At 46.2% G+C, this 71558-nt stretch overlaps 3 protein-coding genes, 1 long non-coding RNA gene and 1 pseudogene across 6 annotated transcripts; 4 read left to right on the top strand and 1 right to left on the bottom strand.

The window, feature by feature from the left end:
* Window positions 1-37493: 37493 nt before the first annotated feature.
* LOC123089831 (cytochrome P450 98A1-like) lies at window positions 37494-40772 on the top strand (annotated as a pseudogene).
* Window positions 40773-42346: 1574 nt separating this feature from the next.
* Window positions 42347-44438, bottom strand: LOC123089830 (uncharacterized). 2 transcript variants are annotated; one of them, XR_006442385.1, is made up of 4 exons: window positions 44256-44438; window positions 43883-44141; window positions 42771-42869; window positions 42347-42678 (listed from the first exon to the last, which is right to left on the bottom strand). It is a non-coding gene; the product is annotated as an uncharacterized lncRNA (long non-coding RNA). The 2 variants fall into 2 exon arrangements; XR_006442384.1 differs by having other exon boundaries at window positions 42347-42869.
* A 10957-nt stretch (window positions 44439-55395) lies between these two features.
* Window positions 55396-57005, top strand: LOC123089829 (heavy metal-associated isoprenylated plant protein 39). 2 transcript variants are annotated; one of them, XM_044511401.1, is made up of 3 exons: window positions 55396-55601; window positions 55759-55837; window positions 56499-57005. In XM_044511401.1, the coding sequence occupies exons 1-3, from the start codon at window positions 55593-55595 to the stop codon at window positions 56729-56731; spliced, it is 321 nt and encodes a 106-aa protein (XP_044367336.1). In that variant the 5' UTR covers window positions 55396-55592; the 3' UTR covers window positions 56732-57005. The 2 variants fall into 2 exon arrangements, with proteins under 2 accessions (XP_044367336.1, XP_044367337.1); XM_044511402.1 differs by having other exon boundaries at window positions 55464-55601; window positions 55762-55837.
* A 4035-nt stretch (window positions 57006-61040) lies between these two features.
* Window positions 61041-64910, top strand: LOC123094045 (beta-amylase). The gene is made up of 7 exons (XM_044516125.1): window positions 61041-61199; window positions 61406-61804; window positions 62079-62243; window positions 63348-63611; window positions 63787-63996; window positions 64078-64317; window positions 64426-64910. Exons 1-7 carry the CDS (start codon window positions 61146-61148, stop codon window positions 64672-64674), a joined length of 1581 nt encoding a protein of 526 aa, XP_044372060.1. The 5' UTR covers window positions 61041-61145; the 3' UTR covers window positions 64675-64910.
* Window positions 64911-67680: 2770 nt separating this feature from the next.
* On the top strand, window positions 67681-69833 carry LOC123090442 (uncharacterized). The gene is made up of 5 exons (XM_044511739.1): window positions 67681-67780; window positions 67850-68157; window positions 68763-68877; window positions 68953-69219; window positions 69303-69833. Exons 1-5 carry the CDS (start codon window positions 67681-67683, stop codon window positions 69785-69787), a joined length of 1275 nt encoding a protein of 424 aa, XP_044367674.1. The 3' UTR covers window positions 69788-69833.
* Window positions 69834-71558: the final 1725 nt, after the last annotated feature.

Here is a 71558-nt window from a genome sequence, read left to right as displayed (position 1 = left end):
CCCATCTATTCCTAGAGACCCTTCTATCCTTCTAAACCTTGGATATGCAAAAATATTACCAAGTCCTATGCAATATTTTTTGAATTATGATTTATTCCTTTTCTTGCCTTTCTGAGGAATAAAATCAAAGGCATAGCTAGCCATCTCCTAAATTCATGTGAATTGGTGGAGTTGATAATTATGACTACTCCAAGCGCTGGCAATTATATTGGCCATAATTAAAAAAGGAAAATTGCCTTTTTCCTATTTAATACAAATATTGCATTTTTGTCATTTCCTAAAGGAACTACTATTTTATAGCAGGGAAAATTATCACATAAATTTTGGAGCTTCTCCTTGCTATATAATCACTAGTTCCATCAGCATCTCATGTTCCACAGATCAATGGCACATGATCCAATGCAAGTTTCTGCCTTCTCTGAAATTTTGCAAAGGAAGTGCTTTATTACTAATTCCTATTGAGCTGAAATTTGACATGGTGTTTAATATTGATAAATAGCCCATGGATACCAAAGATGAGCTCAATCCAATAATCCTAGCTCCCTGTGCAATTTTTCAAATTTCTGACCAGATTGTCACTTTGTGAAGGAAGTACCTTCATAGAGTTTCCAGATGGAATGAAACTTTTCCATCCTCTCAAGTATACCAAAGAATTATCCTGCACCCAAATTCATCTCATTTCATTGAGCTATGTGAGCACAGGATCAATTCTTGTTTTCTGTTCAAATTTTCAGTTTGTGAAGCAAGTATATTTTATCTTGCTCCATTATGGCTGAAAATAATTCCAAGCCTTCTCCTATCAATATAACCCACCTACCCAAGAGTTTGACTAATTGAATTTATACAATATTTTCCTAGGATTTTCTCAAGTTTCTGGTCAAAAGTGATGCTTATGAAGCAAGTACCAATTTGGCAAGTCCATTTGGTTTGATCTTTTTACATCATCTACATATGACCCAATCATGAGGATTTGCCAAGTTATAGCTCAATCCAAGACCCCTAGTGAGTGCTTCATCACCATTTGATTTCTGGACACATTTTAGCAGTTGTTAAACAACTATGCTAAATAATTGTCCTAATGCCCTCATAATTCCCAGGACCATTGTCCTTGTTACCATAAGCCTACCAGATATCAAATTTACCTTTTACCCTCTCTGGTTTTATCTCCAGCATGTTGCCAAGTTTGCAGCAGTAAACTTGTGGAGCTTGGTTTACTCATCTCCCTTTGTCTCTGCATGTATATTTACCTTATTAACACTCTCTCTTCGAAGGATAACACGGTAGACATGGTTTGGCCTCAGTAAAATTTCCAGAGCGCGCCATGCCAGTGGTGACCACGAGGGCAGCCAGCCAAAACGGTGGTCTAGCCACTGTTGGCCTCGGCATCGTTGTCCAGCTGGATTTGGCTCGTCCCCGAACGTCCAGTAGCTCCGCATCGTCGTCTCCGTTCGCCTGGACCCCGCTCCCCCTCCGTTTTCTTCTCCGACGAGCCGTGCCAAGGGTCGACCAGGGCGCGCCCGTGAGCTCGTCTTCTTCCTCGCTTCTGTCTTCTTCTTCCTCTCGTCCGCGAGCGCCCCTCGTCTCCGTGAGCCTCTGCTGCTCGTCGTGATACCCCTCGTTGCCTTCCCATCACTACCCGTGAGCCTTGGCCGCGCCTACCGACGCTGCACCGTCGCTGACGCGCGGACACGTCGCCCGCCGCGTGCCACCTTGCCCCCTCCCCCTCGAGCTCTCCCCGCGGCTATAAGTAGCAAGCCCCGAGCTCCCTCGCTGTCCACAAGCCCCCCGCAGCTCTCCCCGTCGCCCGGAGCTTCTCCATCCCCTCCCCGTCGCCATGGCCGCCGTCCCGATCTTCTCTGGTTCCAGCGACCAGGGCCTCCCCTCGCTGTTCTTCAACCACCAGTGCATCCCCTGAGGTCCGGCGAGCCTCCCCGTAGCCTCATCCCCTCCTTTTCCCAGCCGGAACCGCTGCCTCGCCGTCGACCGAAGCTTTTCCCCGCCGTCCGCCATGCTCGAAGTAGCCGCCGCTCCCCTCGTTTCTGGAGTCCGTGGAGTGGGGGAATGGATGCGCCACTCCCTGAGGAGCACGCTGGTGGCCGGAGCCTCGCTGGAGGTGGTCCGTGTCGCCGGGGCTCGTCGCCGGAGCGCGGCCGTCCTCTGTCCCGCGGGAGCGCGTCGGGGAGAAGAAGGAAGCGGCCGGCAGGAGCGTTGACCTGGCCAGGCGGGCCAGGCGGGCCCCGCGGCCCCACCTAGCAGCGACCCAGGCGCCGGCCCCGCTGCTGCCGTGTTGACCTGGTCAGCTCCAGCGTGGATAAGTGAAAGCGCCCTCCGTGAAATCGTTTTCCCTGACTGAAGGCGTAATTTCCGAAATGCGCGTTCAGTTTTTCCTCCAGGGGCCTGTTTGCTAAAAAAAATTCACAGATAGGTCCTTGAACTTCAACCCTTCGTATCTCGACAACCGTAGCTCCGATTGAGGTAAATCCAACGCCCACGTCTTCATCTCGTCGAGCCCATTCCGTTCCCATCTTTTTCACTATGGTTTGACATATTGAAAATGACCATTTTGCCCTTGTCCGTAAACAACCCCTCCGAGAGAGAACTGTTTCCGGCAAATTTTTCCGCGGTTGTTTCTCACTTCTTCCCGGAGTATTTGTCGACCCCCGGGCAAGCCAACCTCTTATCATAAGCCCCAAACTTGCATGTTGACTTTGCTTTCACCTTGTGTGTGTGTAGTTGCAGTTGTTGCTTATCGTTTTTATCTGCAGTTATTCCGTTATGCCTACCTTGCATGCCTGTGTTTTCATGCTATCTCTTGCCATGATAGTTAGAGTGTTGTCATTGATAATGCCATGTCACTACTCTACTTTATTTCCATGTCATCGTTACAAAATGCTATGATACACCGTGGATAAGTTAGTACTTGGTATTGTTATGTTCTTTATGCTGTAGTTGTTCACTTGAGAAGTTCAATATGTTATTAAAGCATTTGTATGATGTATGCTCATTGTTGCATTCATGTTAAAATGCTTGTATGATGATTGATGATGGAGAAGATAATAATATGATTTAATAACAAAACCCCTCCGTCATCGATGGGATCGAGTCATAGTGCTGCCAAATCGAACTTTTCCAGTGCAACCACATTTGCCGGTATGGGACGGCCCTAATGCGGTCTATTGTCATGCCTCTCGCCGGTGCCTCCAACGAGGGAAGGTTATGGGCGCGCGTTACCCTGATCAGGTAGGCGGACATAAGCCTTGTGTGCCAGTAGTTGGATTTTGCGCGCTTTCGTCCCCTGCTACGTCTTGAGCTTGCGTTGGTTTTCCTTGGAGAGGAAAGGGTGATGCAGCAATAGTAGCGTAAGTATTTCCCACAGTTTTTGAGAACCAAGGTATCAATCCAGTAGGAGGCTCCTCAAAATTCCGACGCACCTACACAAACAAACGAAGAACTCGCAACCAACGCAATAAAGGGGTTGTCAATCCCTTCACGGCCACTTGCGAAAGAGAGATCTAATAAATATAGTATGATAAGATAAATATATTTTTGGTATTTTATAATATATATGCAAAAAGTAAAGATGCAAATAAAAGTAGACTGGAAGCAAATATGATAAGAGATAGACCCGGGGGCCATAGGTTTCACTAGTGGCTTCTCTCAAGATAGCATAAGTATTACGGTGGGTGAACAAATTACTCTCGAGCAATTGATAGAAAAGCGAGTAATTATGAGATTATCGAGGCATGATCATGTATATAGGCATCACGTCCGCAACAAGTAGACCGACTCCTGCCTGCATCTACTACTATTACTCCACACATCGACCGACTCCTGCCTGCATCTACAGTATTAAGTTCATAAGAACAGAGTAACGCATTAAGCAAGATGACATGATGTAGAGGGATAAACTCAAGCAATATGATATAAACCCCATCTTGTTATCCTCGATGGCAACAATACAATACGTGCCTTGCAACCCTTTCTGTCACTGGGTAAGGACACCGCAAGATTGAACCCAAAGCTAAGCACTTCTCCCATGGCAAGAAAGATCAATCTAGTAGGCCAAACCAAACTGATAATTCGAAGAGACTTGCAAAGATAACTCAATCATACATAAAAGAATTCAGAGATGATTCAAATATTATTCATAGATAAACTTGATCATAAACCCACAATTCATCGGATCTCGACAAACACATTGCAAAAAGAGTTTACATCGAATAGATCTCCACAAGAGAGGGGGAGAACATTGTATTGAGATCCAAAAAGAGAGAAGAAGTCATCTAGATAATAACTATGGACCAGTAGGTCTGTGGTAAACTACTCACAACTCATCGAAGGGGCTATGGTGTTGATGTAGAAGCCCTCCGTGGTCGATTCCCCTCCGGCGAAGCGCCGACGAAGGCTCCAAGATGGGGTCTTGCGGATACAGAAGGTTACGGCGGTGGAAATTATGTTTCGTTGGCTCCCTGGATGTTTTCGGGGTATGTAGGCTTATATAAGAGGAAGAAGTACGTCGGTGGACGCCCGAGGGGCCCACGAGACAGGGGGCGTGCCCTATAGGGGGGGCGCCCTCCTATCTCGTGGAGTCCTCGGCTGCTTATTGACTTGCACTCCAAGTCCTCTGGATCATGTTCGTTCCAAAAATCACGCTCCCGAAGGTTTCATTCCGTTTGGACTCCGTTTGATATTCCTTTTCTTCGAAATACTGAAATAGGCAAAAAAACAGCAATACGGGCTGGGCCTCCGGTTAGTAGGTTAGTACCAAAAATGATATAAATGTGTAAAATAAAGCCCATAAACATCCAAAAGGGGTAACATAATAGCATGGAACAATAAAAAATTATAGATACGTTGGAGACGTATCATCCCCGTGTGGGATCGTTTACGTTTGGGCCACGACGGTGGTCGTTGAGGTGTCTTGAGGTAGACACGGGGCCACCCATGACTTAGCCCATAGGGGAGTGAGTCGGAGTGGCCGGGAGAGTGTCATGGCAGTAGATCGGTTTTGTCAGAACGCCGTTGGTCCAGCCGAATGGGATGACGAGGCCATGGGTTTTGTGGTGTGGGTACAGTGCGCTACCTCTGCACAGTGTATTTAAACTATCGATAGCCGCGTCCTCGGTCATGGGCACAAGTTCGTAGTAGGGTACACTATCGGGTCTTGGTCGAAATGGAGGATAAACCGGAAATAATTAAGCTGATTAATGTGGTTGTGATCACCGTAAGGATCACGGGCCATTTATTGGTCGGGTTGTGATCGGCGTAAGGATCACGAGTTTGTCTCTGTTGGTGATCGGGAAATGAGGTGATCACCGTTGGTAAGAGAGTCCGAGGGACTGATGCACAAGTTTGGTGGCATTGCATGAGTAATATGTTTGCATTTAAAGAACCATGGTAGAACATGAGATGGTTGCATACAGTTAACATGCTATGTTTGCATTTGATATGATTGGTAGTTTATTTTCAGCATAGTTTCATGATGCCATGCCATGCTTTGATTGATATAATTGAGATGATATGCTATGTTTTGCTGTTGCCATGTTAGAAATAAATTTGCTATGCCATGTTGTTGCCATGCTAGTGGATGCCATGAGGTTAGTTTGATTTATGTCTTTGGTTGATATCATGCCATGCTTAGTTTCTGATATGAGCCAGGTTGTTGCATACGCTTGTTTCTTGCTTTGTCTTATGTTTGTTTGGATGCTATGTATTTGGTTGTCTTGCAAGTACATTCAATGTACTGACCTGGCATTTCATGCCAGTTTTGTAGGTCATTCACTTGTACCGTCGTGCTAGGCCGTAACCTTGCCAGTCCTGTGAGTTGTGGAGCCCAGCCAGAGTGATATGCTGCCAAGACTTCCGCCGCCATTTAAATAGACTTCCACTGCCATGTAAATAGCCTTAGGGCTATGCCAGAAGATTATATTCATCAGTGATGTAATCATATACACATGTATTTGATGAATATTCTTGTACCTGGAATGATGTATCATGGATCTGTCGTGCGTCACGTGCTATCCTGGGCTGACGTGCGAAGGCCCCCTGCTCCATGCGGATCGGGGTGCCACAAAAGGTAGTATTAGGGTTTAATCAAAAAATCGATAAAAATATCGCTTTAATCTCTAAAACTTTAGAAGGGCCCATATAATAAATATGAGGCCATTGCCAAATATATTAGGATTCAGAAAGGACAATTAGGATAATTGGCACAGTTTATGGTTTTTAACCTCTTAAGAAACATATTGAGGGGTAATTAATTCCTTGTTTCAAATTAAATTGAATGAAATATGATGCTAATGCAATTCTTATGAGATGAGCGTGGTGTAATAATGATGCAATAAAGAAAAATAATAATCAATTTCTAAGGTAAATCCCCAGGCTATTACAGAAATTAGAGGCCAAACAAAGCTATGTAGGTGTGCACTACCATCAGCAAACTACCCTACCATGTGGGTGTGCTCTCCATACCTCACGCCTCCGTGACGATGCGCAGTATAAGCCGAGTGCCCTCTGCTGAATTGTTCTTCGTCAAGACTCCATGCTACAGCTGGTACGTACACATGGTTTTGACACAGTTAACAACTCCTATGCTCCACCACAACATGTGAAAGTGATTGATTGTTATGCCGCATTTTTCATGAACCTTGTTGGCAATGGCCAGAGTGCAGTGTTCTCACATCACCACCATCATGATGGAATGACACAATCCCATCTATGAACAGAATTGATGATTGATAATGCTGACACTTTCTTAATTTCTTGGGTCTTCATGGTACTTAGTATAAGACACTTTCAAATTACTTTATTTAGTCATATGTTGTGGTCTTACTTTGTGGTACATTCCCAATTACTTCGCTCAGTCACCTTATAGCAGGATCTGTGAAGGCATATCTTAAAATAAGCAAAACAGAGACCTCACGAAGTTGGTGCTTTAGTCCATATTTTCTATTTCATTGAATCACAAATCCCGTTGATAAAATGTGTTTTTATCTTATGGTAATATTCTTTGTTTCAAAGGACTTAAATTCAAAGTGATTTACTGAAATACAACCTGGTGCTACATGAGTTATCTGTTTGAACAAAGTTGGATGCAAAGACAATGTGGGATTCATGTTTTTATATTTATAAGTATTTAGAGGGACTACTTGCAAATCTATGCTAATATACACTTGCATGCTGCTTCATGTGAACAAGATTTGCCCAAACTTTGGTTCTCTCTGAAAACTAGGAAGTGGCTTGGGATTCACGTCAATTAGTGTTTGGAGAGGAGCTGTAACACCCCGCTGTAATGATGCTACAGTAACCCTTGGGGTTAAGCTAATCATTTTGCTAAACATGTGTTCGATCATCATTGTCTCCTCTCTCTTTTAAATTCCAGTTGAATTCAATTTAAAATTATGAGTGAAATTCAAAATGCTCAGACATGAACACAAAAATGTTCATCATGTGCCAAATAATCCACAACTAATATTGGTGGTGAACCAACATTTTTGCAAAAGGTTTAAGTGGCCTAAGCTACTTAAAGCAGTGACCTAAGCAATAAATTAAATGCCCTTTTTAATTTATAAAATTGGCAACTATTCCAAAAGCCTCCCACCCTTTTTTGTGGCAGTGCAATATACTTCTTTGAAATTATTTTGGCCAATGGCATAATTTTTTTCAAAGTCTTTATTGGCTAAAAAGAAAAGGCAAAAGCTGCTGGAAAAAGAAAAAGGGAAAGCAAAAAAAGGGGAAAGGGGCTAGAGCCCCTGGCCTCCCAGTGGGCTTCGGCCCACCCGAGCCAACTGGCCCAGGCTAGGCCGGCCCACTCCCCCCCTGTCGTCTTCCCCCTCCTCCACTGTGCGAGCGACCGCGCGCGCACGTCGCCGCCGAACCACCTCGCCGGCCATGCCGCTACAGGCGCCGCGGGGAGGATAAGGGCAGCCCGACGCCTCGGGCTCCCTCCCCACTTGCCCACTTGCCCCCTCTACCCCAGATCCAGCTCTCTCCTCTCCCTCTCCTTCGTTCTGGAGAGGAGACCGACGCGGTCGCCGCCGTTCTCTGTCGTCCTCGCGGCCACCAAGACCCGTTCGCCTCGCCGACCTGTCCAACCGCTCCGCCTCCCTCGGCTACGCCTCCCCGACGAGCTGCAAGACGCCGGGCGCCCCCGAATGCTCCCCCGGCCTCGTCTTCCACTTCGGATCACAGGAGCTCGCCGGCATCGATCCACTGCACTGCAGCTCCTAAACCTCCAAGGGCCACCGTGTGTGCCGCCCGGTGAGCCCCGCTTCTCCTTCCCTCGCTCCCCTAGCCTCTTGCGCTCCCGTAGCCACCGCGCCGCCATGGCCGAGCTCGGCTCCGCCGAGCAGCTGGCCGCCGTCGTTGCCATGCTCGCCTGAGCACGGGGACGTGCTCAGTGCAGCCCGCCGAGGCCGCCCGTGCCGCTTGCCCACCTCGTCGACCCCCGTAGCGCGATCCTGACGAGGTCCCGAATCCCACTGCCACCTCCACTCGTCGCCGACGTAGTTCCGGCCAGCCGCGAGCCCAACCGACCATACCACGCGACGCGGCGTTGAGCCCTCGTTCGAACGCAAGCAAAACCGCGTGAAACGGTGCCCCGTAGCGATTTTCCGAGCATCTCCGGCGAGCTCACCGCCGCGGAAGGCCACCGGAGCAACTCCGGCGACGGCCATCTGCGTGGCTACGTGGGCCCTGCCCCTGGGTCACTAGCTAGACGGCCCTGGGGTCCCCGTTGGCTGGGTTGACCCAGTCAACGTGCTGACTGGGCAACCCCAGCCACTGACATGTGGGCCCCCCTCTGTTATATTAGTCTAATAACATTTTATAAATAAAAATGATTAGTTAACCTAAAACACTCACTGACGCCCGGGGCCCACTCCCCTAATTGACCCTGTTAGTTTAGTTAATCCACTGTTAAGCCAACAGAGGCTGACATGTGGGTCCCAGTGCCCCCATTGGTCAGCTTTGACCAGTCAATTGGACTGTTGACTGCTGACATCACACCTATGTCATACTGATGTCATAATTCCTTTTCTATTAATTTAGGTATTTTGATAAAATTGTTTAATCTTTAATAATTCATGGAAAATAAACCGTAACTCCGATGAAAATGTTTTCTATATGAAAGTTGCTCAGAAAAATCCAACGAATCCGATTACGGGGTCCGTTCATCTGTCACATGCCCCTAGCATGCTGAACATGGTACTTTCCCCCTCCAGTCTTTTGTCTAACACAGGTCCAGAACCGGGAAAACATTCCCGGTTGACTCCCCCCCCCCTCGCCGGTATCGTGTAGCACCGTGTTAGAACACGTCTAGCTCTGCCTGTTGTCCCATTATGCTATGTTTGTTGTATATTTACTGTTTCTTACCCCTCTTCTCTCCGGTAGACCCCAAGACCGATGATGCCCCTGTGATCGACTACGTCACTGACGACCTCTCCTTGCTAGAGCAACCAGGCAAGCCCCTCCTTTGATCATCCCGATATCGCCCATTCCATTCTCGCATGCTTGCATTAGATTTTGCTACTGTTATTGTTTGCTCCTATTCTGATGCATAGCCTTCTTTTGAAACCTGCTTATTGTTACCTACCTGTTTATCCTAAACTGCTTAGTATAGGTTGGTTAGTGATCCATCAGTGACCCCCACCTTGTCCTTGTTGCCCCTGCTTCATCATTGAAGACCCGATCAACGGGACCGAAGACCAGGCCCCGGCACCGCACATCACTTTCCCCTTAGTTGCTCAACACTACTGGGTTACTATCGAGTACCGAGGATGAACCTCTTCAGCACTTCTGATGTTAACCCTGTAGTGTAGTCATTCGGTCATGGTCATCGAGGGTGATTTCCTCCTTAACCACTTCCGATACGACTCTGTCGTGCAACCCCTCAAGTGTGAACCTCGGGGGTGATTCCTCTTACGTTCACCTTGATGATTACATCTAGTGGAATTCATCGGGGGTGATTCCTCGGGTTTTCCCCTTGATGTTTGGACACACGGATACTTGGACTTTACCCCTGTTACTTGGAAAGACGGGTCGATCCTGAGGGGTACCTGCGCGAGCTTAATTGCGAGTGATGTGGAGATGGGTTGACCTGGAGGGTGCCCGCGAGATAATTACGAGGCGTGGCCAGGCATTCCTAGCCCTTGCCGCAAGTCCTCGAGACGGGGCAACGGAGTCACATCTTTCGTGAGTCTCTGCTTGTTACCGCGCATTCCTAATCCACTACAATTTGGATATTTGATCCGAGGGGCCTTTGGCCTGATAGCACTAACCATCACGTGGGCATAGTATGGGCGTTCTGTGTCGTATGCATCAGCCGAAGCTTAATAGACGTCAGCGACTGAGCAGCGTGCGCCGGGTTGGACTGGTAAGCTCCTGCCTTTTTAGGGAGGTAGCTAGGTCTGCTCACCGGCCGCGTTCGCAACGTGCAGGAGTTCCTGGGGAGATGGCCCATGACCCTTGGGGGCATAGGTTTAGTCCGGCGTGCTGGCCTCTCTATTAAGCCTAGGTCGGGTTGCGGCGTATTGTTTGGCCAAGGCCGGGCATGACCCAGGAAAGTGTGTCCGGCCGGAGTTAATCAAGCGTGGTGGGTAAGTTGGTGCACCTCTGCAGGGAAGAAAACATCTATCGATAGCCTGTCCTACGGTAACGGACACTTGGAGTTGTATCCCGATCGATACAACTAGAACTGGATACTTGTGATGAGAACTGGATACTTGTGATGAGAATTGGATGATGATGAGAAATGGATTGTGATGATAACTGGATAGTATGGCTCTGGCATTGCTTTCTCGCAGGGAGTCGAGAAAGGATCTCTGGCAGAGGTTGATAACACTTCTACTACTTTACTTTATGCTACTCTACTCCCTCCTGTTGCTTTAAGAGGGTGGGTTCGAGAAGATGCTAGTCTTCGATAGGCTAGGCTTTCCCCCTTCTCTTCTGGCATTCTGTAGCCCAGTCCACATATACAGCCTTCCTTTGATAATGTTGCATATGTAGTGTAGATCCTTGCTTGCGAGTACTTTGGATGAGTACTCACGGTTGCTTTGCTCCCCCTTTCCCTCCTTTCTTCTTCTTTCCGGTTGATGCAACCAGATGTCGGAGCCCAGGAGCCAGATGTCACCGCCGATGCCTACTACTACGTGGAGACCGTCGACGACCAGGAGTAGTTAGGAGGCTCCCAGGCAGGAGGCCTTGCCTTTTCGATCGTTGTTGCTTTTGTGCTAGCCTTCTTAAAGCAAACTTGTCTAACTTATGTCTGTACTCAGATATTGTTGCTTCCGCTGACTCTTGTGTATTCGAGCTTATGTATTCGAGCCCTCGAGGCCCCTGACTTGTAATATAAAGCTTATATTATTTTAATTTGTGTCTAGAGTTGTGTTGTGATATCTTCCCGTGAGTCTTTGATCTTGATCGTACACATTTGCGTGTATGATTAGTGTACGATCGAATCGAGGGCGTCACAGGAGCATACAGAAGTACACAAATAACTAAAGACGATGGCAAAATTGCACTTTTGTATTCGCACATGCTAAAACATTGGTTCATGATATGCAAGCGACAGATCAAATCCTGAAGCTGACAGTTTAGGAGAATCCCTTAAACCAATGATCCAAGTGATCTAAAACTTTCCCAGATTATTAGAATATGTATTCTTCAACTTTTGGCCAAAACTTATTATTCTTTTGGATCTTTGAAGTTTCTGTCAAATCCAGTCAAAAATTGAAGTTGAAAGTTTCAAAGCATAGATCTCTCAAACCAATGGTCCGAACGATATGATTTTTTTTTGCCGGAATGGTCGTATATACTTATTCTACAATTTCTAGATTTAATTTCAAAATATTACTGAAATTTGATATTTCTATACAAGTTTCACCGCATCACATCAAGTTTCGTTAGTAGTGATTCCTTCAACTCTTCACTGTACTGACTCAAACCTTCGGACCAAATGCTGCAAGGATACATATACTCTTTCGCATATCTATAGTACTTCCTCTGTCTGAAAATAAGTGTCTCAACTTTCTACTAGCTTTAGTAAAAAATTGTATTAAGATTGAGACACTTATTTTGAGACGGAGGGAGTACGTGCCAACTACTACCTAGGCACTTGAACTCTCATTATCCTCTACTTCGCATTACCTGTGAGATATGTTTTTTGTCTTTCAGGGCAGAGGTGATCAGGCTCTATAATGGATTTGAACATTGATTCTTATTTGTCATTGTGCGAAAAATGCAACAACTTCAGCCATTTTTATAGGCTGCCAAGCTCTGCTACTCCCTCAAAAAAAAAAAAAACTTCCAAAAACAAAACACACCTAGCAAGGACACCACCAGCCAAGGCCATCTCTTAGGCACATGGTGAGACTAGGAATCTACACACGCCCTGCGAAGGTGGTCCCAAATGGGAAGCAACTTAGGAACAATGGCAAGAGACTCGAATCAAGCATGCCCAGTCATCATATATACTGATCGTGACACAACATGAACAACTTTGTTAGCATTATTGCTTATTCAACAATCATATATATGCACTTTTCTGCTCACAATTACAGCTAACCATAGCATATCCGCATACAACAGGATGAATTGACGGCCTACGTACCACGACACATCTTTCTTGAAGCCATCCCGTCTAGCCGCCAACTTAGAGATACGCGGATACGATCACTGGAACCGACCCGGTGGTAAAATAGAAGCATGTATTGTTATCGCACTCCAATGTCAATGATGCGACTTTAACGCAAAGCAGCCTACATTTACAAGTCAGCTAGCCGAGACATTGGACGCAGCCCAAGTAAACGCCGCCCAAGCAGCTTTGGAATACATTTGTGCTCATTACAACATCAGTATCAATGGTCACAACTACCATGTACCCGAAGTCACAAAACAACGTATTCTCTCAACACAAGACATGGTACATACCAAACTATGGCAATTCAACATGGCCGGTCAGCAAATAACTCCCCAGCAAGATGAGTTCACTAGGCAAACTAGAGTTTTGGCATGACATATACCATTGTGCATGTATCCTCAATGTTACATACATTGGCGCCAAACCATCAGTGGGCCGCATCCAACAATTTGCAAAGGCCCTCTACTACTTCATCGCAGGCACCAATCCGGCAGGGGGCTCAAAATAAAATGTGTAGACCAGAAATAAAAGTAGAATGATGTAGGCTAGAAATGAATGTATGGCGTTTAGTCTTATTAGAAAAGTTTCAGCATGTATTTCCTGCTATCTATGATGCACCACACAGTGACAAAAATGTATCCTTTCATGTTTACGTGTACTCATTACTTCCTTTGTTGGGAATAAAACCTTATCCACATAGTTCTTTTACTTTAATTTGAAGTTCACTACGTACAACAAAGACACAATCTATAAACGGCATGGCGTGCCGCCGCGCGGGTATGCCTAGTATTAATTAAGTGTTCAAAAAATGCATTCAAAACATGTACATCATGTATTTGAAAAATGCCCAACATGTGTTGGAAAAGTGTGTCATGTGTGCTCTAAACATGCACATTGTTTACTGAGAAAAGGTAGACATGTGTTGGAAAATAAGAAACTGATAAAACCAACAATGAAACAAAAATAAACGCAACGAAAACGAAAGAAAACAAAAAAAATAAACAAAGAGAACAAAACTATAGCGAAGTAAGAAAGGAAAAAAACCAAAAAACGGTGAGGAAATGTGGGCGTGGCTATGTCGCGCTCGTAAGGACACAGTAGAAAGCGTCGCCAGAAAGGAGCACGTGGTGAGCTGGTCCAATATCTATGTGAATCATCATGCTGCATCACCCGGTTTTTATTCCTCTCGTATTTACTTCAATATTTTAAATGCATATATTTTGAAACATGAATTTACTGAAGAAATTGAAAACCAAAAATTTGAAAAAATTTAACAAAGTATAAAAAAATTGTTAGCAATTTTTTAAATGCATTGTATAGAATTATTTATAACTTCAAAAAATGTTCATGACAATTGGAAAATGTTTGCCAAAATACATGCAGAATTTTTGAAGAAAATTTATACAATGCAAATAGAATTTTCGTACCAATAAAAATTATACGTGATATTTTATGGTAATATTCCCACATTTCTCAAAAATATTTTGTGAAATTTAAAAAGTGTTCTTTACAATGTAAAAACAATAGTGGCATTAGTTCAAATGATGTTTATTTCAATTCAAAAATGTGGATAGCGTTTAAATAAATATCCATGTGTTTCGAAAAAATGTTTGTAAAATTTCAAAAAAATGCTTATACTATGTAAAAGAATGTTGGTGTACTTTAGACAAATGTTTATTTCCGTTAACAATGTACAACATGTGTTTCGAAAGTGGCACCGTGTATTCAAAAAAGTGTACAATACATGCAAATTTTTTTTTTAAAACGGGCAACATATCTTATATTTGAAAAACGGCCAACGTATATCGGAAATATGTTTCATGTGTGCTCTGAAAATGTACATTGAGTGCTGATAAAAAATAAACATGTGTAAAAAAACCTGATGAAACCGACAAAGAAACAATAATAAAAGCAAAAATAAAAGTGAAGAAAACAAACAAACGAACAACAAACCAAACTGTTGCGAAGAAAGAAAGAAAAATAAAAAAAACTACGAGCACACAAAGAAAACCAAAGTATAATGATGGAAAAGGAAAAGAAAAGGAGAAAACTGCTGAAAAAACATACAAAAAATAAAGAAAAATACAAAGAAAACAGAAAAGGAAATAAATGAACATAGCCGGTCGAGGGAACCTACAGCGACCACTAGGAGTGGCAGCGACTAACCGAGCTAAATGGTCCAGCCAGCTAGTGGAATTGATATGGTTGACACATAGCAGTCGTGCTGTGCCTAGGGCCGAGGGAGTGAGTTGTTCGGCTAATGGCCATGGCAGGCACGACGACTCTTTCTTGCCTTAAGCGAGTTCAGAGCGCACCCCAGGATTCGAGCCCTGGTCGCGAGGTTGAGGACAGACGAGGTTAACCACTGCACCCGCTTATAGTAACTGGTTAGAAGTAAGATCGCGATCTACTAGAGGCGACCGGAGCCGATTTTCTTTGTTTTTTCCTTTGTTTTTTTGTTTTCCTTTCTTTTATTTCTTTTTCTTCTCTATTTTTTTTTCTTTATTTCCTTTTGTTTTTCATTCTACATTCTTTTATACATGATCGTCATTTTTTCAAATACTTGTTCAACATCTTTAAATACTTGTCCAAATTTTCTAGAATACTTGTTCAAAAAATTTTATATACATATCAATATTTTTTTCAAATACTTGTTCAACATTTTATCAAATAATTTGTTCAACATTTTTCAAATACTTATTCTACATTTTTGCAATACTTGTTCAACTTTTTTCAAATAATTGTTCAACATTTTTATACATGATCAACATTGTTTTAAAATATTTTGTTCAACAACTTTTCAAATATTTGTTCTACATTTTTTGAAATACTTGTTCAACATTTTCAAATACTCGTTTAACAATTTTAAATAATTGTTCAACATTTTTCATATACGCGTTCAACATTTTTAAAACATGTTCAACATGTTTAATACTTATTCAACATTTAAAAAAAATTCAACATTTTTCAAATTCTTGTTCAACATTTTTAATCCCCATTGAACATTTTTCAAATGGTTTTTTGGGAGAGTGTTTTTTAATATATGTATTTAAAATATTTTAAACTACAAACAAAAGTAAGAAAGAAAGCAAAAAAGAAAAAGCGTGAAAAAACGAAACAGGAAACATCAGTTGCTTACCTACGCACGTGGGCCAGCCCATATGCTCGCCGACTCGCTGAACGCGAGAAATAGCACTACCCCATGCCAGGTGGGAGGGAGAGAATCACGTGGTGGGCTATTCCTGCATGGGCTAGACACTGGGATAGCCACACTTCTGTGTCAAAATCATATTTTCTATCTGTTTTGATATATTTTTGGTGCTTGAATTGTTTTTGTTGCATCAGACACTTTCTGCTTTGCATGAGGCCGAAGGAAGGTACAATGTGAGGAGCGTCGGTCAAGGTGAGGCCGAGCCAGGACCTCATCGGAACCGGGGACAACGCAACGAGTGGCAACGAGCTAGGCGTCCTAGGTAGAGGCGAGGCTTATACTTAATGGGGGTCGGGGGAGGGTGCTGGGGTCGTCGGTTTTGTGAAGGTCGGGGGATTTAGATGAATGGGAGGGGCGGTGGCTAGCAATAGCGGTGGGGGGAGAGTGTTGGGGTCGTGGAGGTTATGCAGGCGGGAGGGGAGGGTAGAGGGATGGACGGGGCGACGAGGTGGTGCGCGGTACCGGCCGCCGCCCGCGGGTGGTGGAGGCTGGCGGTTGGGGCAGAACAGACTAGGGGAGTGCTGCGTGCATGAGGAAAAAGAAGGAAGGGAGGAAGAAGATGAATAGTGTTGGTCAGTTGGATGAAGATGTGACGGTCCAAATGAAAAGTGAATGATGCAATCCTTTTTTTCAGGTGCCATTCAAATAGACACTCCCACTTTCTACACTTGTACGTACTATATACACTATATATACTTAGTTTTTGAGCAAAAATAATGGGTATTTAGTTGAATAGCCTTGATTTGAGGTGGGGTGGCCCCTGGTTATGCCTTCTGCGCACGGGTAAGTTATTCCGATACAAAATCAATGCATGTGTTTCTCTTTCTTCCTTCCAGGAGCAGGTTCAATTTCCAGTTATACTATATGGCATGCATCCTGGTAGTTAAACCCTGATTGCGGCTAGACCAGTTTCCCCAGTTCTTTTGTTTCCACATGAAATAAGATGCATGGCGGCGATCTGTTCACGCCGTGCATGACTAGGCCTAGGAGATTGCCGCGGTGAGCACGCCCACCTCGTGAACATGAGATAGCATGTTCAATGCAAGCAGGGCCGTGGGGTGCTGATCAGCCAAGTTTGTTAGCTCAAACAAAATAAGAAGCAACGATGAACATAAAAGGAGTAACGTTGTGCGCTGCGCAAAACATCTTGTCCACCTTATTAGTTCAGAGAGGGAGAGAGCACAAGAGTTTGAGCTGCGGTGGCCACCGGCCGACACATCCTAGATTATTTCTCGTTCGGCCAAAAAATATTGCTCGCTGCATCTCAAATGTAAGTCCTACTTTTCGGTCACAAGCCAACTTAACTTACATTTTGGGATAGATAGAGCGCTTTTCTGCTGCGGTACACCTCCTTATCAAGAGACACATCAACTAGACAGAAGGAGTGCAGACAAAGATCAAACTGACATCCTTGTTGTCGTGAACAACCATGCGTATATAACTCTTGTGCAGACTCACCACTCACCAGTAAATCACAATCATATATACATACATGCTGGCAAACACAAAACACGCAATACCTGTACAGACTCACAACGACGAAGCTGTCCGAAAGAGCAGACCTCTCGAACCTATTATTCTCCTACTAGTGCAAACACGTAGCACGAAGGCGACACCGATTGACACCAGACGCCACAGTTCATGATATACCATAACTAGCTACGAAACCCGGGCATCCACGTACTACGTACATAACCACGTAAATGATTGACCAACCGATTATGTCGGACCCGTAGTGTTGTACGGCCCCTGGCCCTGGTGACCATGACCGGGGCCGGTGCTATGGCCGGGAGTCGTCTCCTTGTCCATGGGCTCAACCGCAGGGAAGCCGCCGCTGCTGCCACGGACCCTCCCCGGAACTGTGATTGCCGCTGCACCCCTTGCGCAGTGAACTACCCCCAGCATGGAGATGGAGTGCGCGACCAGGAGTAGGGTGATGGCCATGGCGGCAAAGGCTGAGGCAGACGATGATTTGTTGGTCATATTTAAAACTACGCTTCTTGGCAACACTAGTCGCTACTAGGTTCTTGGTCTGTGCGTGAGTCGAGTGTTGAGAGGGTGGAGGCGTTCATTTGGCGCCTTATATAGCCATGTGGTGAAGTGAAGTGGTGATTACGGAAGCATATTAGTTTTTGTTAGTGACGATGCAAAAGTGTTAGCGCATGCATGCAAGCACACGATGCTTCCTTTCGTGAGACGATAAACATATACAACTCAATCAGATGTTCCATCTTTTTTTAATAAAGTGATGACCCCGCATTTTTGGCGCCAGTATTAGAAACCACAAGCTCGAAACGGTAAAAAAGGCGCGCCTATCCGATAAATCGTGGAGACAGCACAATATACTGTCACAAAAATGCCGCACAGATGTGGTAATATTCTGTCCAAGGTTTCCCTCAGATCGATCGGTGGTGTCACTTCTACCTAACCTAACCCTCTCTTTCGAATCCAGTACTCCCACTTCACCTATTTTTTTACTCCTCTAACCAGTTATTGGGAATCGGTTAGAAATGCCCTAAGTCGCTACTAAAGGTTCTTGATCAGTGGTGACGCGGCAGAGGCGTCCATTCGTCGCTTTATATAGCCACCTGGTGAAGTGGTGATTACGTTTTGGTGTTGGTGACGCAACAGTGTTGGCACATGCATGCAAGGACAAGATGCTTATTTTCATGCGACATAAATATATACAACTCAATCAGATGTTCCATCTTATTTAACAAAGTGATGGTCCTATATTCTAGGAGGCAGTATTAGAAACCACAAGCATGAAACGGAAAAAGGTGCCCGTCTTGTGGAGACGGCACATACTATCACAAAGAATGCCGCATAGATGTGGCAATATTCTGTCCAAGGTTTCCCTCAGATCGATCGGTGTTGTCACCTGTACCTAACCTTCTCTCTCGAACCTTGTACTCCCACTTGGACGTTGTTTATCGTCATAATTAAAGCTCATGGTCGCTTTAGAATGTAAAGCCATGCCTCCGGAATCATTAAGGAACCGAGAGTGGCTTTGTGTAGGCTCGGGTCCATAGCACCCCTTATTCTCATGCTTCCAATATTGCTTTGAGATCTGTGCTAGCCAACTAGTAACTTACTATCTGCAAGTTCCTATTTTTTGTTTCTCTCAAATGAAACAACATCTCTACTTCAAACATTCCAGGTCGAACAAACTTTAGTATCTCAATGTGTGAAAAAACTTTCAGATTTCTTGGTCCAACAAAATATGCAAACTGCGATTCTCTTTTGAGTAAAAATATTATTTAAGTATTTAAGTATTTAAGATATATGTTGTTTAGTTTAAGAGAAACAAGAAAAAATACAAAATACATGCATGGATCACGATGCAAAAATGAATGGCTAGATAAGGGTACCACGGAGTTTGCACAACACTACAACTTTCTGACTCCGATATGTCACACTTGTGAGCCCATGAATCACTTGACCACTCTCGACCAGTTCTTTTGTTTTTGAGCCTCAGTTACATGGAATGGGTCGTAGACCAGTACAGACGCACAACACACACACACACACCACACCACAGGAACGCACACCACTACACACACCCGTTATGAGCCTACCAAGATCTACAACCTATATACACATGACATGTCTTGAGAAACTTTCGAAGCCATCTGACTCCATGAACGACGGGTATGCCATTCTCCCTGTGACCCGTAGACGTGTGAGGTACCTACAAGGGAAAATACCCCAGGTGAGCCACCCATGTCGACCCCAGGGATCAATCTTGGATGGGCTGGGTGGCCACTGCCACAACCAACCATCGAGCTACATGCTCGTCCTCTTCTCAACCGGATCTTACTTTAAGAATAACATGTCTATTTTTGTGTACTTCATATACGTGGAAAAAGGATCCCGTGGTTTTACATAAGCTCTCATCATAATTTCAAGTGATCAACACCATTTTATCATTTTATCTCTACAGCATCGCTTAGCCATAATACTACGGTACTTAACTGTACCTAAAATATACTCCCTCCACCCCGAAAAGGATGTCACACTGGTCTTTTTGTAAAAAAAAAAACCTCCATGTTTCTCTGACCAAACCGGCATTCCATTCCCCTCCTCCACTGCGCAGCTCCACCATGCCGTTCCGCCGCGCCGCTCCATTATGACGCCGGCGACGCAACACAACTCCCCATTCCCTCCTCCCTACCTTAAAATTCCCACCTTTCCTCCATCCCCTTCCTCAAGTGCCTCGTCGTCGCCGACGTCCCCATGCTAAGGACGACATGGGGTCGCTCACAGTCTTCACCAATGAGCATAGTATAAAGTAAGTTGCGGTATCATCCTATCCCGTGTCCTTTCCCGTAGGTGTATTTGACAGATCGACCAATTGCGGATGCAGAGTTCCTTTCACCGTTGACATGTGGACCCCCTCCCTGCAGCAGCCCATGGAAGATGTCGCGGTGGCGGGCGAGCTGAGCAGGTTGGAGTACCAGCGCGCCGTCCTTTCGGATGGAGAACCTGCCCGTGGTAAGTGGTAACTTGCATTCCGTCAGCAGACTAAGGCATAGCCTAGTGGTGGGAAGGGGCTGATGCCTTCCCACCCACCCCAGGTTCAAGTCATGGTACTCGCAATTTGAGTTTGTTGCACCAATTACTGTATGGGGTTCCCTTACAGTCTTTCTGTCAAAAAAAAACTTCCATTCCGTCATTTCAATTCCTCTGTCTCCCCCATTCCATTACAGCAAGGGAAATAAAGTGTTTACTGGTATGAACCTCTTGGGCAACAAATGTTTGATCTTTGGTGTGATGTTTGTTGTGCTCTGCATGGATCTGAAACTCTTGTACAAAATGTTTGATGTTCTGTTCAAATTGTTGCCTAGGTGTTTCAACTATTGCTCATTTTATGAGCTTTTTTTAGCTGCAAAATGACAATTGTGTAAAATACTGAACCTTTATTTGTTTGCTGAACACCGAACACTGAATATATACATATAGTACTCCTATAGGCCATGAACACTAAGACTTTATTCTACTGAAAGCACAATGACAATGACAATACACTGCAAAAACACTGATCATTTAATCCCAGTTCAGTAATGAAACACTGAATCTTTATTCTAGTAAAACACTGCAACAACAGGATTGATCTCAGTTCCATGGCCATGAACCTTTTTTTTTTGCTGATTCAGATAGCCAGCAGAAACTTTATTTGCTGAAACCACAATGAAAATGTCAATTCTTGCAGTTCTGAAGAACCTTTACTGGCTATATATATGTCAAGTAGGTTGTACTCTTGCACATGCCTTTGGTTCTGAAGCTGTCAAAAATAGTGTAAAATTCAAGGAGTGTTGTGCTTTTGGTCATTTCCACTGTTCATTTGGTCATTTCCATATTTCTTTGGTTGACAAGAGTACTCCTGGGTTACTCATGTGTGCTCATGAAATTCAATGGAGTGACTTAATCTTGAAGGTTAGCGGAGTGGAATTCATGATCTAGATTATTATTTCTGTAGTGGAATTCATGAGCTGACTATTTAAAATGGCTGTCGATCAGGTCAGTTAACATGCAACAGGGAAAATGGGGGATTTTTGAAGTGAAGATGAATTCGTTGTCCAGTGTATACTGTATTTTGTAGGTGGGTGGCAAGGAAGATACATCCCTTAAGCTATTATGCGCTTTGCAGTGCTATAAAATTATTTTGTGTAAGTGGATCCCTTTATGTTTTCACAGAACTAATAACTTTTTTTTGCTTCCAATACATGAGTAAGTTTATATAGATTTAACTTCTTTGTTCGTGTATGGACATATTTACGTATATTCCTTTATTTTTTTTGCCAAAAGGGATGGGGGCAGCAACATGCGCCAGCGATGATCTAGTAAGGCTATATAGGCACTAGTGTACCTCTAGAGCATATGGATGCGTTGGCAGGTTATTATAGGATTTTTCTTTCAACAATTCCTATTAAACAACTTTTAATCTAGGATTACAAAATTTTAACCTGGCAACAAAGGAAACATTTTCTAACTTTTTGGCAGTACACACATCTGCGGTTTGGAAACTAACTCGTTTAAATTGACAACTAAATACCTTGGAATAAACAACTAATTGAGCTTTTATTTCCAAGTGAGTACATTTGGCAACTTAACATGTTTAAACTTTTGTCAACTACACACTTTGCAATCTCACGACTAAGCATGTTTTAATCTGAAAACTAAGTACTTGTAATCTCGCAACTACTTAATTTCTAATTTTTGCAATTAAGTAGTTGTAATATGACAACTCAACATGTTTAAAATTTTGGAAAGTAAAACTTGTTAATCGCATGACTAAGCATGTTTCGATGTGGAAACCAAGTCTTGTAATCTGGCAATTAATTTCTAGTTTTGACTACTAAGTAATCTGGCAACTAAACATGTATAAACTTTTGGCAACTAGACACTCTGTAACCTCATGACTAAGGATGTTTTAATCTGGAAACTGAGTACTAACATGGCATCCCTCCGTAAACTACTTAGTGCCTAAACAACTTAGTGATCTAAATGCTCTTATATTACTTTATGAAGCGAGTAATTAATTTGTAATTTGGCTACTGTAGTGCTTAGCAGATGCATGCTGGCGTTTGTGCCAGGTTGTGAATAGTAACTAGACCAAGACGGCGCGCGTTGCCGCGCCCGTCGATTTTTATAATGAAATGATAGGTATTGCCGACCCACATGTTTTGAGTAATCAAAGTTGAAAATTCTAATCAGTCTAGATGTAAGGATGATAATTGTCATCAAAGGAGAGTGGTACTCTACCGTGTCGTGCTGTCGCCGCCACCCTCTACTTTCCGCCGACTTGAACGCACTGTAGGCCACCCGGCTAAGCGAACACCTCGCGTCCGCCGCCACAAGATGGCTTCTTCCGTGCGGCAGCGCGGTCGGCGGTGCGGGCAAAAGCTTTTTTTTTTTTTTAGAATAGTGCGGACGATAGCTTTTCTTTAGAAGAGTGCGGGCGATAGCTAGGAGCCACGAGGCTAGGACGTGACGGTAGTTTTTTTCTCCTGTGTAAACTTTCTGAAAGAATGAAATAAAGCCCATCAGGCCCAGTTACACAGAACTTGACCGATTTTGTTACCGGAGTATCGACCCCTGTACGTAAAACGCTTGGTAGAGCCAATAAGCAGCCCATGTGGGAATGATGGGAGATCCAACGGCCAAGAAAGGCCCCCAACTTGAGATCTGATGGTGAAAGCGCTAATGGCCTGAGAGAGCCCCTAGAGTGCTCAGTTATAATGTATTTAAAAATGATCTCTAGCGTGGTGCTAACGCATATTGCTCTTTTTGTTCCTACTTGAGATACAAGCATGCATGTGTATGTACGCTCCTGTTTTTCTACTTTTGCATGATGCTTCGCATGCATGTGCTGCCAGCCTGGTTTTTATTTATTTATTAATGTATGCATGCGGCAGAACTTCGCAGGGGCATGCGAAATAATTGGATGCCCGCACGAAATGCACAAGAAGTTTTACGTTTTAATCGTTAAAACTTCGATTTTGTATATGAAAATTTTGATTTTCTCGGTCGCGAGTATCAAGTTTGAGAGTTGAAACTCTACTAATGTCATGATTTTATAGATACTATATAGAGAGATAGTCACGTCCAATATAGATACCTGCCCCGCCGCTGTATAGTCACGTCCGTTATAGATACTAGATAGGTAGGTAGATAGATGAGAAGATAGATAGATAGATAGAATTTGTAGAGAGACAGATTATGGGCTATGCAATCGCGATGTATTAATCGGTGCACCAGGCACGTATATATAAGTACAGAGGTGGGCCACAACCTCAACTATACAGGGAAAACAGGAGGTGGGCCCTACACACACATATGCACGTACACAATATACTCAACACCCCCCCGCAGTCGAAGCGGCGCCAGTGACGCAGAGACTGGAACGGAACTCCTCAAAGGTGGAAGTCGGCAGTCCCTTCGTCATCACATCGGCGAACTGCTGAGCAGTCGGCACATGGAGAACCCGCATGCGTCCAAGAGCCACCTGCTCGCGCACGAAGTGAATGTCCAGCTCGATGTGCTTCGTCCGGCGATGATGAACAGGGTTGGCGGAGAGGTACACCGCAGAGACATTGTCGCAGTAGACAACCGTAGCCTGGGAGACATCGTGATGTAGCTCCTGAAGTAACTGTCGAAGCCAGGTGCACTCGGCGACAGCGTTGGCCACAGCTCGGTACTCAGCCTCGGCGCTAGAGCGCGAAACCGTGGGTTGTCGCTTGGACGACCACGAGACGAGGGAAGGACCGAGGTAGACGCAGTAGCCAGAGGTGGAACGGCGAGTGTCGGGGCAGCCGGCCCAGTCTGCATCGGAGTAAGCCACCATCTCCAAAGAAGTGGACGCCGTGAGTGTCAACCCAAGGGACATCGTGCCGCGGATGTAGCGAAGGATCCGCTTCACGAGAGTCCAGTGAGAGTCACGAGGGGCGTGCATGTGGAGACACACCTGCTGGACAGCATACTGAAGATCCGGTCTGGTGAGAGTCAAGTACTGAAGAGCGCCGACAATAGACCGGTAGAATGGAGCATCCGACACAGGCGAACCCTCAAGAGCAGAAACCTTGGCCTTCGTGTCAACAGGAGTAGCAACCAGATGGCAGTTGAGCATGCCAGCGCGCTCAAGAAGCTCATGGGCATACTTCTGTTGATGAAGAAAGAAGCCGTCCGGGCGCCGAACAACCTCAATGCCAAGGAAGTAATGGAGAGCACCCAAGTCCTTGATAGCGAACTCGTCACGCAGCCGTAGAGTGATCTGCTGAAGAACGGCTGCAGAGGAGGCTGTCAGGATGATGTCGTCGACGTAGAGCAGCAAATATGCAGTCGTGTCACCGTGGCAATAGACAAACAGTGAGGCGTCCGAGCGAGTGACGCTGAAGCCCAGTGTCTGAAGAAACCCAGCAATCCGCTGGTACCAGGCGCGAGGTGCCTGCTTGAGCCCGTAAAGAGAGCGCGACAGCAGGCACACATGGCCGGGCAATGAGGCGTCGACGAAACCGGTGGGTTGCTCACAAAACACCTGCTCCTCAAGATGGCCGTGGAGGAAGGCGTTGGAGACATCCATCTGGTGAACGGGCCAGCCGCGAGAGACGACGAGCTGGAGGACAGTGCGAATCGTGCCCGGTTTGACAACCGGGGCAAACGTCTCCGTGAAATCGACTCCAGCGCGCTGGCGGAAACCGCGGACCACCCAACGAGCCTTGTAGTGCTCAAGTGAACCGTCTGAGCGGGTCTTATGACGGAAGACCCACTTGCCGGTGATGACGTTGGCGCGAGGAGGCCGGGGCACCAGAGTCCAGGTGCGGTTCCGCTGGAGAGCGTCAAACTCTTCCTGCATCGCCGCAAGCCAGTGAGGATCGCGTAGTGCGGCGCGGGCGGACGCAGGAATGGGTGACGGCTCCGCGGCAGAGGCGGCGAGGACGTACTCGTCACGCGAGTACCGAAGGCTCGGGCAGTGAATGCCGGCGCGAGCACGGGTGACAGGGCCGGACGGGGCCACTGGGGCCGGTGAGGAGGCCGGCGTCACCGCCGGTGTCGAGACCGGCGTCACAGCCGGCGAGGAGGCGCCCGACCCCGCGGCGCCCGAGTCGGCCGGCGAGGCGGCCGGCGACGGGGCCGGCGAGGCGGCCGGCGGCGAGGCCGGCGAGGCGGCCGACGGTGAGGCCGTCGAGGCGGCCGGTGAGGCGGCCGGCGAAGCGGCCGGCGACGGAGCCGGTGAGGAGGCGCCCGACCCCGCGGCGCCCGAGTCGGGGGCGGCGGGTGAAGGCAGGGCGCCGGCCGTGGAGGGCGCCGGCAGTAGGGCCCGTGGACCGCCAAAGCCCGGAGGCGGTCCACGAACCAGGCATGCTCGTCCACCTGACGAGGTCGTCGATGGGCCGCCGGTGGCCGGCGGTGACGAGACGACGAGGGGTGCCTGCTGCTGAAACGGGAAGACCATCTCATGAAAGTAAACGTGTCGGGAGGTGAAAACACGGTGAGAGACTGGATCGTAGCAGCGGTAACCCTTAGTGTTAGGTGGGTAGCCGAGAAAGATGCAGGCGAGGGAGCGGGGTGCGAGCTTATGAGGCGCAGTGACAGCGATGCTAGGGTAGCACAGGCAGCCGAAGATGCGAAGCCCTTCATAAGAGGGGGGTGCACCGAATAGAAGATGGTGAGGTGTAAAGTTCCCGCGAGTACGGCATGGACGGATGTTTATGAGAAGAGAAGCGGTGGCGAGAGCGTCAGGCCAAAAGCGCGGGGGCACATTGGCGTGAAAGAGAAGAGTCCGAACACAGTCATTAAGAGTGCGAAGGATGCGCTCAGCACGACCGTTCTGCTGCGAGGTGTACGGGCAAGTGAGACGAAAAATCGTGCCATGTGTGGCGAGAAGATCGCGGACAGCGGTGTTGTCAAACTCCTTCCCGTTGTCTGTCTGCAATGCAAGAATGGGCCGGTCAAACTGCGTGCGGACATAAGAGTAGAAACCGACAAGAGTGGAGATAACGTCCGACTTGCGGCGCAACGGGAAGGTCCACACATAATGCGAAAAATCATCAAGGATAACAAGATAATAAAGAAAGCCCGTGTTACTTGCAACAGGAGATGTCCAAACATCACTATGAATCAACTCAAATGGGTACGATGCAACAAAGGAAGAAGCCCTAAACGGAAGACGAGCATGTTTGCCAAGGCGGCATGCATGACACGAGTGATCCTCGTTCTTATTACACGTGAAAGAAAAACTCCGAAGTATGTGGCGAAGGGTGGCATGATTAAGATGACCCAAGCGAGCGTGCCAGAGATCCACTCCGGTGGCGAGAGCGACAGGGGCGGTGGAAGTGGTGGAGGCGGCGGAGTGAACCGGGTAGAGCTCGTCGGGGCTGTCACATCGGTGGAGCACCATCCGCGTGCGAGCGTCCTTAACAGAAAAACCACATTCGTCAAATTCAACGGTCACCGGATTTTCACGTGTAAGAGAACGAACGGAAACAAGATTTTTAATAAGATCAGGAGAAACAAGAATATTAGACATGGATATAGGAGTGGAGTTAGACGGAAAATATGTATGTCCAATATGGGTGATAGGAAGAGAAGAACCGTCACCGACGGTGATGCGGTTGGAGGTGTGGACAGGGTGAGCAGTATGGAGGTTACCGGGGTACGCCGCCATATGAGCGGTGGCGCCACTGTCCATGTACCAATCGCCGCCGCCGGTGTAGCTGGACGGGGAGGGGGCGGTGTGGAGAGCCGCCAGGAGAGCCGGGTCCCACGGCGCCGGTGGGAGGGACGACGCAGACGTCAGGGGCTGCAGCGGCGGCTGCTGCCCGTAGGGCGCCGATAGGGCTGCGGCGCGGCGTAATACGCCTGGTGTGACGGAGGCCGAGGACCGAGAAGACCCGGACTAGGAGCCCGTGGAACCGGCATGGAATAGGCATGGACGACGCCGGTCCACGGGTTCTGACCGGCGTACCACGGGGCCGCCGGCTGAGGAGCCGGCTGCTGCTGGCGTGGTGCTCCTCCCTGAGCACCGCCACCACCACCGCCGCCTCCCTGCTTGCGGCCACCCCGGCGGCCGCCGCGACGGCCTCCGCCATTGGCCGCCGGCTGGGGCGGCGGGAAGGGGGCTGATGGGGCGGGCGGGAAGCCCGGCGGGAAAGCGGGCGCCGCCTGCGGGGGCGGCGTCTGGCGGGGCTGTGGCGGGGCCGATCCCCCGCGGGTGCCGGCAACAAGGGCGGTGTGGGTGGCGCGCGTCCGGGCCGCCCGCATCCGGCGTTCCTCCAGCTTGAGGTACGCGACCACCTTGCCAAAGGTGGGCTCCGGGATGAGGGTGAGGTTGGAGGCGGCGTTCCCGAAGTCCTCGTTGAGGCCGCCGGAGAGGGTGCTGATGAGGAGCTCGTCGCCAATCTTCTCCCCCAGATCACGAAGCTCATCGGCGAGCTTCTTGAGGCGCATGCAAAAATCATCGATGGACGAGTCAAGTTGCTGGCACCCGTAGAACTCACCATAGAGGAGGACCTTGCGCTGCAGCCGATTGTCGGTGAAGAGGCCGTTGAGCTTGGTCCAGACCGCATGGGCGTCGTCCTCGTCGTTCACCACGGTGTGGAAGTGTTGGAAATATGCCCTAGAGGCAATAATAAATTAGTTGTTATTATATTTCCTTGTTCATGATAATCGTTTATTATCCATGCTATAATTGTATTGATAGGAAACTCAGATACATGTGTGGATATGTAGACAACACCATGTCCCTAGTAAGCCTCTAGTTGACTAGCTCGTTGATCAACAGATGGTTACGGTTTCCTGACCATGGACATTAGATGTCGTTGATAACGGGATCACATCATTAGGAGAATGATGTGATGGACAAGACCCAATCCTAAGCCTAGCACAAAGATCGTGTAGTTCGTATGCTAAAGCTTTTCAATGTCAAGTATCTTTTCCTTAGACCATGAGATTGTGCAACTCCCGGATACCGTAGGAATGCTTTGGGTGTACCAAACGTCACAACGTAACTGGGTGGCTATAAAGGTGCACTACAGGTATCTCCGAAAGTGTCTGTTAGGTTGGCACGAATCGAGACTGGGATTTGTCACTCCGTGTAAACGGAGAGGTATCTCTGGGCCCACTCGGTAGGACATCATCATAATGTGCACAATGTGACCAAGGGGTTGATCACGGGATGGTGTGTTACGGAACGAGTAAAGAGACTTACCGGTAACGAGATTGAACAAGGTATCGGTATACCCACGATCGAATCTCGGGCAAGTACAATACCGTTAGACAAAGGGAATTGTATACGGGATTAATTAAGTCCTTGACATCGTGGTTCATCCGATGAGATCATCGTGGAACATGTGGGAGCCATCATGGGTATCCAGATCCCGCTGTTGGTTATTGACCGGAGAACGTCTCGGTCATGTCTACATGTCTCCCGAACCCGTAGGGTCTACACACTTAAGGTTTGATGACGCTAGGGTTATAAAGGAAGTTTGTATGTGGTTACCGAATGTTGTTCGGAGTCCCGAATGAGATCCCGGACGTCACGAGGAGTTCCGGAATGGTCCGGAGGTAAAGATTTATATATGGGAAGTCCTATTTTGGCCACCGGAAAATGTTCGGGATTTTTCGGTATTGTACCGGGAAGGTTCTAGAAGGTTCCGGAGTGGGGCCCACCTGCATGGGGGGACCCACATGAACGTGGATAGTGGGGGCAAGGCCCCACACCCCTGTTCAAGGCACACCAAGATCCCCCCTTAGAAGGAATAAGATCATATCCCGAAGGGATAAGATCAAGATCTCTAAAAAGGGGGGATAACAATCGGTGAGGAAGGAAATGATGGGATTTCTTTCCTCCCAACTTGGCCAACGCCCCAATGGACTTGGAGGGCAAGAAACCAGCCCCTCCACCCCTATATATAGTGGGGAGGCGCATGGGAGCTTCACACGAAGTTCTGGCGCAACCCTCCCCTCTCCCAAGTCCTCCTCCTCTCCCGCGGTGCTTGGCGAAGCCCTGCAGGATTGCCACGCTCCTCCACCACCACCACGCCGTCGTGCTGCTGCTGGATGGAGTCTTCCTCAACCTCTCCCTCTCTCCTTGCTGGATCAAGGCATGGGAGACGTCACCAGGCTGTACGTGTGTTGAACGCGGAGGTGCCGTCCATTCGGCACTAGGATCTCCGGTGATTTGGATCACGACGAGTACGACTCCTTCAACCCCGTTCTCTTGAACGCTTCCGCTTAGCGATCTACAAGGGTATGTAGATGCACTCTCCTTCCCCTCGTTGCTGGTTTCTCCATAGATAGATCTTGGTGAAACGTAGGAAAATTTTATTTTTCTGCTACTTTCCCCAACAGTGGTATCAGAGCTAGGTCTATTGCGTAGATTCTTTGCACGAGTAGAACACAAAGTATTTGTGGGCGTTGATTTTGTTCAATATGCTTACCGTTACTAGTCCAATCTTGTTTCGACGGTATTGTGGGATGAAGCGGCCCGGACCGACCTTACACGTACTCTTACGTGAGACAGGTTCCACCGATTGACATGCACTTGGTGCATAAGGTGGCTAGCGGGTGCCAGTCTCTCCCACTTTAGTCGGAACGGGTCCTTATGAAGGGTAAATAGCAATTGGCATATCACATTGTGGTTTTGCGTAGGTAAGAAACGTTCTTGCTAGAAACCCATAGCAGCCACGTAAAACATGCAACAACAATTAGAGGACGTCTAACTTGTTTTTGCAGGGTATGCTATGTGATGTGATATGGCCAAGAAGAATGTGATGAATGATATGTGATGTATGAGATTGATCATGTTCTTGTAATAGGAATCACGACTTGCATGTCGATGAGTATGACAACCGACAGGAGCCATAGGAGTTGTCTTTATTTATTGTATGACCTGCGTGTCATTGAACAACGCCATGTAATTACTTTACTTTATTGCTAACCGGTAGCCATAATAGTAGAAGTAATAAGTTGGCGAGACAACTTCATGGAGACACGATGATGGAGATCATGATGATGGAGATCATGGTGTCATGCCGGTGACGATGATGATCATGGAGCCCCGAAGATGGAGATCAAAAGGAGCAAAATGATATTGGCCATATCATGTCACTATTTGATTGCATGTGATGTTTATCATGTTTATGCATCTTGTTTACTTAGAACAACGATAGTAAATAAGATGATCCCTTACAAAAATTTCAAGAAGTGTTCTCCCCTAACTGTGCACCGTTGCTAAAATTCGTCGCTTCTAAGCACCACGTGATGATCGGGTGTGATGGATTCTTACGTTCACATACAACGGGTGTAAGACAGATTTACACACGCAAAACACTTAGGGTTAACTTGACAAGCCTAGCATGTACAGACATGGCCTCGGAACACAGAGACCGAAAGGTCGAGCATGAGTCGTATAGTAGATACGATCAACATGAAGATGTTCACCGACGATGACTAGTCCGTCTCACGTGATGATCGGACACGGCCTAGTTGACTCGGATCATGTAATCACTTAGATGACCAGAGGGATGTCTATCTGAGTGGGAGTTCATAAGATGAACTTAATTATCCTGAATATAGTCAAGAGATCTTTGCAAATTATGTCGTAAGCTCGCGCTTTAGTTCCACTGTTTAGATATGTTCCTAGAGAAAATATAGTTGAAAGTTGCCAGTAGCGATTATGCGGACAGTAGAAAGCTTATGTCCTTAATGCACCGCTCAGTGTGCTGAACCCCAAAGGTCGTTTGTGGATGTTGCGAACATCGGACATACACGTTTTGATAACTACGTGATAGTTCAGTTAAACGGTTTAGAGTTGAGGCACCAAAGATGTTTTCGAAACATTGCGGAACATATGAGATGTTTCGAGGGATGAAATTGGGATTTCAGGCTCGTGCCCACGTCAAGAGGTATGAGACCTCCGACAATTTTCTTAGCCTACAAACTAAGGGAGAAAAGCTCAATCATTGAGCTTGTGCTCAGGTTGTCTGAGTGCAACAATCACTTGAATTGAATGGGAGTTGATCTTCCAGATGAGATAGTGATGTTTCTCCAAAGTCATTGCCACCAAGCTGCTAGAGCTTCGTGATGAACTATAACATATCAGGGATAGATATGATGATCCTTGAGTCACGATGTTTGACACCGCGAAAGTAGAAATTAAGAAGGAGCATCAGTTGTTGATGGTTGGTGAAACCACTAGTTTCAAGAAGGGCAAGGGCAAGAAGGGATGCTTCATGAAACGGCAAATCAGCTGCTGCTCTAGTGAAGAAACCCAAGGTTGAACCCAAACCCGAGACTAAGTGCTTCTGTAATAAGGGGAACAACCACTGGAGCAGAATTACCCTAAATACTTGGTAGATAAGAAGGCTGGCCAGGTTGATAGAAGTATATAGGATATACATTATGTTAATGTGTACTTCATTAGTACTCCTAGTAGCACCAGGGTATTAGATACCGGTTCGGTTACTAAGTGTTAGTAACTCGAAATAAAAGAGCTACGGAATAAACGGAGACTAGCTAAAGGTGAGCTGACGATATGTGTTGGAAGTGTTTCCAAGTTTGATATGATCAAACATCGCACGCTCCCTCTACCATTAAGATTAGTATTAAACCTGAATAATTGTCATTTGGTGTTTGCGTTGAGCATAGACATGATTGGATTATGTCTATCGCAATACGGTTATTCATTTAAGGAGAATAATGGTTACTCTATTTTGAATAATACCTTCAATGGTCTTGCACCTAAAGGAATGGTTTATTGAATCTTGATCGTAGTGATACACATTTTCATGGCAAAAGATATAAGATAGTAATGATAGTACCACTTACTTGTGGCACTGCCATGTGAGTCATATTGGTATAAAACACATGAAGAAGCTCCATATTGATGGATCTTTGGACTCACTCGTTTTTGAAAAGTTTGAGACATGCGAACCATGTCTATTGGTGTATACGCATGAAGAAACTCCATGCAGATGGATCGTTTGGACTCACTTGTTTTTGAATCACTTGAGATATGCAAATCATACCACATGGGCAAGATGACTGAAAAGCCTCGTTTTCAGTAAGATGGAACAAGATAGCAACTTGTTGGAAGTAACACATTTTGATATGTGCAGTCCAATGAGTGCTGAGGCATGCAGTGAATATCGTTATGTTCTTACTTCACAAATGATTCGAGTAGATGTTGAGTATATTTACTTGATGAAACACAAGTCTGAATTATTGAATGGTTCAAGTAATTTCAGAGTGAAGTTGAAGATCATCGTGACAAGAGGATAAAATGTCTATGATATGATCATAGAGATGAGTATCTGAGTTACGAGCTTTGGCACGCAATTAAGACATTGTGGAAGCTGTTTCACAATTAATACAGCCTAGAACACCATAGTGTGATGGTGTGTCTGAACATCATAGTTGCACCCTATTGGATATGGTGCGTACCATGATGTCTCTTATCAAATTACCACTATCGTTCATGGGTTAGGCATTAGAGACAACCACATTCACTTTAAATAGGGCACCACATAATTCCGTTGAGATGACACCGTATGAACTATGGTTTAGAGAAACCTAAGCTGTCATTTCTTAAAGGTTTGGGGCTGCGACGCTTATGTGAAAAAGTTTCAGGTTGATAAGCTCGAACCCAAAGCGGATAATAATGCATCTTCATAGGACACCCAAAAACAGTTGGGTATACCTCCTAATTCAGATCCGAAAGCAATAAGGATTGTTTCTTGAATCGGGTCCTTTCTCGAGGAAAAGTTTGTCTCGAAAAGTTGAGTGGGAGGATGGTGGAGACTTGATATGGTTATTGAACCGTCACTACAACTAGTGTGTAGCAGGCAACAGGAAGTTGTTCCTGTGGCACCTACACCAATTGAAGTAGAAGCTTATGATAGTGATCATAAAACTTCGGATCAAGTCACTATCGTACCTCGTAGGGTGACAAGGATGCATACTGCTTCAGAGTGGTACAGTAATCCTGTCTTGAAGGTCATGTTGCTAGACAACAATGAACCTACGAGCTATGGAGAAGCGATGGTGGGCCCAAATTCCGACAAATGGTTAGAAGCCATGAAATCCGAGATAGGATCCATGTATCATAACAAAGCATGAACTTTGGTGGACTTGCCCGATGATCGGCAAGCCATTGAGATAAATGGATCTTTAAGAAGACGGACATGGACGGTAATGTCACCGTCTATGAAGCTCGACTTGTGGCGAAGAGTTTTTTTTCACAAGTTCAAGGAGTTGACTACGATGAGATTTTCTCATCCGTGGCGATGCTTAAGTCCGTCGGAATCATGTTAGCATTAGCTGCATTTATGAAATCTGGCAGATGGATGTCAAAACGAGTTTCCTTACCAGTTTTCCTAAGGAAAGGTTGTATGCGATACAATCAGAAAGGTTTTGTCGATCCTAAGGATGCTAAAAGGTATGCTAGCTCCAGCGATCCTTCTAAAGGACAGGAGCAAGCATCTCGGAGTTGGAATGTACGCTTTGATGAGATGATCAAAGATTTTGGATTTATACAAAGTTTATGAGAAACTTGTATTTCCAAAGAAGTGAGTGGGAGCACTATAGAATTTCTGATGAGTATATGTTGTTGACATATTGTTGATCAGAAATGATGTAGAATTTCTAGAAAGCATATAGGGTTATTGGAAAGTATTTTTCAATAGAAAACCTGGATTAAGCTGCTTGAACATTGAGCATCAAGATCTATAAGGATAGATCAAAACACTTAATGGTACTTTCAAATAAGCATATACCTTGACATGATCTTGAAGGTGTTCAAGATGGATCAGTCAAAGAAGGAGTTCTTGCCTGAGATGTAAGGTATGAAGTTAAGACTTAAAGCTCGACCACGGTAGAATAGAGAAAAAGGACGAAGGTCGTCCCCTATGCTTCAGACGTAGGCTCTATAGTATGCTATGCTGTGTACCGCACCGGAAGTGTGCCTTGCCATGAGTCAGTCAAGGGGTACAAGAATGATCCAGGAATGGATCATAGGACAGCAGTCAAAAAAAATTGTCCTTGGAGTAAATAAGGACATGTTTCTCGATTATGGAGGTGATAAAGAGTTCGGCGTAAAGGGTTACGTTGATGCAAGCTTTAACACCTATCCGAGTGACTCTGAGTAGCAAACCGGATACGTATAGTGGAGCAACCATTTGCAATAGCTCCAAGTGGAGCGTGGAAGCAGCATTTACAATATGACCTAGAGATTTGCGAAGTACATACAGATCTGAATGTTGCAGACCCGTTGACTAAAACCTCTCTTGCAAGCAAAACATGATCAAACCCCAGAACTCATTGAGTCTTAATCACATGATGATGTGAACTAGTTTAGTGACACTAGTAAACTCTTTGGATGTTGGTCACATGGCGATATGACCTGTGAGTGTTAATCACATGGCGATGTGAACTAGATTATTGACTCTAGTGCAAGTGGGAGACTGTTGGAAATATGCCCTAGAGGCAATAATAAATTAGTTGTTATTATATTTCCTTGTTCATGATAATCGTTTATTATCCATGCTATAATTGTATTGATAGGAAACTCAGATACATGTGTGGATATGTAGACAACACCATGTCCCTAGTAAGCCTCTAGTTGACTAGCTCGTTGATCAACAGATGGTTACGGTTTCCTGACCATGGACATTAGATGTCGTTGATAACGGGATCACATCATTAGGAGAATGATGTGATGGACAAGACCCAATCCTAAGCCTAGCACAAAGATCGTGTAGTTCGTATGCTAAAGCTTTTCAATGTCAAGTATCTTTTCCTTAGACCATGAGATTGTGCAACTCCCGGATACCGTAGGAATGCTTTGGGTGTACCAAACGTCACAACGTAACTGGGTGGCTATAAAGGTGCACAACAGGTATCTCCGAAAGTGTCTGTTGGGTTGGCACGAATCGAGACTGGGATTTGTCACTCCGTGTAAACGGAGAGGTATATCTGGGCCCACTCGGTAGGACATCATCATAATGTGCATAATGTGACCAAGGGGTTGATCACGGGATGATGTGTTACGGAACGAGTAAAGAGACTTACCGGTAACGAGATTGAACAAGGTATCGGTATACCCACGATCGAATCTCGGGCAAGTACAATACCATTAGACAAAGGGAATTGTATACGGGATTAATTGAGTCCTTGACATCGTGGTTCATCCGATGAGATCATCGTGGAACATATGGGAGCCATCATGGGTATCCAGATCCCGCTGTTGGTTATTGACCGGAGAACGTCTCGGTCATGTCTACATGTCTCCCGAACCCGTAGGGTCTACACACTTAAGGTTCGATGACGCTAGGGTTATAAAGGAAGTTTGTATGTGGTTACCGAATGTTGTTCGGAGTCCCGGATGAGATCCCGGACGTCATGAGGAGTTCCGGAATGGTCCGGAGGTAAAGATTTATATATGGGAAGTCCTATTTTGGCCACCAGAAAATGTTCGGGATTTTTCGGTATTGTACCGGGAAGGTTCTAGAAGGTTCCGGAGTGGGGCCCACCTGCATGGGGGGACCCACATGAACGTGGGTAGTGGGGGCAAGGCCCCACACCCCTGTTCAAGGCGCACCAAGATCCCCCCTTAGAAGGAATAAGATCATATCCCGAAGGGATAAGATCAAGATCCCTAAAAAGGGGGGATAACAATCGGTGGGGAAGGAAATGATGGGATTTCTTTCCTCCCAACTTGGCCAACGCCCCAATGGACTTGGAGGGCAAGAAACCAGCCCCTCCACCCCTATATATAGTGGGGAGGCGCATGGGAGCTTCACACGAAGTTCTGACGCAACCCTCCCCTCTCCCAAGTCCTCCTCCTCTCCCGCGGTGCTTGGCGAAGCCCTGCAGGATTGCCACGCTCCTCCACCACCACCACGCCGTCGTGCTGCTGCTGGATGGAGTCTTCCTCAACCTCTCCCTCTCTCCTTGCTGGATCAAGGCATGGGAGACGTCACCGGGCTGTACGTGTGTTGAACGCGGAGGTGCCGTCCGTTCGGCACTAGGATCTCCGGTGATTTGGATCACGACGAGTACGACTCCTTCAACCCCGTTCTCTTGAACGCTTCTGCTTAGCGATCTACAAGGGTATGTAGATGCACTCTCCTTCCCCTCGTTGCTGGTTTCTCCATAGATAGATCTTGGTGAAACGTAGGAAAATTTTGAATTTCTACTACGTTCCCCAACAGGAAGATGTCGCTGGAGATGGTGAGGTAGAACCAGCGGATGATGGTGGCGTCAAGGATCATCCACTCCTCGTCGTGGATCATGAGCGCGGAGTCCACGGTGCCGTCCACGTGGCCGTGAAGGAGGTACTCACGAAACACGAGTGAAAGATACCGCTTCCACGCGGAGTAGGAGGCGGTGGTGTGGTCAAGCTTGACCGGGACGCGCTCATGGATGTTGAGATCGCGGACGAGGGTGACGTCGGGACCGGCGAACGGGTTGGAGACGGTAGAGGAGGAGGAGCTCATGATGGCGGCGGTGGTGGGGTTAGGGCGCGGCGCGGGTTACGGGGGCGCGCGGCGCGGGGTTGGGAGCGGCGCGGGGTTGGGAGCGGTGCGGCGGCGGCGGCGGCCTTGGGACGGGAGGCGGCAGCGGCGGTGGCGGGGTGGGCGGGGTGCGGCGGTGGTGGAGCGGAAGCGGTGCGGCGGCGGCGGCCTGGGGACGGGAGGCGGCGGCGGCTGCGGGCGGGGCGGGCAGGGTGCGGCGGCGGTGACTAGCGGCGGCGGCGGCTGGTGACGACGGCGGCGGGAGGCGGCGGCGGCGCGGAGGCGCGGCGGCGGCGGCGGCGGCGGCTAGGGTTAGGACCGTACTGCGATAGATACCATGTAGAGAGACAGATTATGGGCTGTGCAATCGCGATGTATTAATCGGTGCACCAGGCACGTATATATAAGTACAGAGGTAGGCCACAACCTCAACTATACAGGAAAAACAGGAGGTGAACCCTACACACACATATGCACGTACACAATATACTCAACAGAATTGATAGAAGATCGATAGATAGAATAGATGGCCCATAAGCCACTGGTGCATCCGGTCCACCAGTTTGGCTGTTCCACAGGATATTTCCGTTCTCTGTTTCATGTGTCCTACCACCATTTCCCCCAACACAGAACAGAATTGAACAAAGCTAGCAATCACTCATAGGTGGCCACCATGGACGTGGCCTCGGTGCTTCTCCCCTTCGTCCTGGCGCTGGTGGCGATCCCGATCTTGCTCGCGCTACACGACTGGCCACGCCTCCCACCGGGCCCGTGCCCGTGGCCGGTGGTGGGCAACCTGCGCCAGATCAAGCCCGTGCGGTGCCGCTGCTTCCAGGAGTGGGCGGAGCGGTATGGGCCAATCTTCTCTGTGTGGTTCGGCTCCTCCCTCACCGTCGTCGTCTCCACGCCAGAGCTGGCAAAGGAGGTGCTCAAGGACCACGACCAGCAGCTCGCCAACCGCACCCGCAACCGCTCCACCCAACGCTTCAGCCGCAACGGCCAGGACCTCGTCTGGGCCGACTACGGCCCGCACTACATCAAGGTGCGCAAGCTGTGCAATCTCGAGCTCTTCACGCAGAAGCGACTCGAGGCGCTCCGCCCCATCCGGGAGGACGAGGTCACCGCCATGGTCTCGTCCGTCCACCGCGCCGCCACCGGCCCCGGTAAGCAAAGCAAGCAACCGAGATTTCATGTTCTTTCTCACCTCCAAACACTGATATTACTTATGCCATGTATTATACTCCCTCTGTCCTATAATATAAGAGCATTTTTGACACTAATGTAGTATCAAAAACGCTCTTATATTATGACACTAGTGTCAAAAACGCTCTAATATTATAGGACAGATGGAGTATATGGTTGCTGCTGCAAATAAACTGGTACATAGGCGAGTCGAGTGGTCGACGAATTGCTTTCTCCTGTTAGACTCGTGTTGGGATGGGAGTTCGTTGGATTAGAAATATTTAACCGTTGTGCACTTTTCTTAGTGTCAAGCTTGCATGAAAAGAAGAAAAAGACGCACTGCCATGCGCAACGATTTTGGATCTGATTTCAGTACCACAAACAGTACGAGCCATCCATCGAAGCGTCGTACCAAGGCCGGATGTCAAAGCATTGTACACAGTGAATCTGACAGAAAAAACATTCATAGCAAGATTTTATAAGATTCGTACCATAATTCTAATTGCAACATTCGTAGCGAAATACAACAAGATTCATAACCACTGATTTAAATAGCACTCTGTACCGTTTTGAGCAATGTCTTGCTAAATGAAATCAGTGTACAATATATCGTTTGCTACACCGCGATATAGATTCGCTATAGCAGATTTTTAAGGATGCACTATTTTGTCGTAGCACACTATTTTTTTCCTTGTTAATACAACACAATTTTACTTGCAAAGGTCGTAGCAAAATACTATAAGATTCATAGCAATATCCTATTGAGTTGAGTTGTCAATTAATTGTTCCAATATTTTTAGGTAATGAAGGAAAGCCACTGGTTGTCAGGAGTCACCTTGCCATGGTGTCTTTCAACAATATAACAAGGCTAGTTTTTGGGAAGCGGTTCATGAATGCAAATGGTGACATTAACGAAGAAGGGCAGGAGTTCAAGAGTATTGTCAACAACGGTATCAAAATTGGTGCATCTCTCTCTATTGCTGAATATGTTTGGTACTTGAGATGGTTGTTTCCACTTAATGAGGAGCTTTACAAGACCCACAATGAGAGAAGGGATCAGCTGACCAAGAAGATCATAGAAGAGCATGCGAAGGCCCTCAAGGAGAGTGGTAGCAAGCATCATTTCGTGGATGCACTGTTGACTCTCAGAGAACAGTATGACCTCAGTGATGACACAGTTTTCGGACTTCTATGGGTATGATGGATGCCCCTTTATATTTAATTAATATATCTTCCTACAGTACATTTTGCTTTTAGTGTCATAAGATGAGATGTCGTGCTAATTTTTAATGTGGAATAAAATATCAATGCCTTGTCAGTGCTCCCATTATTTGCAGAAATGCTGCATTCCCTACCTGTTTATTGCATTGATTGATTTTTGGGAGAAGGGAAAGTTTAGCCAAATTTACTAGATATACGTTTGGTGAGATGCCACTCTCTCAAGGTTGGTGTAAGATGCTGCGATTGGAAAATGCATGTTTATTTTCTCGTTACAAATAAGGCAATGCTTTTGTTGTTAAATACTAATTCATCACCAACTATTTCCTCCTCTAGATAGATTCGGCTGAGCGACAATTAATATGAGAAGGAGGGAGTAGTATTTAGCCAAAAAAAAGTTGTCACACAGTACCTCTTTATATTCCTATCTTGCAAATGCCAAACCTGTTCATACTGATAAACCACTGAAATCTTTGTCACTGGATGCCTCGTATATTCCTATATTGCACATGTCAAACTTGTTCATACTGCTAAATCAACATCAAAGCAGTACACGATATCTGCTATGTACTGAAGTTGCACCCTGATAATCTGTTGAGGGAGCCCTCTTGTGATTTCTTTAGTGCTTACCACCCCAAGATTTGTTCCTTGTGTTCAGGACATCATCACTACTGGCATGGATACAACAGTCATATCAGTCGAGTGGGCAATGGCAGAGCTGGTCAGGTATCCCAGGGTGCAGAAGAAGCTACAAGAGGAGTTGGACAGTGTCATCGGCCGTGACCGCATCATGTCTGAGACAGACTTCCAAAACCTGCCGTACCTGCTAGCCGTCGTCAAAGAGTCCCTCCGGTTGCACCCAGCAACGCCGCTCATGCTACCCCACAAGGCCAGCGCAAGCGTCAAGGTCGGCGGCTACAACATCCCAAAGGGTGCCGATGTCACGGTGAATGTGTGGGCGATCGCTCGCAACCCCGATGTGTGGAGCAACCCGCTGGAGTACAGGCCGGAGCGTTTCCTGGAGGAGAGCATTGACATCAAGGGTGGTGACTTCAGGGTGCTCCCCTTCGGCGCGGCCGGAGGGTGTGTCCTGGCGCGCAGCTGGGAATCAACCTTGTGGCCTCCATGCTCGGGCACCTTCTGCACCATTTCGAGTGGTCTCTGCCAGAAGGTACCATGCCGGAGGATGTTGACATGATGGAGTCCCCCGGAATCGTCACATTCATGAACACGCCGCTGCAGGCTGTCGCCAAGCCGCGCCTGGACAAGGAGGAGTTGTACAACAGGGTCCCGGTTGAGATGTGAGCAAGGTTTTGAATTCTGAACGATTTTTTTTCTCGTGAGGGACACAGATTCCAGGTTACCACGTAACCATGAAATACCAGACAAATTTCAGGCAAAATTTAAATCAAAATTTGAATTCAAAATTATGTACCACTTATATACATTATTATTGAACTGAATATATTCAGAAACTGTCTGGTTAGGTCCGCATGACCGAGGGACAAAACAGCGGCCTATATTTTTTTTCGAAAAGGGGGGACTCCCCGGCCTCTGCATATATAAGGTTGGACTCGATATCGAAGACCCTAGTTACCACTACACCATCGCTACTTAGGTGTGATATGTTTCAGTTCCTGCTGTATCTAACTACACATCGACAGTTTATTTTTGTTTTGAAAGTTCTACTATTTGTTTTACTCGGTATATGGGTTTCTCATGGGGCAGCCAAATTTGCCGTTAGCGGGTGGTTTGTCAAAAACAAATCCTTGGATGTGAGCAGCTTGGAATGTTTTTTTAAGGAGCGGCATGGAATGTTACACCGTTGGGGATTTGTCCCTCCTTGAAAAAAGGTGTTTGATTGAGCTCATGTTATTGTAAACTGGGTGTTAACTTTCCCTTGAAATCGTAAAGTTACAGTCTGAGATTGTTCAAACCTCTTGATGGCTCTGGGCAAAGACGCGCCAAGTGGCAACCGCCGTCTCCGTCTCGTCTACATGAAGACGCTTTTTTTTGCCGAGATGCCCCCCTTGGCTCTCGGAAAACTGTTTGCCCAGTGCTCGATGGACGGTTCTCGACGAAATTGAGTTTGCTTGAGAGGTGTACGTCGAGTACTCTTTGCCGAGAACAATTCTTGGCAAAGCCTTTGCCAAGTGTTTCTGGCACTCGGCGTAGAGTGAATTTCCAGTAGTGTTTGTTCTACTTTGATTATGTACTTTGGTGTGTATTTATATAGGATTTTAATTTTTACTAATGAAAAAAATAGACAATGTATTTGTCCACCTATTACCTAAGGCTATCCATGTAAATGATGGTTGAATAGCGAATATCTGTTTCTGAGCCCGTGCCCAGATGATCCCGTTATCCACACCACTAGTTTGCATATGGGTCTGCACGCAGTGAAGTATTTCCCTACCGTATGCTCCGAAAATTAGTCCAGCCAGGCACGCAATCAATGCGACGGCACGTCGCACTGTTGCTGCGGCTCAGCTTGCCATCGGATGGCTCAGCCATTTTTCTGAGCCTGGCTGGTCCGTGCACGGCGCCGGTTACCAGAGAAAAAATAATAAAGTAATCAAAGTTGTTCGTCGTGGTCGCTATGTACTTTGCTTCAGTACATTAGTTCCCGTAGCAACCTGTTTATCAAAGTTGTTTTGAACGCTCGGACCTGCGTAATTACTGAAGGTGTCTCCCTCTACCACTAAGCCTGTTTCCCCATGTAGACCTGCTGGTTTTTATGCATTGGCCAATGTACAAGCTGGCCGGGATTTTCCGATGCAAAATGACACGTGATCTCAATCGAGCCAATCTAACGTTCATCACTCGCACAGCCAAAAGATCTTGCCAAGCTGCAATCACTCTGAAAGTGCACGTTAGACACTCCACTATCTTACCTGCGAAGCAAACGAGATGTGCATTAAAAAGGGTTATACGTTTGGGTCTGTCTTGGACACATCTAGATGTGACACTAACTTGATGTCCTTTATGTTTGTGGTCTATTTTTTTTGTCCCAATTTTTTTGTCCCTTATTGCTGTGTTATTTGTGAGAGCTTAGATGTGACATCCTTAGAAAACATCTAGATGTGAATTAGACAAACTGTATACGTTTTATTTCCCTTCCTAAACTACAACAACCCTGTGCATGATCAAGGCAGTCACACACACCTGCTGCATGGCTCGTGTTGCGCCACCAAAGGGTACACAAATGACCATCCACCGGTGTCACCAACCCAGCACCGAAAGTCATTGAATATGGTGCAGAACCTATGCTGGAACTTCTTTGTTAGTTCCTCATGTTTGATTTTTATCTCATCTGTCGGATCAGTCTCAGTGGGGTAAAGCACCATCATAATTTTCTTCTCCGTCTCCGGGATGTACAATGACTAACAATCCATGAAATTCACCGGGAACATGAACTGAAAGTTTATTTGTTCAATAACAGACATACAAAATCAGACAGATAGTACCATAGGGGATAGTATTGGTTTGTGGTAGCCAATCCATTTACCTTCTTCGGCCAGTCAATCCTATAGCCCATCACTTCTGAATTCATCATAGTGCTGATGTAATTCCAGTCAGTTTCAGCATCATCCCTACAAAGCTCTTCCTGCATCGGGAATGAACAAAGCACAATCAGTTCCGTATGAGATACAGGTAGCACACAAATACTAGTTCCCACTAAGCAAGATTTTTACCACAAAACACGGATAAAAAATCCCTCTAAACCTATCAAGCCACTCTGCAACTGCTATGTCCCCCTGCTCAGTATCGTTTTGATCCCGAGTCTCCATTTCTGCAGCTTCCTGGCTTTCATTCTCTAGTTCATCACAATTTATGTCATCCTGTTCACCATCTTCTACAGATTTACAGCTAACACCCCACTGTTCTTGACCACCAGGTGAGGCCAGGGTCTCCGGCAAGAATATCAGCAAACACCTCCAGCGTCTTCGTGACATCATCCTCGGCTTGTTCACGGCTAATCTTTCCACACATATTTCTAAGAGTCCTTTTCGTGAATGGAACCTTCTCAACAGAACCAAAAAGGCTTCCTATGATGTTGTAAACCTTCCCAAGGTTCACATTGTTTTCCCTTAGTTGCTTTATTAAATCTTTTGTGTATACATCAATGTCTTTGTCCAACACCCATCATTAAAGACATTGAATTGTTGTGGCCCTCATGGTGCTCTGTGATGTACCAACTGTTGTCTACCACACACAAGAGCCTAATCAGCGCTGGACACTCGCATCCGCACTCTTATGAGGCTCCTCTGCATACTTGCGGAAGGCTCCTCCAGAGCGCTCATCCGAGAAGGACATTGTGCCCGGTCTAGTCACGCATTGCCTAGCCGCAGCCTGAATTTGGAAATCATACATGCTCAGTTTCAGTAACGTTATCACAATAGTACTAGCAGTCTAATGTCAGCGGCTCTGCAATATAAATAACGCATAATATATATTTTTTGCCTTCAAATGGTTCGAATTACTTATCGCTATGGGAATTCTGGTAAGGATCAACAAATCAAACTGTTTATTTCTGATGAAAAATGTACACTACAGATGAAATTGCGTACAGAGTTCAGGAAATACAGTCCAACAGCAAGGAGGATTTTGTTTTCACACCTTTGTATCCAGCCAGACGCTTGTGGATTGACTCTGTCAGTCGACTGCGCCGACCTTGTCGGAGATGCATTACGGCCACGGCGAGCTCCTTCACGCGCTCTACCTATTCCATCGTCTCCGACCTTTTCCGCACAACCAGACCCATAGCAATAGATTCCGCGGGAACCACATATGACCGGCTCCGTCGTCCTCCAGGAAGACGAGGGTAATCGGATCTGGGTGCTCAAGGTTGTCAGCGAATTCCTCTCTCAGGGGAAACCTGAAAAACGACGGCAATCGCCGGCACCAAGGCTCGTTCGTCAGGTTTCTTCTGCATGCGTGGCATTCTGCTCAAGAAATCCCAAAAGCAATTTACAGATCTGTGAAGACTAACCTGTCAACGGCGTCAAGCAGGAACTCCATACTAGCATCCTCCATCCCCCCGTTGGCGCCGGCTAAGAACGAGCGCCGCCGCAAGGACCAGCCGCAGCAGGGGGATAGCGGTGTTTTGGCCCGAACAGGGTGGCGGTGAGGGTTTCCAAAACGAACCAGCCCAGAGAGGGACGCCCTTGTCCCCCGACGTCCTGGACACCTAATCTGATCCGTGGCCCGGCTAAATCGTTGACGTCCTGGTCGATGGCCCAGTTAGCCAGCCCGCATGCTCCGTCCCTCCCCACGTCTTGGGCCCACGCTTGAACCAGTGTTTCGTACCGTATTTCCAGCGTACATCCTATTTTCTAGAGTTCGCCTCAACCGCGACAGCTGGATTTGTTCGCATCCCGAGCCTGGAACGGACGCGAGAGATTTCGGGTCCAGCTGCGCTCGGGCACCGAATCGCCGCTTCCGTTGAATATCGCTTTCTTGAGTGAAACTTGGCACTGTGTTCACATTTTAGGTCCTCTTAGGGCATCTCCAACATTGTTTGTCAAACTGGTCGTAACTGCGCGGTCCGGACAGTTTGAACCCTCCAACGTTGTCCTCCAAACGTCCGCAGACCGGTCCAAATGTCTGAATCCTCACAAAATGGAAGCAAACAGGTAGGAGGTTTGCAGGCGTCCGGACCTATGTCATGCACGCTACTGACTGCCCGGACCCACATAGCCAGTGACAGATCGAATAACTTTGGCAGTGGGCAGATTCGACTGGATCAATATTGCACCTTCGACCGGTACTTCTGTGTCAAAAGACAACAAGAGCAAGGGCACAACCACCGACGCTGAAGCCCAAACCGCCCAATAACGTGTCAGCCTCTTAGGAATCACCTACCAAGTTGCCTCAGAAAAAAAGAATGAATCCCCTACCGAGTCCATCGTCGTTCTCCTCAAAATACCCGTTGCTGAGCCGCCGCAACCCGCTCCGTGCCACCGCACCACGCTGTGCTCCTTCGTCTGACACTGCACCGCCTCTGCGTGACACCCGCCACTTAGTGTCGGCACCCAGTCCGCGGCACGTCGGTGCTGCACAGCCGCCCACTCGGTTCAACTGTGCACTGCGCCTCCCGCTGCTGCGCGCCATCTTGCAAGAAGCGGCCGGAGGAGCAAGCATTGCAGCTAGAAGCGGCGGGCGCAAGATTTGTTCTCACACCAGTGGTGATATTGGCACATCAACCATCAAATTGCATTTTGCGCTTTAATTGTGCATATTTAATGTATTGCTGGTGCTTTTCGTACTGCCATACTCTACAGCCTGCAGAGATGGACTAATATTCATATTCAGGACCTTGACAATGAGGTTATTGCTTTAAATTCGGGGCTGGGCTCAATGCTTTGGCAGGAATTACATTTTACATACTCTACGCTTCATTTCTACAACTACATCTTCAAGGTATTATTCCCTTTATCAAAAGCTACAACTCTTTTTGGGAAAAGTGTATGCACAACAGCACAAGTACTCACTTGTGCAAAGATTTACATTCATATTTTTTTGCCCATAATTGTAGGTGTCACTTGTTATTCGTGGGTTGTGTTGTGGCATCTAGTAGTTCCCAAGACAGTGTTATGCATTTCATATTTTATATGCTTTTCATGTTTTTAGTACTGAATTCCATGAGTTTTGCCTGAGTAGTCTTGTTCAATTGCATTTGTAAAGAAAAAAATTGACCTTAAATTTCGCACTGGCTAAGTCCAATTTCTAGATCCATCCACCACTAGTCATGAACAACCATATACTCCTTCCGACCAAAAATAAGTGACTCAACTTTGTACTACGGGAGGAGTATAAATTTGTAACTCGCAAATGACGATCATATATACATGCAGACAAACACTCGATGGGAAGAAACAGAAAAGAAGGATCGTAGGGTGAACATCATACATCAGTCGGCTCACGGCCGGCTGGTCTTTTGAAAAGATCAGATAAAATGAGCGCAAACAATGATCATACTGACATCCGTATGGACCGTATCGTCATGAACAACCATACATAAATTTGGTCACCCGTAAATGGCGATCATATTTACATGCAAGCAAACACGCAATACCTGTACACACTCATACCTCGTCCGGACCAGGAAAGGCGAAGCTGGCCGAAAGAGCAGACCTCTCGAACCTATTATTCTCGTAGTGCAAACACGTAGCATGAAGGCGACACCGATCGACACTGGACGCCTCCGTTCATGATATACCATAACTAGCTACGAAAGTCGGGCATGCATGCATGCACATACTATGTGGCCACATAATCGACCGACCGATGAATTACGGCGGACCCGTAGTATTGTACGGCCCATCGCCTTGGTGACCATGACCGGGGCCGGGGCTATGGCCGGGAGTCGTCTCCTTGTCAATGGGCTCGACGGCGGGGAAGCTGCTGACGCCCTCGCTTCCCCCGGAGACCCTCCCGGGAGCCGAAGTTGCCACTGCACCCCTTGCGCAATGAACCACCCCTGGCATGGAGATGGAGTGCGTGACCAGGAGGAGGGCGATGGCCATGGCGGCAAAGGTCGAGGCAGACGATGATTTGTTGGTCATATTGAACTTGGCAAGAGTAGTCGCTACTAGGTTGTTGGTCTCTGTGTGAGTCGAGTGTTGAGAGGGTGGAGGCGTTCATTTGGCGCCTTATATAGCCGTCTAGTGAAGTGGAGATTATGGAAGCATGTTAGTTTTTGTTAGTGACGATGCAAAAGTGTAGTACATGCATGCAAGCACATGATGCTTCTTTTCATGAGAGGATAAACATATACAACTATATCGGATAATGCTCCACCTTATATTTAATTAACAAAGTGATGGTTCAGTATTCTTGGCGCCAGTATTAGGAACCACGAGCGCGAAACGGCAAAAAGGTGTGCCTATATGATAAATCATGGAGACACCATAATATACTATCACAAAGGATGCCGCATAGATATGGTAATATTCTGTCCAAGGTTTCCTTCGGATCGATCGGTGATGTCACTTCTACCTAACCCTCTCTTTCGAATCCAGTACTGCCACTTGACCGAAGTTTTTACTCCTGTAACCGGTTATAGGGCAAAGTAAGAAATGCTCTGAGTCGCTACTAGAGGTTCTTGGTCAGTGTTGACGCGGTAGAGGCGTCCATTCGTCGCCTTATTACATAGCCACCTGGTGAAGTGGTGATTACGTTATGGTGTTGGTGACGCAAAAGTGTTGGCACATGCATGCAAGCACACGATGCTTCTTTTTATGAGACGATAAATATATACAACTCAATCAGATGTTCCATCTTATATTTAACAAAGTGATGGTCCTATATTCATGGAGGCAGTATTAGAAACCACAAGCGTAAAATGGAAAAAGGTGCCTATCTTGTGGAGACAGCACAATATACTGTCACAAAGAATGTCGCATAGATGTGGCAGTATTCTGTCCAAGGTTTCCTTCAGATCGATTGGTGTTGTCACTTGTACCTAACCTTCTCTTTAGAACCTTGTACTCCCACTTGGACGTTCTTTATAATCGTAATTAGATTTCATGGTTGCTTTAGAATGTAAAGCCAATAAGCCAAGCCAGCGGAATCATTAGGGAACTCCCAGATGTCACACTCTCATCTGCCCATGAGTCACTTGACCATTAATTCTCGACCGAATCTTACTTTTAGAACATCAACTCTGTTTTATTTTTCATTTTCTCTACTTTATTTACGTGGCAAATGGATTCCAAGGTTTTACATAAGTTCTCATCATTATTTCAAGTGATCCACACCATTTTATCATTTTGACCCTACAACATCACTAAGCCATACTACATTACCTAATTATACCTAAAATGTATACTAGCTAGGGTGGCAAGGATATGGTATTACCAACTACTCCACCAACTATTCATTGTCTAGACGCACCAAGACCGCCTCCCCCCCCCCCCCCCCCCCCCCCTCCTTAAAAGGAATAAGATCATATCCCGAAGAGATAGGATCAAGATCCCTAAAAAGAGGGATAGCGATGGGTGGGCCCCTTTTACCAACGACCCAAGGGGCTTGGAGGGCAAGCCACCAACCGCCCCCCCCCCCCCCCCCCCCCCCGCCTATATAAATGGTGGGAAGGCGCGTGGGGCATCAGCCCTTCCACCCCTTGGCGCCTCTCCCTCCCGTTACTCCTCCTCCTCAGCATAGCTCTTGGCGAAGCCCTGCTGGTATTCCGCTGGCACCACCACCACCATGCTGTCGTGCTGGCCTAGATCTCAACTACCTCTCCACCATCTCTTGTTGGATCAAGAAGGCGGAGACGTCACCGAGCCGTACGTGTGCACGTCTCGGAGGTGCCGTCCGTTCGGCGCTGGATCGGATTGGATCTCGAAGGAAGTACGACTAGGCCAACCATGATCTCTAGATCGTTAACGCTTTTGTTCTACAAGGGTATGTAGACACCTCTCCCTCTCGTTGCTAGCATCTACATAGATTAGATCTTGAGTGTTTCATAGGAAAAAATTATTTTCCATGCAACGTTCCCCATCACCCCCCACCCTAAGATATATGATGGGGTAGCCTGCCCAGCGAGCTTCTTCCTCCCCTCCGACGAGGTTTCTTCCTCCCCTCCGGCTGTTTCCTCCTACAACCAAAATCGACTGACCCAACTTCGAAATTCAGGCGATTGACATGTAGCTATTGTGTTTATAATTTTGTCCCTACAACATCACTAAGCCATACTATATTACTTAATGTGTACCTAAAATGTACTTGCTAGGGTGACAAGGATATGGTACTACCAACTACTCCACCGACTATTCATGGTTGCCTTAGACTATGGATCCGTGCCTCCGAAATCATCAAGGGCTCTTAATTAAACACTACAGCACGCCAATCTCAATTGTAGTTTGAACGAGTGATATAAGACACTAAGTTAGATAAAGGTGATACTTATTTTGCAAAACATCAAGCACATACGTACACTGCCACCACCCACACGGTGGCAATTGAAGACATAACTCACTGAGCTTCAAGATTAGTGATGTCAACTATCAATGGGAGCATCCAGTACCACCACAAGGTTCAGAACGCACACATGGTTCGTCTTCATCACCCCACAATACATAAATTCCAGTTTACAATACTCGTTTTTCTGTCCACCATCGGCGGCGGCCGCAGCGTTGTAGTGGTGGTCTTGGTCAGCTGCACGGTACCTTACGTGCAGCAGCGGTGGTGAGATGCGATCGTCGCAGAGGTGATGTGCAGTGCCAAGAAGGTGTGCAGTCCGGTGGCGCAATCGGCGGTGTGAGTTGCACGACGGTCTGTGATCTTGTTGGGGCCTTCTCTCAGGATCAAGTGGTCGTTTAGCACTCCACGCCACAGCTTCTCGTGAGGTGTCTTCTACGGTGGCCGTCAGACTAGGGAAGTCCAGATCGTGACTGTATGAGGCATCGTATGTGTCAAGCATGTCCAGATGCTTCCATGGCTGGACGGTGGCTTACCAGGCATATACCCTACATCGGATGCTTTGGTGCATGGAGTCGTCAGATGGCCTTGTGGGCTCTTGATGGCGCGAGCTACCGTGCAGTGCGCTGCGACCTCACACCAGCTGCTCTCCATAGCCGGCGTACAGATGTAACAGCCAGTGTCTTCGTCGACGGCATCTTACATGGGCATGGTAAGTGGACTCCGCAACTAGTCAGGTGCTGTTGACGAGGACACACCATAGCAAGAGGCGATGCGTGATGGTGTCTTCTGTAGACCTGCCACCAGCATTCACTTGCTAGGATGACGCGAGACTGCCGAAGCATCCTGATCTGGGATTTTGGCGATCTCTTTGCCCTTCCTCCCTCATTAATGGCCTTACCCCGTTTGTAGTACTGCTGGGATTGCGGTAGAGGTGGCAACACATGATCACTTGGATTGGTGGTGCTTTTTGAGTACTTGGTTTTGGGCTTCGGGGTTAATACCTTAGGTCTGACCCTAACTGGTTATACCTGGCAATGGCGGTGTTTGTGTCGTTACCTGTTGAAGGCATTGCTTGGAATTTGCTTGGACATAATCTTCAGGGTGAAAACCCATGATTTGACAATGGTTGGATCTGGTGACGGCGGCGCTTGCGCGTCGTTCCCTTCCTGGAGGCGGCGCTTGAAGAACCTTTCTCGTAGTCCTTGTGTTATGAAGAGATGGTTGGTGCTGATGGTCCTTTTTTCTTTTCTTCACCTATGCATAGCTTCGGTCTTGTATGACTTTGCTTTTGCTAGTGTGATTCTTTATGTGTGTGTGTGTGTGTTAGTGTTGGCTGTGTGCATCGTAGTTATGCAGAGGCTGGGTGTGTTCTCATTGTGTTTTGTATCCCCTTGATGCTACATTATGAGTCAATAAAAACACCCTTTATCCAAAACATATTCAAAAGACACACATAGTTCATCTACATCATCACACAGTTATCTGCAGGATTAGGCGCCCAAGAAGCTAGCAAAATTAGAATGTAGTCCCTTGATATGTGTTAAGGTCGCTCTTTTCTATCTAGTTCGTCCACCGAGTCACTATAGTTGCTTGTCAGAACGGACACATAGTTCATCTTCGGGTGCTAACTCCCTATTTCAAGTTCAACAACTGTCGCGTAAGTACATGGCAATGGCAGGACACCTCCGATCTCAGCCAAGGAAGTGTGGGTTGGGGTCATCTTTCTCTCGGGGTCTGGCCCTTGGGGGCCCCTCTTCTCATCACTCAAAGGTACAAAATGTAAAATTCATAAAAAGTACTCACTCTGTCCTATAATGTAAGAGTGGCAAAAAAAAAACGTCTTATATTATGAAACGGAGGGAGTAGAAGTCATTTGCTTTAATCCAAAGCATAAAGAAAGACATGCGTAGTCTTTGGAACAAAGAACTTTACTATATCTAAAAAATAAAGCGCTTCTACGAACACGTCTTCCTCAGTAGTAGACATATTTGTGTTGTTGCTCTGACATGTAGTATAGCCGCTAACAACATGCCCGGCAGGGGCGGATCCAGGCCCCAGGCCTGGGGCGTGAGGCCCATACGCAGTGTATATTCTAGCAGGTACTGTATACATCTGCTACAGTGTACAAAGGTGGCCCGGGGCGGCCCACTGGGCTGGCTCCGCCCATGATGCCCGGTGCATGGTACCGTGACTACCGGAAAAAACTAAATGATTGCCACAAACGCCACACCATCTACAACGCCGCAAGGTTTGTGATTGAGGAAAAATCGTCGGTGCCGGTTTTTCCCTTTAGCCCTGATGGAGTTATTTTACCTCTCAAGTTCTCGATCGAGCTCCCCCCTTGATGCTTGTCCATGTCAAATCTTCGCAAGATCTGAACGTCTCATATCCATAACAGTGCGTGAGGCGTGCACCATGCATCTGGGGAGGCGCCCAAGAAGCTAGACAGATGAGGAGTTTGGTACAGAAGCTTGTTGGGGAAGAAATTAAAGGAGGGTGGCACAGAAGCATGGACGCAAAACTGTGCAGACTTCATTATCACTGGGAAAGTTCGAGGAAGCGCGGGAAGCACACGACCACGTTGGGCTGGCTATGCTGTGTTTATACTTTTGGACTGGATTGCTAATCTGGCCAGAAATTATGTGTGTGCCATGTCCTTTTTCTTGGGAATTCCCTAACGGACGCACGTTGCGTCAAGATGTCGACGTTTCCCATCTTAGCTGTTTAGCATGTACTCGGATCCTGGTTTTGAGAACGTTCAAACTCCGGTTTATTCTGGTAAACAATTTTGTCCGGTTTCCCGTTGTTGTTTTTGTTTTTTTACTTTAACTTTTACCTTTTCGATTACTTGTTTCTTTTTTCTTTTCACTTTTTGTTTTCTTTTTTATTTTATTTTTTCGTATTTTCTTTTTCAGGTTGACTTCTCTTTTAATATTTTTTTCACAATTTTCAAATTTTGTTCAGATTTTCAAAAAAATTCCTCCTTTTTTTTCATATAATCAAAAAATATTCTCATACCAAAAAATGTACAGGAATTTAAAAAACTATTCTTGTCTTTAAATTTTGTTCACAAGTTGAAAAAATGTTCAGGAATTCCAAAGATTTTTTTATTGTTCACAAGTTGAAAAATTATTCATTTTTTAAAAAATGTTCAGGTATTTTTGTGGTTTCAAATTTTGTCAGAAATTAAAAAAAGTTCGAATTTTAGAAAATGTTCAAGAACTTAAAAAATGTTCACGATTTCAATATTTTTTATTGAAATTTCATAAAATGTTCCATTATTTCGTGATTACAAATTTTGGTCGGAAGTTCAATAAATGTTTGCGTTTCAAAAATGTTCAAGAATTTTTGAAAAATGTTAACAATTTGTAACAGTTCGGAATTTCATGAAATGTTCCATTTTAAAGTTTTTGTTCATAAATTCAAAAAATATTCACGATTTCATTTTTTTCCAATTATCATGAAATGTGTCCACTTTTCAAATTTTTTTGTTGAAAAAATAAAAAATTGTTCGCGGTTTCAACATTTGTTCAGAATTTCATAATTTGTTCATAAATTCAGAAAATGTTTATGTTTTTCAGAAAACAATATTTTTGTTCCCTTTTCTACTTTTTCAATTTTTGTTCACATATTCAAAAAATGTTCCTGTCTCCGGTTTTTCTTCTTCTGGAATTACATAAATGTTGCTACTTTTTGAAAATATACATTAAAAACAAGTTCAACCCAGTAACTAATTCAGATTCGCTACAATAGCTACTGTCGGTTCGCTACAGTATATACCATTCCGGTTCCACATCTATGGTTAGTTCTTTAAGGGATGCACTGCTTTATTAACAACAGTACTCGTTAGCCCGAGTGGCTAGTAGTGCGTGATTGTAAGCAGTTGGTCTCCGGTTAGATTCCTGGGTCGTGCGTGTTTCCTTTTTCGTGCTATATTTTCCGTCCCGCGGTAGAACTCGATGGGCCAGCCCAGTCAAGTCTCTCTCTGTGCGTCAGGCCACCAATTTGACGCAAAGCGTGTCAAATAGGGGCTCCCTTTTTCTTGGGCTTGAGGTTGGTTCCATTCAAATCATGCAAATTAGAGTCCAAAACAAGGGCAAAAGAGTTTGAAAAAGTAGATACGATGGAGACATATCAGTGCACTTGCTTAAAATTGCTCGCATGGTACTGATCAGACGCCTAGAATTTTTCCAGGCCTCGATCACATTCCATGCAGCTCTGCAGGTGACCAGGGAAGTGATTGACCGGATCGGGTTAGTGTGGGGGTTTGTGAGGCAGGAGGAAGAATGTGCGACGTCAGAGGGGATTTCTGCGGGAGGAGGTAGAAGGTGTGGCGCGGTCGGACTCTGATTGGAGGCGAAGAAAAATGACCGAAAGCAAAAGAAATAGAATAACGCCAATCACCTTTGAAATAGTGAGTCCCTTAAAATTATAAAATTGAAGCGCATGCACCGTGGCACGATCTCATGTAGGCCTGCTCTTCAATTTGGCACTCGCTTTAATGTGTGCCTGAAGCGGCTTTCCCCCCTTCCATGGAGAAAGGAACGCTGGCTAAAAGCAGCTCTAGCAAAGTCGTCAAATCACACCCTCTAAAAACAGTTGTGGAGTGACCTGCATTTTCCGCAGGCTGGGACCTTGCGTGTAAATTCAGTGTTGCCAAAACAGGATCTATATATTTATGGATCCACCTGTGAGCGTATGTGTCGTATGTGTCGTTTGTACCCAAATCTTTCTCATGTATGTCTGTGATCTCGTCTCTTCTTTTTGTTCCACTTACACAATTTTTATATGCATGTTCCCCAAAATAGGATGTTCAACACCACGTACAAGGTATTGACATTTCAAGTAATTTCAGTGATATGGAACGAGAAACTTAAAACGCGGTTTTATTTTGCTGGCAACCGCCATTTTGGAGACCTCAAGGGAGAGGGACTTAGTTAGGCTGCTTCGACTTGGCCTTGGATGCGTTCCAAGCATCAACGAGCGTCTTGGATGCGGGAGGTGGCCACAACGGCTTTGTTCTTCATATCGGCTGCTTCGACTTCATGGCGAATATCGACTCCATCGGGTAACATGACCACGACGCTCCGATGTGATCATTCTTTTTCCAGCCAGCTCACTTTCTAGGAGTATTAGAAATTCAACTGAGGTTCCCATGTTGGCACACCAAGGAAAATAGAGACAACTACTCTCCGGAATAACTTGAAGAAACCATTGTCTGGTTTCCTAATCCTTAACGTCGATGCGTCTTTCTCTGATGATGATAACGGTGGTTCTTGTGGAGCTGTCATTCGTGATCATACTAGAGACTTTACTCCAGCAGCTGTTGCTGGAACGGAACATGTAGCTGACGTGGTTACTGTTGAATCGGAAGCGCCATGTCAAAGACTTTTGCTCCTTCAGTCAGGGATGTGAGAAGGTGGTTGTCGAAACTCATAACGTGACTATGGTTGATGCATTGAATGGAAACGAGGATTACTCGTTGGTGGGCTGCACCGATCCTCAATGAATGTCGAAGTCTACTTGCGAATTTCGGGAAGGTCTTTATTGAACATTGTATAGTCGAACATGGTTGCCCATGAGCTAGCTAGTTTTGGGAGGTCTAATCCACCGATGTTGTGATCGGATACACATCCAGGTTTTATTTTATCTTAATGAGTAGACGATGTAGGTGTGATTTAAGTTAATAAAAGCTAGCCATGAAGGCATTCGTATAAAAAAAAATCAACTGTGGCAAGATGTGATATGTGAGCCGCGTATATTGACTCCACCGGGTAACATAATGATGAGACGAGTTTCTTTTTTTTTGAAAAAGGAGGAATACCCCGGCCTCGGCATCGCAATGATGCATGCAACCATATTATTAAAGTCCCCATCGTGTATACGACGTGACGAGTTAAGGTTAAATTCATTTTGCGAAACCGACGTGTCTGTCATGTGGTACAAGATACAAATCAAGACAGAATTGTAGGCCTACCACCATGTGGTAATAAACCGACGTGTTTGTCATACCACCAGAAAGAGAACAGAAGCATATAACCATGCTCCTGTATGTAATCCAGCTCGGATAGTTCCTGAACTGGAGGGTGTCCGGCCGTGTGGGAAACACCTTGTATATGCGGGCGGCTTTGGGTTTGGGTTTTGTTGGATGTGCTGCAGATCGTTCGGCGTTCCACACGAAGTTGACACTTCACCCGATCACCATCAGGTCCGAACATTCTAGTATAAGAAGAGCCTCCCCCATGGACATGGAGAACATCGTCATCACACGCACACACACACACACACACACACACACACACACACACACACACACACACACACACTCTTCACAAGTTCCCACTGTTTCCTGTCCCTCTTGAGTTGAGTCTCTCCCGGCCGGCCTTTCCCCTCCTGCCAGATGGCCCAGGTACGCCAGTTTGAGAGTGTCTTCTCCCTCGATTCCTTCAGTTTTAGCATGTTAAGTCGATCATGGCGTCAGTGAAATCCATGAGTATTGGGAGCGAGAACATACTCCTGGGGAAATGTTTGTTCACTGCTCGCTTCCTTGATTGTGCTGCATGTAGAAGGTGGTGCTGAGGATTCCCACCATGACCGACGAGAAGACCAAGCAGAAAGCCATGGAGGCCGTCGCCGACATCTACGGTACGTAAGCGCACCCCATGAATTTTCCTCCCGTTGCTGCTTCGATTGATCTTTTGAATCTCACAAAGGAAGGGGGCAGAAAAATCTCCTCCCATGCTTCCCGGCTCCCGGCCATTCATCGTCAGTTCATCTTTCCATCTTGTGGTATTTCTGGAACCATAGCTGAATTTCGCAAGGATGCATGAATTATTGCTAGGCGATAATGCGATATTCGATCGCGATGCCTGATCAGACGTGGCTGGGCAGGTAAGTCAATCTGTAGGGCCATAAGCTACATGCATGCCTGTACCATAGTACGAAAATGGCTTTACTCTTGTGTTTGTTTGATGAGCCAAGTTGGTAGAACTACACATGGGTCCTTTCCTCCTCTGTCCTTCGTATACTGTGAGTGGGTGGGCATGACCCGAGATCTCTTCGGTCAGATCCTCGCACAAAAGGTCAAAATCCTCACACTATAATATGCTTGTAATCATAGCGCAGATTCAAATCAATAAATGGATTCTAAAAAAAAGAGGTGTAATCAATCAATGAACATGATTTCTATAGCTTAATCAATGAGCATATATAGTTTTGTTGCATCTAATCATAGTGCAGATACAACCAATCAACCAGCATGAATGAACTCATTCCTTTTAATTTTTCTACTCGTGGTTGGTTGAAGGTATCGACTCGATAGCCGCGGACCTCAAGGACAACAAGATGACCGTCATCGGCGCCATGGACACCGTAGCCATCGCCAAGAGGCTCAAGAAGCTCGGCAAGATCGACATCGTCTCGGTCGGCCCGGCCAAGGAGGAGAAGAAGCCGGCACCGGCTGCGGAGAAGAAGGGCGAGGAGAAGAAGGATGACAAGAAAGAGGAGAAGAAAGACGACAAGAAGGCCGACAAGAAGTGAAAGCAACCCATTGCAGAAGGAGGTAGAAGGAGAAACACAACACCACCACGCAAACGGCAGCAACAACAAAAAGTCTTTGACATCTGAGGCTCTGATGGAGTGCTAGATAGCTAATTATAATCTCCTCTGCGAAATGAGATCACTTTGTACTGTACCGGTATATATAGTGCACTAGAGACATCATGTCAAATCAAATATGACCCTGGGTTTGCCTGATTGGTGATGACATGGAACCTACTCGATCAGCCAACTTCAGGCAATTTTTCAGAATTCAGATATCAGTTTTTTAGGTGTGTGAACCTGAGCTGGCCTGTGACAGAGACTGGTTATCTGCCACCTTCGGTCGTTGCAATGGCGCAAAAAAAAAAAAATGGAAGCAGTGTCAGTGTGGCCTTTCCCCTAACTCCAAGTTGCCGCAGGCCCAAGTATATCCCGCTTTGCTCACAGTCTTTGATCTATCACGATTACTACTCCTCGAGGTCTCAAGGGGAAAAAAGAGAGGAGCCGTTGGCTTTGGGTAAGGAAATTTTTGCTGACTTTAATTTTGTTTGTACGAACTCTGAAATATGTTCATAAATACTAAATAAAGTATTACACGAATGAAAAGTATTCCATAGAATCACAATAAAAATGACTTCTACATATTTTTTTCAATATACTTGAAAGTGCTCATATATTTCAAAACAAATGTCCATGAGTATAAAAAACAAGTTAATGTATTAACTGTTCAAGAATTGTTTTGTAAAAATAAGACAATAAAAAATTCAAACGGATTTTTTTTTTGGCAAATGGTGGATTTTCTTAACTCAAATGAAGCACCAAGCAGATACAAAGCATAATGAGCACACACCCGGCCTCAGCATAACTAGGAGTACGCCGCCAATATCAATGCACACACAAGAAAACCACACCGACAAAAAGCAAAGTCATACAAGACCAAAGTTATGCGTAAGCCAATAAAAAGGGAAAAACCTTGGGGCGATCGTCAAACTACAACAATGACCATACCCGCACAATCCAACTTTTTATACCACAAGGACAATGAGATTTCTCAACATCAACGTCTTCAAGAAGGGAATGATGCACAAGCACTGCCGTCACAGAATAAACGGAAAATAAATAAGAGAAGATGAGAGTAAAACTAACAAAGCACTTATTGGGCTGAAGGGCTCCCGCTTCTTTGCCTTTAGCAAAGGGTATGGCATAAATCAACTGAAAATCATCTAAATGGGCCGAAAAGTGCATGCAGAGGCCGAGCTCCATTGAGCACTACACTTTCTATTTAGCGAAGATACCTTTTGCACATCTAAAGAAAAACTGAAAAAAGTTTTCATGTAGACATATAATTTTGTTATACATCTGTAAATTTCATGAACATATATATTCATATGTGATGTACACAAAAAAGTCAAATACACAGATTAAAATAGGGGTTTTCTTTGTTGTATTTGGGCCAAATATTTGTCTTTTTTTGTGTAGCATCCAAATAATCAAATTAGTTGATGAAATTTCGTACATACTTGCATAAAATGCATGTGTATTAGTAGGAAAATATTTGTCATTTTTTGAAACTATTAAATATATTTTGATTTTTTGTTTTTGCAAAACGAGCTCCATGGAGCTCGGCCTTTGCAACGCCACACTCCTAAATGGACCGTCTACTAGGGCTGCCAATTACAGATATTTTTTATGTGTTGTTAAACATCGAAAACCATGTTTTCATTTTTTGCACACTTAAAACTATCATTATAAATAAACTGATAATGGAAATTGTTTGTATATTATGGAATAGTGTCGTGCATTTAAAAGTAGATATTCATGAGTTTCAAAAGAAATGTTCATGTACTTCAGAAAACTATTTCCATAGCTCCATGGAGAAGTTCATGTATTCCATATCAAAATGTCCATGCATATGAAAATAAAATCTTTATGACTTCAATAAATCACATAGTTAAAGTAAATGTTCACATACTACCAAAATGTTCAACTGTTTGCTAAAACAAGATGTAAATGAAAAATAAAATTAAACTTATAAAAATAGAAACTACAAAAATAAAACCTGACTATGGGCAGTATGATTTGATATATACTCTTTGCAATAACTTTATAATAGGTTCACTAATAAAATTTATATCTCCGGAATTGCGATATATAGCAAGCACATGCGAATGCGCACGTGCACAATTACCTCAACCCAGCAGACTTGTTTTGGTTTTTATTGTTTGTTGTTTTCTTTTCAATTTCCGTTATTTTTTCCTTTTTCTGTGTTTGCTATAATTTATCTTTTTTGATTGTCATATTTAACATATTTTTTCTTATTTCTTGTGTTTAATGTCTCCCATTTTTATCTTCTTTCCTTCTTTTTGTTTTTTCTGTTTGACCATTTCTTTTTAGTTTTGGTATATCATATTTTGGTAACGTACATTAACACTAACATTTTTCGAAAAATCCATCTTTTTAAAATGTACAAAGATTTTACGGAAAAGGATAACACTTTTTAAAATTTAAGCGAATTTCATAAAAATATGTGAACAATTTTTGTATTAATTATATTTGACAATTTTTGTATTAATTATATTTTTTGTCAAATAAGTGAGTACTTTTTGAAGTTAAATGAACACATTTTAGAAGAGCTCTGCCCTTTGTAATGCTGCATTATTCTTTGGGAAAAATATGTGAACATTTATTTATTGACATAAACATCCCTAAAAAAATGTGTGAAAACGTTTTATATATACATTATCACTTTAAAATCTGAGAACACTTTTTCAGTCACATGATAATTTTTGAATGCGTAAATACTTTTTGGTTACATGAATGTTGTTTAGAAAATACGTGTATATTTCATGCAGTATGTAAACATTTTTAGAAGTACATAAATAATTTACTTGTTTAGACGTGCATATATGTTTTACAACAAATCATTTTTACCTACCAATCGCGGACGTAAATGATATTGGGTTGTCCCATTAACAGGTATTTCTCCTTTTCTTCGTAAGTTGTGAAAGCATATTGGTCTGGCTAATATTCATGCACTTTCAAAAAATGATTACAGAATTTCTGAAAAGCCAAAATGTGAAAAAAAAACGAAAAGGATAAGTAGAAAAAAAATCAGAACCTGTGGAGAAAAATAGAAATGGAGAACCCGCAATAAAAATCAGTAGAACCAACTATAACTACATATGATACTCTCGTCTGTGTGTTTCAGCGACAATTTATCGCAGCGGGCAGAATACGAAATTCTCTTAGTTTTGTGCTTTGTCCACGCCACGCCCCTAAGCCTAAGGAAAACATTTTGGCCCGTGCGAGATTTGTAAGACGATTACCAAACCAACCAGTAACTATTTTTAAGACGATTACATTAGCGGCCATATAGCTGCATTTTCTGAACCGTTAGCGGCACAATTTGTAAGACAATTACCAAACCAACCAGTAACTATTTCTAACCTGAAAAATGTAGAAACAACCGATCGACGCTAGTTTTAGATATAAGTTACTTTAAAGAAGGAAAACAAATAAACGGAAGTAAGGCTAAGCTGTATTACAAAGATATAGCCATCCGATTAATGGTTTGGGCAGCATTGTTCAGGTTTTGATTTGTGTTCCGTGATCAGCACCTAATTCGTACCATGGTCAGAACACGTGGTATTTAAGATATATGGTGGAAGAAGACCTTCCGATCGAAGTAAAGCATCACGAGAACAATATTTTCATAGAAAACAACATCACAAAAGATATAACAAGGCCAACAATAGGTGGAGGCGTATCCACTTGAGAAAGGATGCGTGTGTGCTGATATCTCTACCTCAACTGATCAAGATTACAACAAACTCAGCACACATGCAGTAGTGTCCGCCCTATAGACTACTCTGGAAGCCCATGGTTTACACACTATATGTTGGTTTGTACAAATTCCAACACTCTTCCTCAATCACAACTTTATCAAGTTGAGATTGTTCCTAAAGTTCTCGATAGGATACGTTAGACAATGGCTTTGGAAACACATGTACAACTTGTGCCGGGATGCGTAAGCGTTGATATAAGGTGCCAGTTTGGCTTGATTAAGGAGTTCGTTTGAGACGTGGATTGGATGCCAAGTTAGCTATAAGATAAGGATCCTATCTCTCTCCCAATCAGATCTGCATCAGCCGCGCATGGTATAAGGCCGCAACTGATGATCTCAATCCTTTAAGCTTGGCTGTGTATGGTAAACAAAACCAAAATCAGTTCACAAAGCGCCCTTTCTGACTGGACAAGCTTGTTTCTGACATATCTGATTGGAAAAGCTAGGTTCACTGGCCTCGTTATCGGCGGAGACATCTTTTTTCTAGTATAAATAGACCCCTTAATTAAGCTCAATGCCATATCCAGCAAACCATTTGTTGGAGAGCATCATCCATAGCCAGCAGCCACAATGGAAGCGAGCGTGCAACAAGGCAACTATGTCCAAGTCTACGTCATGCTCCCAGTAAGTACCATCCATTCAACTCAATCTCTAAGCACCATGCACTACACCCATTTCAAGGATATAATTCACACATGCAATGGTGTACATATAATACCGTCATTCGTAACACTCTAGTTCAAAAGGGTGAAATCAACAAGATCTGAGGCCTCAAATGAGTATTTCATTTGTACTAACATTGACTTCGTTTTCGTTGTGGAAATAAATAGCTGGACGCGGTGAGCGTGAACAACAGGTTCGAGAAGGGTGACGAGCTCAGGCCGCAGCTGAAGAGGCTGGTAGACGCCGGTGTGGATGGCGTCATGGTAGACGTCTGGTGGGGCTTGGTGGAGGCCAAGGGCCCTAGGGTCTACGACTGGTCCGCCTACAAGCAGTTGTTCAAGCTGGTGCATGAGGCTGGACTGAAGCTACAGGCCATCATGTCACTCCACCAGTGCGGTGGCAACGTCGGCGACGTCGTCAACATCCCGATCCCGCAGTGGGTGCGGGACGTCGGTGCGAGTGATCCGGACATTTTCTACACCGACCAGCACGGGACTAGGAACATTGAGTACCTCACCCTTGGAGTTGATGACCAGCCTCTCTTCCATGGAAGATCCGCCGTGCAGGTTAATTAATTTAAACCACCACTCTAGCTCTCTTGCAGTACTTATATTTTTTTTCATTCAAATGTGTGTGTTTTTGTGTATATTGGAGATAAAAATTCATGATGAATCCAAATACAAGCAAAAGCCAAAATGTGCCAATAATATATAACAAAAGAAACGAAATCTAGCTAGTGAAAAGAATTAGACCTAATCAGTAAGAACAAATAGTTTTGATTTTGTTAGGTACAATGTGCTGATGGTAGAAAGCTTTGATTCTTCTGTGTGGCTGTGACAGATGTATGCCGATTACATGGCAAGCTTCAGGGACAACATGAAAGAGTTCTTGGATGCCGGTGTTATTGTAGACATTGAAGTCGGACTTGGCCCAGCTGGAGAGTTGAGGTACCCATCGTATCCTCAGAGCCACGGATGGTCATTCCCAGGCATCGGAGAATTCATCGTGAGTGTTTCTAAATATGTTTCCTTCTGTTTCGACCAATTTACTTTTGCGTGTAACATTGATGACCAAATGCTGTTTAGTATTGTCCAAAGTGACGATCTACATTAGAGAAGTTTCTTCAACAAACCAACACCCAAATGAAAAGTGATTCTTGTAAAAAAAAATGCAAGGATAAAATGGCAATTTCAGATCAGAACAAGGCCTGGCTAAACCCGTGAAAATGGACAAAACTGACCCTTTTCCGAAACTTCAAAACAAAATGGCCCCAGTCTGTTTTTTTCCCACAAAGTGGCCCTTTTGCATGACGCCTGGGCCATGCTATTTGGCATGGTGCCCTAGCCCGGGGCGCCATGCTATTTGGCATGGTGCCCTAGCCCGGGGCACCATGCTACATGTCGCAACCATGGCACCCTGGCCCGGGGCGTCATGCTCTCTAGCATGGCGCCCCAGCCCGTCATGCAAAAGAGGGCCATTTTGTGAAATATTTTAAGATTGGGTTCATTTTGTGTTGAAGTTTGAGAAAAGGGGCTACTTTGTCCATTTTCACGCTAAACCCGACTTCATGAGTTCTGCTATCCTATACCCCAATCCCAATTTTCTCTTCTATTTCTCCTAAATAAGACATCATACAAACTTGACACATTCGAACTACAATACGTGAAAAGTATAGGACTCGTTTGTGCAACATAAATACTTAAAATGATATTTTTATTGGTAAAAGACTAATTTTATATATTTATGCTAGACCAAAAAATCCAAAATGGTTTTCTGCTCATTGTAGTCCCAATGATTCATTGACCGCAAATATTTCAAGTTCATATATTATTTTTTTGGAAGAAACAAAAGAAGATGTATCTATATGGAGAGAATAGTCAGCTAGCACATACCTCGATGCGAGGCTAGACAACACAGACCGGGGGGGGGGGGGGGAGACATATTATTGTTTTGAGAAAAGTATCATAAGCGAGCACAAAACCATCTAAAAATAAATAGATGACATGAAATAATTAAAACAAATGTAAAATAATCAATACCATCACCATTAAAAGCAAAAGGACTCGACTTAACTGTTTTAACTAATAGTACAAATAAAAACATTTGCAGTGCTATGATAAGTACCTGCAAGCAGACTTCAAAGCAGCAGCAGCGATGGTTGGCCATCCTGAGTGGGAATTTCCTCACGATTCCGGAACGTACAATGACACTCCTGAGAGAACTCGATTCTTCGTGGACAACGGAACATACCTCACTGAGCAGGGGAGGTTTTTCCTTGCATGGTACTCCAATAATCTGATCAAGCACGGTGACAAGATCTTGGATGAAGCAAACAAGGTCTTCTTGGGACACAGAGTGCAACTGGCAATCAAAGTAAGTGCTCCCACCCTAAAGATCTCAGTTTGTTACAGAAAAAAGTTGGGAAGTCATGTATGATAAACAACAAACAAAAGTACACAAAAAATCATTCTAACACTCTATAGGCTAAAGGAACTTGCATTTCTAAATCTAGAATGTAAATGAGATATGGTCCAATGTTTGGTTGCAGATCTCCGGCATTCACTGGTGGTACAAGGCTCCAAGCCATGCGGCCGAGCTCACAGCTGGGTACTACAACTTACATGACAGAGACGGCTACAGACCCATAGCACGCATGCTCAAAAGGCACCATGCTAGCCTTAACTTCACTTGCGCCGAGATGAGGGACTCGGAGCAAAGCTCGCAGGCGAGGAGCGCACCAGAAGAACTAGTCCAACAGGTAGGTAACATATGCCTTTGGATATTACACTTATATATCTCTAATGGAAACACCTAAAGCACTTGTCGTCGAAATTCTCAGGTGTTGAGTGCTGGTTGGAGAGAGGGCCTAAATGTGGCATGCGAAAACGCACTTCCTCGATATGATCCAACTGCTTACAACACCATACTCAGGAATGCGAGGCCTCATGGCATCAACAAGAGCGGCCCTCCTGAGCACAAGCTGTTTGGATTCACCTACCTTCGGTTATCGAATCAGCTGGTAGAGGGACAAAACTATGTCAATTTCAAGACCTTTGTCGACAGAATGCATGCCAACCTGGTTAGTGCCACAACCCCTTATTCATGCATGTCAAAAATAAAATAGAGGAATCATAAATTGGTTGATTTGCATCGGCCTATCATAATAATGTAATTTGATTCTTTTCAGCCTCATGACCCATGTGTTGATCCAGTGGCGCCTTTGCAAAGATCAGGGCCAGAACTGACGATTGAAATGATCCTACAAGCAGCTCAGCCAAAACTAGAGCCATTCCCCTTTGAAGAGCACACCGACCTGCCGGTTCAAGGCCTCGGTGGCATCGGTGGTGGGGAGGTTGAAGGCCCCACTGGTGGCATGGGTGGGGAGGTTCAAGACCCCACTGGTGGCATGGGTGGGGAGCTCCCGGCCACCATGTAGTGAAACCTTTATTATCTACAGTACCTTCTATGTTGTGTGGGACAGAGAAACCTTTCTCTGCCTTATTAATAGTAATAAATAAAGCACATCACTTGTGCGTGTTCTGGAAAAAAGATCTCAGTGTTGTAGTTTACGAGAAATGTTGAAGGCCTCAGTGGTATCATGGGCGGGGAGCTCCTTGCCGCCGTGTAATGGAATATTTATGATCTACCTTATATTTTGTGTGTGTTTGGCCACAGGCCCGCGTGGGACGTCACTCCGGACGAGTACTTTCCGACGAGGTGTTGCAGCACATCCTTCGGCATGGCGGAGTAGATCGCCGTTAACGCCTGACGATCCTTCCGGTACTTCGCCGCGCCCTTTGCGTACTCGGCGCCGCCGGGGTCGACGGCTTCCCAGAACTCCGCTCCCTCCATCGCGACCTCCATGTTCATCGCCCATAGTGCGTAGTGTCGTGGTTCTAAGTCTGACAGTAGAAATAGGGGTAGGTAAGGGGAGGCGATGTCCTAGCTATGGAGTAGTTGTGAAGACAAACGATGTACGAGTTCAGGCCCTTCTCGGAGGAAGTAACAGCCCTACGTCTCGGAGCCCTGAGGCGGTCGAGTGGATTATGAGTATGAGTATTACAAGAGTGGGAACCCCTCTATCTGTGGAGGGGGGTGGCTTATATAGAGTGCGCCAGGACCCCAGCCAGCCCACATAATGGAGAGGTTAAAGTACATTAAGCCTGGGGCGTTACTGGTAACGCCCCTCATAAAGTGTCTTAACTAACATTAAGTCTATTCAATAGCAAGCCGTTGTGCCGCGGAGTGTCTTCTGACCTTCTGGTGGTCGAGTGAGTCTTCATGGTCGAGTGAGTCTTCCATGGTCGAGTCCTTCCAGTCAGTCGAGTGGGTTCCTCTTTGGTCGACTGAAAGATGATCTCTTCTGAGAGTGTCCTTGGGTAGGATGTTTAGGTCAGGCCTATGACCCTACCCTAGGTATATGAATCCATCATTAGCCCCCGAATGGATTGAGGCTTGAGTGAAGGAGGAGTTGACGTTGTTTCCGATTGTCTTTTGCGTACCAGCTACGTGTTGTCTTGGATCAAGATCTTCCCTGTTGATAACAAGCAACTTTTCTTCAGTCGACTTGATCCATTCTTGTTCTTTGGTCGAGTGACCTTCTTTTACTTTGCTATTCCCGAGCGACGGATCGCAGGAAATCTCGCGCTTGACAGACCGATCTGTCCCTCGCGGATCTCGCGGGATACGAAATTTGGGGAAGCGCGCGAAGCGGAACGGACTGCGGCGTTCGGATGGGACATAACAGGAACGCCTCGATTTCCGCGCCGCTTTTTCCGCCACGTATCGTGCAGCGCAACTGTTCGGGATATGATTGGATTGCCCGGGTCCACCTGTCATCCACTCGGAAGGGATGCTATAAATGCAACTCTCGGGGGCTTATGCACAGTACCCCGCTCTTCCTCCTCTGCTCTCCTCGTCTCCGCCCTCCGCAACCGCTGCTGCTCTCTGGCTACCTCCTCTCCTGCGCATTCCGTCGGCGGCCATGGGCAAAGAGAAGACGACGATGTTGGAGCGCGCGAAGAAGGCGTCGGCGGCGGAGAAGGCGTCGGCGGCCGAGAAGGCAAAGGGGAGATCTACCGGCCGTGGTGGTTCCTCGTCGAGATCCAACCTGCCGAAGGGCTGGGTCCAGGGAGATTGGATCCAGTCGACCATCAAGGAAAAGGATCTCCTCGATATGGCCAACGACGGGTTGATCCCCCACGGTGCCGCGAGGCTTCCTGGCCGAGAGTGGCAGCCCCAGCCAGAAGAGGGTGAGTGCGTGCTCCTGGCCACCCATGTCGACCGGGGATTTTCATTGCCACCGAGTGTTTTCTTTCGGGGTTTTCTGAATTTCTTCGGAGCCCAGCTCCATCATTTTACTCCAAACTCCATTGCGTATCTTGCTGCGTTTGTGTCTATGTGCGAAAACTTCCTGGGCTGTCGACCGCACTGGGGTTTGTTCAAGTACATCTTCACATGTCGCTCTCAGACTGTGAAGAAGGCAAGCCCTGGCGACGAGAAGACCCAAGTAGTTCAGATGTGTGGTGGCTTAGGGGTCCAGTTGAGGAATAAAAGCACCTTCCCAGCTATGTCTTTTCCCGAGTCGGTCAGGGGCTGGCAGTCGACCTGGTTCTATTGCCGGAATGAGACGACGCCGGGGCAGTCGACTGGTCTTCCTGCATTCACCATGAGTCGAGTGAACAGACCCTCCTCCCTGAAGGTAGTTCCAGAGGAGAGGACTGAGGTGAAGATGTTGATGGATCGCGTGGTGCAGCTGGTTCGGGATGGTGTGACTGGCATGGACCTCCTGGAGGTTTTTCTTCGGAGGCGAATCCAGCCTCTTCAGTTCCGGAGCCACTGCATGTGGCTGTACTGTGGCACCGAAGACGAGACTCGCGTCCATCCGGAGGCAGTCGACGATGCCATAGTGGAAAGATGGATGGCTGCGATCACCGGAAACAAGGACAACCCTCGCGGATCCCGGAGGATTTCCCCACTTGATCGCGACAGCGTTCCAGAAAAGGTACCTTTGCTCTGTTTTCCGTTGTACATCCGTCGAGTGTGTTTCTGTAACTTGGTCGACTGAACTTTGCTTTGATATTCCCAGGCTCTTACCGAACTGTACTCAATGCCCAATGGCGCTCAGACTCCGACTGAGGAGGGGGAAGGCAGCGGCGGCGAGAGCCAGGAAGAGTGGGATTCAGACGCTGCAGAAGACGACGATGACGACGATGATGATGACGAGGATGATGACGACGAGGATGAAGAGGAGGAGGAGGCACCACCGCGCTCGGAAAGGCGGTCAAAACTTGTGCACGACCCTTCGGCTGAACGCGGCAAGGGAGTGGCGACTGCTTCACAGTCGACCAAACGCCCTCGTCCCGCTTCTCCGGTGCCGACTGAGAAGGCGCCGAAGCAGTCGAAAGTAGCTCCGTCGAGGACGACCAAGCCTCTGCCAAAGATGAAGGTAGCCATCCCCACCATTTCAGCGGCTGCGACTTCCGAAACCTCAGGCAAGGCTGAGGACTATGAGATGGAGGACGCGGCGACTTCAAATCCCGGTACTACAACTTTAAATCTTGTTCTTGGTCGACTGATGCATAATTTCTGACTTTGACTTTTTCCTGAAGCCCCAACCAATGACATTATCACCCTTCCTGACGACGATGATGAGGATGAGGAACCATTGAGGGCTAGGCGGAGCAGGAAGGCATCTACTGGCCATGCAGCCCAAGGTGTGGTGGCGCCCGAGACCATTGCGACGGAAGGGGAGGTCGGCACTCGACACACCGTGTCATTCGCGGTGCCGTTGACGAGTGCTCGACCCACTTCGTCGAGTGCTGGGCAGCCATCGATCTTCGCCACGCACCACGTCCCGGAGGACCAGGCTAGTGCTGCTAAGGAGGCTATCCGTCAAGCAGAGATCATGATGGAGCAGGTGAAGATCGTTCGGGATGCGAGCCAAGCAGCTTACGACGCCAGCTCCGCTCTTCAGAGCAATGTTCAGGTCAGTCGACCACCGCCTGTTCTGTTAGGATATATTATCAAAACTTTTCTTTCTGGAATTCATAGCAGTCACCCACTGGGTGTGTTGGTAAAAACTCCGTGTTAGCGGGGGCACGCTGAGTGCACCCGCTGGGTGTAGTCCCCAAGGCTAAGGTCGACTGCTGGCAGTCGGTCTTAGGCTTACTAAGTAGATGTTGATCATCACTCGAATGGAACGAATGGGTTCCTGAGATCAGTGGGGGCACGCTGAGTGCACCCACTGGGTGTAGTCCCCGAGACTGTGGTCGACTGCTGGCAGTTGATTACAGTCTGAAGAAGTTTCGGTCGACTGGTCGACTCGCTCTTTTTTTTTTAGTCGACTGGTCGACTCTGTCTTGAATAAGACCAGTGGGGGCACGCTGAGTGCACCCACTGGGTGTAGTCCCCGAGACTACGGTCGAATGCTTGCATTCGACTGTAGTCTTAGAAACGCATCATTTTTCTTTATTCACTCGGAAATGGATCATCTCTGACATTTTGGTGATTGACTCTTCGTAGAAATCCTGCGATCTTGCGACGCGCTATACTGAACTGGAGCAGAAGCATACTCAGCTCGAACTGGACTTGAAGCTAGTGCAGGAGAATCTGACGAGGGCAAAGGAGGAGACCAAAGGTATGTTTGGTGAGACTTCAACGACTCTTTTCCCCCCTCATTTGCTTCAAAACCTGACTTCGTTGTAATTTACAGGCAAGGTGAAGGAGGCCCAGAGGAAGAAGGAGCTTGAGCTGTCTGAGAAGATCAAGCTTGCTGATGAAAAACTGGCCTCAGTCACCAAGCTCGAACAGGATAACACCAATCTGAAGGCTGCTCTGGCCATTGCCAGCAAGGATGTTGAACGACTGAAGGCTGACAAGACTACTCTGACTGAGAAGATCAACCAGATGGCTGGGAAGAAGAACGAGCTGGAAGGCTTCTTGGGTGGTCTTGCCAAAAAATTGTTCCTTATGCTTGAAGGTAATCTTCTTCACTCGACCAATTCTCCCAACTGTTATGTTCCCATTCGACTGTTTTCTTAATTCGGGATTTTGTCTTTGCAGAGTTCTGTCGCAACTTTGAAGAAGAAACCAGCCAGGTGGAGACGAACCTTGACCCTGTCAATTCTCCAGTGAATGATGAAACTGCCATGAACATCTTCCGACTGGAGTCCCGTGTTGCTGCCGTCGTGGATTATCTTGCAAGACTGAAGGTTGCTACATCCCGCATCGACTCGACGCTCTGGCCCAGGGAAAGACTCCAAAATGACCTCGAGTCGTTGGTGACTCGACTGAACGCTGTCCCTGACCGAGTGCAAGAGTGGAAGAAGTCTTCAGCTCGATGTGGTGCGGATGTCGCCCTGTGTCTGGCACGAGTCCATTGCAAGGATGCTCGAGAGGATAAGCTGGCGGCTCTCCGAGTGGCCAACACCAAAAAGCACGACTTCAGGGCCTTCATGGAGACTTTCATTGCTGCTGCTACGCGGATTGCCGACGGGATTGACCTTGACGAGTTCGTTGCTCCATCCAGCCCTCCACAGGAGGGGTAAAAAACTTTCCTTGACCTTAAATTTGCCTCGGTATGCCGAGTAGAGTTGTAACCGATAAAACCTTAACAGGCTTAGCGCCTGAGCACTCTCGGTTCCTTTAGGTATCGACCTAAATTTGGATTGGATGTTTTGGATATGATTGCTTTTGGCTTGAATTGCTTCTTTGCAGGTTAATCAGCAAGATGCCCACTGCAGTCGACTTATTCCTTAGGCGAGCACTGGGCTGCAGCTAAGCCCCCGAGTGAGAGGTTTGCTCTTCACTCGGTAGGATTTCTTTTACCTTAGGCGAGCACTGGGCTGCAGCTAAGCCCCCGAGTGAGAGGTTTGCTCTTCACTCGGTAGGATTTCTTTTACCTTAGGCGAGCACTGGGCTGCAGCTAAGCCCCCGAGTGAGAGGTTTGCTCTTCACTCGGTAGGATTTCTTTTACCTTAGGCGAGCACTGGGCTGCAGCTAAGCCCCCGAGTGAGAGGTTTGCTCTTCACTCGGTAGGATTTCCGTTGTATTTGTGGCGAAGCTCGGAAGAGAGGGTCGCGATCGACCTGCACCTCGTCTTCCTTGCGAACGCACATCATACTTATGGTGTAGCTCGGAGGAGAGGATCGCAGTCGACCTGCGCCTCGTCTTCCTTGCTAGTACCCTTTATACTTAAGCGAGTCCTTGGACCGCGGCTAAGCCTCCGAGTGGAAGTCTGGCTTACCACTCGGTAGGATTTTTAATAACTTAGGCGAGCACTGAGCTGCAGCTAAGCCTCCGAGTGGAAGTCTGGCTTACCACTCGGTAGGATTTTTAATAACTTAGGCGAGCACTGAGCTGCAGCTAAGCCTCCGAGTGGAAGTCTGGCTTACCACTCGGTAGGATTTTTAATAACTTAGGCGAGCACTGAGCTGCAGCTAAGCCTTCGAGTGGAAGTCTGGCTTACCACTCGGTAGGATTTTTTGTTACTTAGGCGAAACGGATTCGCAGCTAAGCCTCCGAGTGGAAGTCTGGCTTACCACTCGGTAGGATTTGTACAAACTTAGGCGAAACGGATTCGCGACTAAGCCACCCACTGGGGGAAAATTTTACTCGACGAAAATAAAAAGTGACAAAAATTATGAAGGAATTATGACACTATTATTTCAAAGCTCATGAACTACAGAAGTATTTTATTACAACTCTTCTGAGTGAAAAACTTTAAGTGTAAAACGGGCGGAGCAGATCCGCGTTCCAAGCTCGGGGCTCGTCGATATTGTGTTCGACGTTGTAGAGACGATATGCCCCATTGTGGAGAACCTTTGTGACGATGAAGGGCCCTTCCCAAGAGGGAGCGAGCTTGTGTTGCTTCTGCTGATCCACTCGAAGGACCAGATCTCCTTCCTGGAAGGCTCGACCTCTCACATTTCTGGCGTACAGGCGACGCAAGTCTTGCTGGTAAATGGTCGAGCGGATCAGAGCCATTTCCCTTTCCTCTTCTAGGAGGTCGACTGCATCCTGACGCGCTTGCTCAGCTTCTGCTTCATTGTAAAGTTCAATTCGGGGAGCATTGTGAAGGAGGTCACTCGGTAGGACTGCTTCTGCTCCATAGACTAGGAAGAAAGGAGTTCTCCCAGTCGACCGATTAGGCGTGGTCCGCAAACCCCAAAGCACCGAAGGAAGTTCGTCGACCCAAGCTCCAGCCGCATGCTTGAGATCTCGCATCAATCGGGGCTTCAGACCCTTGAGGATTAATCCGTTGGCTCGTTCTGCCTGTCCATTCGACTGTGGATGGGCGACTGAAGCGTAGTCGACTCG

This window comes from Triticum aestivum, chromosome 4B, assembly GCF_018294505.1.
Source record: "Triticum aestivum cultivar Chinese Spring chromosome 4B, IWGSC CS RefSeq v2.1, whole genome shotgun sequence".
Classification (NCBI taxonomy): Eukaryota; Viridiplantae; Streptophyta; class Magnoliopsida; order Poales; family Poaceae; genus Triticum; species Triticum aestivum.
Note: the sequence above shows the minus strand (reverse complement) of the source record. Positions and strands in the feature narration are given on the sequence as shown.

Coding starts and splice junctions, on each gene's coding strand:
- LOC123090442 (XM_044511739.1), top strand. CDS start 67,681: ATGAAGGTAGCCATCCCCACCATTTCAGCGGCTGCGACTTCCGAAACC. Junction 68,158..68,762: donor CAGAGATCATGATGGAGCAG/GTGAAGATCGTT, acceptor GACTCTTCGTAG/AAATCCTGCGATCTTGCGAC. Junction 68,878..68,952: donor GGCAAAGGAGGAGACCAAAG/GTATGTTTGGTG, acceptor TGTAATTTACAG/GCAAGGTGAAGGAGGCCCAG.
- LOC123089829 (XM_044511401.1), top strand. Junction 55,838..56,498: donor GGCCGTCGCCGACATCTACG/GTACGTAAGCGC, acceptor GGTTGGTTGAAG/GTATCGACTCGATAGCCGCG.
- LOC123094045 (XM_044516125.1), top strand. CDS start 61,146: ATGGAAGCGAGCGTGCAACAAGGCAACTATGTCCAAGTCTACGTCATG. Junction 61,805..62,078: donor ATGGAAGATCCGCCGTGCAG/GTTAATTAATTT, acceptor TGGCTGTGACAG/ATGTATGCCGATTACATGGC. Junction 64,318..64,425: donor ACAGAATGCATGCCAACCTG/GTTAGTGCCACA, acceptor GATTCTTTTCAG/CCTCATGACCCATGTGTTGA.